Source organism: Saccoglossus kowalevskii, chromosome 7 (genome assembly GCF_978046115.1).
Source record: "Saccoglossus kowalevskii chromosome 7, keSacKowa6.1, whole genome shotgun sequence".
NCBI classification, from domain to species: domain Eukaryota; kingdom Metazoa; phylum Hemichordata; class Enteropneusta; family Harrimaniidae; genus Saccoglossus; species Saccoglossus kowalevskii.
Genome location: NC_140647.1, coordinates 26,635,429 through 26,707,517, shown reverse-complemented (window position 1 = coordinate 26,707,517; position 72,089 = coordinate 26,635,429). Strand labels below are relative to the sequence as shown.

Sequence of the window (72,089 nt, the reverse complement as noted above, 5' to 3'; positions counted from 1 at the left end):
GATGTCATGATATCAATGAGATCGTCATCACATGTCAGTCTACTTTCATTCCGTCACATAATCAACCAATGATGTCATGATATCAGTGGGATCTTCATCACATGTCAGTCTACTTTCATTCCGTCATATAATCCACCAATGATGTCATGATATCAATAAGATCTTCATCACATGTCAGTCTACTTTCATTCTGTCACATAATCCACCAATGATGTCATGATATCAATGAGATCTTCATCACATGTCAGTCTACTTTCATTCCGTCATATAATCCGCCAATGATGTCATGATATCAATATGATCTTCCTCACATGTCAGTCTACTTTCATTCCGTCATATAATCCACCAATGATGTCATGATATCAATGAGATCTTCATCACATGTCAGTCTACTTTCATTCCGTCACATAATCCACCAATGATGTCATGATATCAATGAGATCTTCATCACATGTCAGTCTACTTTCATTCCGTCATATAATCCACCAATGATGTCATGATATCAATAAGATCTTCATCACATGTCAGTCTACTTTCATTCCGTCATATAATCCACCAATGATGTCATGATATCAATGAGATCTTCATCACATGTCAGTCTACTTTCATTCCGTCATATAATCCACCAATGATGTCATGATATCAATGAGATCTTCATCACATGTCAGTCTACTTTCATTCCGTCACATAATCAACCAATGATGTCATGATATCAATGAGATATTCATCACATGTCAGTCTACTTTCATTCCGTCATATAATCCACCAATGATGTCATGATATTAATAAGATCTTCATCACATGTCAGTCTACTTTCATTCCGTCATATAATTCACCAATGATGTCATGATATCAATATGATCTTCATCACATGTCAGTCTACTTTCATTCCGTCACATAATCCACCAATGATGTCATGATATCAATATGATCTTCATCACATGTCAGTCTACTTTCATTCCGTCATATAATCCACCAATGATGTCATGATATCAATATGATCTTCATCACATGTCAGTCTACTTTCATTCCGTCATATAATCCACCAATGATGTCATGATATCAATGAGATCTTCATCACATGTCAGTCTACTTTCATTCCGTCACATAATCAACCAATGATGTCATGATATCAGTGGGATCTTCATCATATGTAATTTTTTATATTCAGACTACACTCTATACATTAATTATTCTATTCCCGCTGGTCACATATTTTCTTGGTCATGCTTCATATGACATGCGGTTCAGTGAAGACCATTTCATTGTAATTTATGCTGCTTATATTGATGTATGCGTGGATCAGTCTCTCGCCTATTTAAAAGGACATTTAATGTAAACAAATATTGTATTTTACACGCGTTGTGTACGTCGCTAGGAGTCCCACATCGAACAGGACGCGGTGCGATTGTCACCGATGCGCCAGATGACCATAGCGTAGACACCCATGAACCTTTGTGTTCTTAGCCTGCGTTTGGGACTCAACTCCCGCGCGTGCGCAGGTGACGCACCTTTCCGCTTTAATACAAATTAGAACGATACAGAGTAAAGTTAGTCGTTTATTTTGGGTATCGATATATCGATATAAGTGTTATATCAATCTATTCCCAAACAAGTCACCTTCCAGATTACATGGATTCTTTCACAGATTTGGAACATCTACGTAGATTTTTTGTATCGATATAGCTGTATGGACAATTGGCATGGTGACCGAACATCACTAATCTTTTCTTGCATATAATGGCCGTCGGTTTAGTTCACATAATGAATTGTAGATAGGAACATTATATTTACGTAGTCCATACATATTACAACAAAGCGTAAGTTTCATCACAGTACAGCGCGGTGAATGATAAACTCATGGGAAAACAATGTGGATGGAAGTATTCGTCTCCAGGGCTGCGAAGTGTGTATAAATTATTCAAACAATGGAATTGATATGATCGTCTGTGAACGGCAAATATGACTGGGCTGATTTGGATATGTTTTTTCCTGGGGCACTCCAATCCGCGACTAATCTCGGCCATCGCATAATGATCGAGAATAATTACATATTACATCACACAGCATTTTTTTCTTCTTGAATGTTATCAATATTAAACGCTAATAAGCCATATTTGTCTCTATCGACATATAACAAATACTTTTAGTGTTAAAGAATCATTTCATTACCTGGACGAATATAGCCAAGCAGTAGAAGGCGTGATAAATAGAGGCCACCAAATTTGAACCACAAATAAACGATATAACGTATCACGTATCTTTATTAAGCGATTTGATATTTAACAATCGCATACGGTAAGAATGGTGATATTTATTTTATCACAGATTGACCATTAAAAGCTCGGATAATAGATTTTTGCAGAGACAGGGAAAATTTCATGAATTTTTTTTTTTTTAATAACAAGCACATTTCATAGCTAAAATACAAATTCTGAAAACATCCAGTTTAAAACTGAAAAACAAAAAAATTGCATAATTGTTTTTACCATCTTTCCCATTTTTTATAAGGTCAGCATCCTTCACATTGGCTCAGACAGTCTAATAGGCGAGTCCGATCGATGAGTTTAAAATATTGCATAATTATTTTGTTATTTTTCAAGGATAATTTTTCAACATTGTTTGCTTCTTATTTCTCACCACATCATATCAACCATTCGTAACTGTGAACAATGTATATTTACAACAAGATCGGTCTTTCAATTCAGATATTTCGATTGAAACCTTCAGTCAAACGAGCTGTCATACTTATAGAGGTGAATAAAATTAGGGGTATTCTTTTTTTGAAAATGTAATATTAAGCTGCAAAATTTACACCCACTGCAAAATCCGCTAGTTGCTCCATTATATGTTATTCTCACAATGTTTACAACACGTTACGCTGTCACGTGACGTAACTGCCAATTTCCGCATCTCGAACCGCAGGCAATGTACGCGATCGACTAAACAAACACACGCAAAGCCACGGGGCTCCGCGAAGATAAATTCCGGGACATTTAATATGCCATGCGCAGGATAGGTACAGAAAGAGAAGACGTCCTTGTTAGTCGGGGCGATACAGATGATTTAAATGTATTTGTAAGAGCATTCAGAATATATAGTGTTGTGTTCTTGGGTCGAGTTTATGGTTTTCTTGGGCACGTGAGTTCGTCGCCGAAGGCGCAGAAACCATTCTGGAACGAACCGAATACTAAAAATGGCGTATTCTGTGATATACGTACTATTTATTATTCCGACAATAGATACATGGCCATAATGTGTCACCTATAAGCCCACCGTGCTGCAAATCATTTATGGACGATGAACTTTATGTTCGTATGAAAGATGAGTAAACGAGCGCCCATTGATACTTTACTGATGTTCAAAACGCTCAAAGGGGTAAAAGATGAGTGCATTATAGGATATCTTATCCTTGTTTGATGGCCTCGATTGGTCACGAATTCAATCAGTCCTAGATTTGTACTGCGATTAAGCACAACTTAAATGTCGAGTCCTTAAAGGATTTGAAGATATAAGCGCCGATAACGAGTGAATTGTGAAGCATGCTTAGAAAAACCTTCCAGTTTTAATTATTAAAGCGGGGGAGTCGTCACCTGCGCATGCGTCAGATGGCCATAACGTGTCATTGCATTCTCAGTCGCCGAGACTATGGGTCTTTTATCACTAAGCTAGGTAGTCGCCAGGAAACGCCCCACTAGTCTCTGCCACAAGCTAATTTAGATATTAATGACCGGACCTACTTTTTGCTTTGCCATGAGTGCGTTCGCGTCGCTCCCTGGGGGTGGCCCAAACGACGTGGCAAGAAGTAGATGTATTGGGCCGTTGCTATGCGAGCGAAACTCGTATAAAATGTATAAAATTTACTTTGAAATCACGCCCATAGCATTTTATGTTTGAGAAAATACCTAAACACCTTTTTACCTATCGATTTCGTAGTTCGCTATCTTTTCCCCAACATCGCCCAGTTGTGACGTCATACAGCAGTCGAACGAAAACTGGGCAGGCGCGATGCTCCCGCGTCACCCCGAGGCAACGACGCGCACAACCAACGATTTGAAACGACGATTTACATCTACGTCTCCTACCGCAGGATCTACTTTTTCATTATTTTAACATTTTGAAAAGATTTTAGCACTGAATGAAAAAATATTTGATATATTTATTTTAAATAGCACACATTTTTGTCAACAGAGACTATGGATATATGAAACAAAAGAATTTTAAACAACGCGGAATACCAACAATTTTGGTGTAAAATGTCGCCTGTGGCAGAGTCTAGTTGCGGCTCTCAGTAGCTCCCTAGGCCAAGAAGACTCTGCAAGGGAGAGTAGTGTCATTGTATACAAACAAGCGTCCACACATGAGCCTTTGCGTTTTTAGCGTGTGTTGTTATCGTCGCTTGGGACTCGATTCCCGCGCGTGCGCAGGTGACGACCCTCCCGCTTTAACCATTAGCGCACATGTTACTCTAAATTTAGTGCATATGCTATAGTGAAGTAAATCGGATCATGACGTTGTCACATCCATTAACTGTGTCACTTGGGTAATAAATATCCCAAGATGTGGATGGCGTGCAACTTTGACTGAAATTTAATTTAATTTGTCAAGACACGTAACAATATTCCAATGAAGTAAATATTTTGTTTAAATTCTTTTTAGATTCGATGGAACAGACTGACAGTGAAATGTAACTATGAATCTCTGCTAAAGAGTGTGTGTGTCTACGCTGACAGTTGTGCCATTTATGTAAATTACTGCATACTCTAGTTAGTTCTTGTGACCAGTTGCCTTGATTGTTCGTGTCAGTGTCGGTCTCAGCCATGTGTTAAATATATTTAAATATGTTTGTAGTTGTAACACATTTAAAACATGGCTTTGGTATATTTTAACCTGTATGATATATCCCTATTGCAATGTTGAGTGATTCTTCTAGTCTTAACTAGTCAGTATGTGTTCAGTGAGTTTATGGTTTTTAGTATGTGTTCAGTGAGTTTATGGTTTTCAGTATGTGTTCAGTGAGTTTATGGTTTTTAGTATGTGTTCAGTGAGTTTATGGTTTTCAGTATGTGTTCATTGAGTTTATGGTTTTCAGTATGTGTTCAGTGAGTTTATGGTTTTTTGTATGTGTTCAGTGAGTTTATGTTTTTTAGTATGTGTTCAGTGAGTTTATGGTTTTCAGTATGTGTTCAGTGAGTTTATGGTTTTTAGTATGTGTTCAGTGAGTTTATGGTTTTCAGTATGTGTTCAGTGAGTTTATGGTTTTCAGTATGTGTTCAGTGAGTTTATGGTTTTTAGTATGTGTTCAGTGAGTTTATGGTTTTCAGTATGTGTTCAGTGAGTTTATGGTTTTTAGTATGTGTTCAGTGAGTTTATCGTTTTTAATATGTATTCAGTGAGTTTATGGGTTTTAGTATGTGTTCAGTGGGTTTATGGTTTTCAGTAAGTGTTCAGTGAGTTTATGGTTTTTTTTATGTGTTCAGTGAGTTTATGTTTTTAGTATGTGTTCAGTGAGTTTATGGTTTCCAGTATGTGTTCACTGATTTGATGTTTTTCAGTGTGCTCAGTGAGTTTATGATTTTTAGTATGTGTTCAGTGAGTTTATCGTTTTTAGTATGTGTTCAGTGAGTTTATCGTTTTTAATATGTGTTCAGTGAGTTTGTGGTTTTTAGTATGTGTTCAGTGAGTTTATGGTTCTCAGTAAGTGTTCAGTGAGTTTATGATTTTTTGTATGTGTTCAGTGAGTTTATGTTTTTTAGTATGTGTTCAGTGAGTTTATGGTCTCCAGTATGTGTTCAGTGATTTGATGTTTTTCAGTGTGTTCAGTGAGTTTACGATTTTTAGTATGTGTTCAGTGAGTTTATTGGTTTTAGTATGTGTTCAGTGAGTTTATGGTTTCCAGTATGTGTTCAGTGATTTTATGGTTTTTAGTATGTGTTCAATGCGTTTATGGTTTTCAGTATGTGTTCAGTGAGTTTATGGTTTTCAGTATGTGTTCAGTTGGTTTATGGTTTTCAATATGTGTTCAGTGAGTTTATGGTTTTTAGAATGTATTCAGTGAGTTTATCGTTTTTAATACGTGTTCAGTGAGTTTATGGTTTTTAGTATGTGTTCAGTGAGTTTATGGTTTTTAGTATGTGTTCAGTGAGTTGATGGTTTTCAGTATGTGTTCAGTGATTTTATGGTTTTTAGTATGTGTTCAGTGAGTTTATGGTTTTCAGTATGTGTTCAGTGATTTATGGTTTTCAGTATGTGTTCATTGAGTTTATGATTTTTAGTATGTGTTCAGTGAGTTCATGATTTTTAGTATGTGTTCAGTGAGTTTATGGTTTTCAGTATGTGTTCAGTGATTTTATGGTTTTCAGTATGTGTTCAGTGAGTTCATGATTTTTAGTATGTGTTCAGTGACTTTATGGTTTTCAGTATGTGTTCAGTGAGTTTATGATTTTCAGTATGTGTTCAGTGATTTTATGGTTTTCAGTATGTGTTCATTGAGTTTATGATTTTTAGTATGTGTTCAGTGAGTTTATAGTTTTTAGTATGTGTTCAGTGAGTTTATGGTTTTATGTATGTGCTCAGTAAGTTTACCGGTATAATTTTTAGTATGTGTTCAGTGAGTTTATGGTTTTCAGTATGTGTTCAGAGAGTTTATGGTTTCCAGTATGTGTTCAGTGAGTTTATGATTTTTAGTATGTGTTCAGTGAGTTTATGGTTTTTAGTATGTGTTCAGTGAGTTTATGGTTTTCAGTATGTGTTCAGTGATTTTATGGTTTTTAGTATGTGTTCAGTGAGTTTATGGTTTTCAGTATGTGTTCAGTGATTTATGGTTTTCAGTATGTGTTCATTGAGTTTATGATTTTTAGTATGTGTTCAGTGAGTTCATGATTTTTAGTATGTGTTCAGTGAGTTTATGGTTTTCAGTATGTGTTCAGTGATTTTATGGTTTTCAGTATGTGTTCAGTGAGTTCATGATTTTTAGTATGTGTTCAGTGACTTTATGGTTTTCAGTATGTGTTCAGTGAGTTTATGATTTTCAGTATGTGTTCAGTGATTTTATGGTTTTCAGTATGTGTTCATTGAGTTTATGATTTTTAGTATGTGTTCAGTGAGTTTATAGTTTTTAGTATGTGTTCAGTGAGTTTATGGTTTTATGTATGTGCTCAGTAAGTTTACCGGTATAATTTTTAGTATGTGTTCAGTGAGTTTATGGTTTTCAGTATGTGTTCAGAGAGTTTATGGTTTCCAGTATGTGTTCAGTGAGTTTATGATTTTCAGTATGTGTTCAGTGATTTTATGGTTTTCAGTATGTGTTCATTGAGTTTATGATTTTAGTATGTGTTCAGTGAGTTTATAGTTTTTAGTATGTGTTCAGTGAGTTTATGGTTTTATGTATGTGCTCAGTAAGTTTACCGGTATAATTTTTAGTATGTGTTCAGTGAGTTTATGGTTTTCAGTATGTGTTCAGTGAGTTTATGGTTTCCAGTATGTGTTCAGTGAGTTGATGTTTTTCAGTGTATTCAGTGAGTTTATGTTTTTTAGTATGTGTTCAGTGAGTTTATGGTTTCCAGTATGTGTTCAGTGATTTGATGTTTTTCAGTGTGCTCAGTGAGTTTATGATTTTTAGTATGTGTTCAGTGAGTTTATCGTTTTTAGTATGTGTTCAGTGAGTTTATCGTTTTTAATATGTGTTCAGTGAGTTTATCGTTTTTAGTATGTGTTCAGTGAGTTTATGGTTTCCAGTATGTGTTCAGTGAGTTTATGGTTTCCAGTATGTGTTCAGTGAGTTTATGATTTTTAGTATATGTTAAGTGAGTTTATGGTTTTCAGTATGTGTTCAGTGTGTTTATAGTTTTTAGTATGTGTTCAGTGAGTTTATAGTTTTTAGTATGTGTTCAGTGAGTTCATGGTGTTCAGTGTGTTCAGTGAGTTTATGGTTTTTAGTATGTGTTCAGTGAGTTTATGGTTTTCAGTATGTGTTCAATGAGTTTATGGTTTTCAGTATGTGTTCAATGAGTTTATGGTTTTCAGTATGTGTTCAGTGAGTTTATGGTTTTCAGTATATGTTAAGTGAGTTTATGGTTTTCAGTATGTGTTCAGTGTGTTTATAGTTTTTAGTATGTGTTCAGTGAGTTTATAGTTTTTAGTATGTGTTCAGTGAGTTCATGGTGTTCAGTGTGTTCAGTGAGTTTATGGTTTTTAGTATGTGTTCAGTGAGTTTATGGTTTTCAGTATGTGTTCAATGAGTTTATGGTTTTCAGTATGTGTTCAATGAGTTTATGGTTTTCAGTATGTGTTCAGTGAGTTTATGGTTTTCAGTATGTGTTCAGTGAGTTTATGGTTTTCAATATGTGTTCAGTGAGTTTATGGTTTTTAGAATGTATTCAGTGAGTTTATCGTTTTTAATATGTGTTCAGTGAGTTTATGGTTTTTAGTATGTGTTCAGTGAGTTTATGGTTTTCAGTATGTGTTCAGTGAGTTTATGGTTTTTTGTATGTGTTCAGTGAGTTTATGTTTTTTAGTATGTGTTCAGTGAGTTTATGGTTTTCAGTATGTGTTTAGTGAGTTTATGGTTTTATTTCTCTGTGTGTTTAGGAAGTTTAAGGTATTCGGTCTATGATCCAATGACTTACATGCCAAGTATATTAATGGTGTTCAGTACATTATTTAATTAAACTCGTATATTACATTGCATATTACGCCATTTTTTTTTATAATTGTCAGTTTGACACAATTTAACAAAAGAAGCATTTTGCCTAAAAATAAAGCACTGGCAAACCCATCCATCAATCTAAATTATTTTAAATTGCTCGCGGGACGTGTTTGATATTGTTGACATTATTTATTTGTCGTTACATCATTATTTAATAATCCTGTTTTTAATGTCCCGTACTGGAACGATCAAATGTACTTACTCATGAAAGTTAGGGTCACCATATTATTTTTGCAGAAAATGTTGATTAGAAATAATGTACCGTTTGACAACTATTTTTTTTTTATTTTGGTTCATATGGTTACATGTCTCTTTTTCATATTTTAAATTTGTGCATACTGGATAAATCATTTCACCTGTAAATGACAAGTATTCTTTTTTGATGAAATATTGACTACTAAACCCACTAATCTACTAATTTATGCGAACATTAAACATCACTAATTTACATTTTTACCAATTTAGTATTATGAGTAGGCTTCTGGAAAGTTGCTTGACTGATATAAATATACAAGTGTAGTAAGCTGAACGAAGTGGTTTTTAAACAGATACACTATATAACTTACCAGGAACCAGATCTAAAAGTTATATAACAAATACAATAATTAAATATACATTAATCACCTAATGTGCATAATAATTATACATCTTTAGCTGTTCCACTGATATTTGGAGAACCACTAAACGTATTTGATGATATGATATATAGAAGATAATATTTGGTAATCGTAGTCCTAAATAACTATTAAAAATCGCTAGACGTTTCGAGCATCTGTTTGCTCAAAACGTCTAGCTATTTTTAATAGTTATTTAGGACTACGATTACCAAATATTATCTTCTATATATCATATTTATCAGTCCGAGCAGCGTTTATTTATTTATAAACTATTATTACGTATTTGATGATAGTTAGGTTTTTTGAAATAGTTCACCAACCTGATCAATTTTTGATTGCAATCCTTCAACATGGTGCATATCTACAAGTTTTGGGTAAATCCGTAATTATTAATTATTTAATAATTATTATTTAATAATTATTATTCCCTAATTTGCATATCTATTAGACAATTCTCAGCTTGCAATATTTATTTAGTTTTCTGTTGTTATTGTCAATTTCAATACAGTGGATCGGAGTGCTCATTTCACATCTCAAAAAACAGAGATAAATCTGCTGACAGGCTTCTTGAAATAACTTCACTCGATGAAGACAAACAAAAAAGTCAAAACAAATTGATGATGGTGAAAAAACGACATATTCTGAAAAATTCAAGTAAAAAAAATAACTTCCACACCACCAAAATGGTTCATCCCTTGTCAGACAATGTGTAGTAACTAAGACTTGTGTGTTCTCCAATTTCTGGTTACCCTCGATCCCGTAATCAATTACAGCTAACGGACAGAACATCATTTGTTCTAATAAAATATTAATTAATATGCTGATTTTCCTGAAAACAATTTTGTAAAAATTAATTATGTATTAATAATGTATACATCCCTGTAACAGATTTGGGGCAAATTGGTTATTTTATGAGACGGCACTTAATTAACAAATTTAGACGTAGTCTAATATGAGATACCTTTAATTTGTCTGCTTCCAAGTGTGTATTATATGGAGTCGTCTTATTCTCAATTAAGTTGTAAAACGTGAAATTCGAATGCCGCCATGGACCATTTCACATCGACTAATCAGATTTATACACGGACGTTAATGGATTTAATAAAACGCCGACTTTTATTATGTGTGCTCTAGTCGTTTTTTTCGACGTCTGTGTTTCGGTAAGTTACATTTGCCTACGCTTATTACCCTTAAAATCGTTCCATGTGACACATACACACACACACACACACGCACACACACACACACGCACACACACGCACGCACACACACATATATATATATACACTGTTTACGCGAAATTCGAACACCCTGCGCGACGGCTGTGTCGTTTACAATTTGTGACATGACGGTATACATGTCTCGTTTCAATAATTATGACACCCGCACGGAAAATTGATTATACTTCCCGTACTTTATTCCGAAAATTGTGTGAATTACATTGTATCCCAGGTATTGCATAATATACATTTACAAGGAATAAACGTAAACACGAATCAATTTCCTGGAATTTCAACATTTATGGAGATTGTAGACATCATTTATAGCAAAACAGACACGTGATAGTAACACTTCAAAGCACTCACTTATGAATTGATTACCTTTGATTAATTTGCACGTGACGAAAAATTCGTGCCCATGGGAACAAGAGAAAATTGGTTGTGTTCCGAGGTGATTGAGCTTCCTTTTTATACAATCCCACCGACGGATGTAATCAATGACAGGAATGTTAAGTTGTTTATCTTGTTTTTCTTTTTTTATTAAATATCCTAGCTGAGCCGTAATTTAATTTACTTTTTGATTGATGACGTCATCACGTATTAAGCACCCCAAGGAAATTCCAATTTGCATTCAGGTAGCGTGATTCATTTCAAAGGACGTTGTCCTATAAACTTAATTTCTAGCCAAACTTGACCTTATGACGCAAATGGCCGTCGAGATCTCATTGATAGGGTCACGTGACTTGTTTTGCCCCTCAAATAATGAGCCGTTCTCTCCCGTCATCGCATCGACTATTCCAAATACCTTAGTTTGCTTGACAGAGCTAAAAGCCATAAACGCCAACAGTCATCCATTACCACAATCCTAACACAGGACTTCACATCACGACCTTATCACGCCCCTGAATTTAGTTGTAGTGGGAGACCCAAACCCCGGATGAAAAACAAACGTACTGGCTCTGTCTCTACGTCATATGGGCTGTCAACGTGCTCTGGAAAGTCCAACAATATGAGCATACAATTAAAAAAAATAACGTTTTACTTGAAAACAGGAGAGGTTTACAGTTGATGTACAGTTAACACGTCTGTATGGAAAAGATACGACCCCCCAACGCCCTCTATAGTTCATTTTTGCTATCCCAAAATCCAATATGGAGTTAAAGGGCGGTGGTCGTCGCGCTGCGCATGTGCGACACTTGTGTTGATAAACATTGATTTTCCCTTAATCCAATGCGCTCTTCTAATGGAAATCACAAGTATAAGGTTTGACCTGGGCGCGACTTGTCATCATTACCGCCGGTGACTACTTCGATACCTTTCAATCACCTAAAAAAACTAGTTAAATCTTGGTAACTTCTCAGTTTGTTCTCGTTGATGTGCGTAACAGTCAAAGTCGCCATCTTTTTTATATGAGACCAATATTCTTGCGCATGCGTGGCGCGACGAATACCGTCCTTTAACACATTTCTTCCCTATACCAGATTCGACCTAAAGAAATACACATTAGTTCATTACAGATAGTCTCGCTTTATTCATCCAAACCATCAGCTGAGGTCTGATGCGATTCTATAAAGCCAGAACTTCGTGAGGAGGAGACGTCATCGCAATAATGGAACACCAAATCAGCAATATTGGAACACGTAATTTGATTTTGGGTCAAAACATTATCAAGGGGGGTGCATTTATATTTACTGCGATGGAACCACTCATAATTCTTGAATGTAATACCTAGGATTTTATTATATTTTTTTTTCTATTTTGTTTTACAAAGAATTTAGTGTAACAGACCACTTGATTTAAAAGTAATAGGTAAAAACAATAGGATAGTTCATATTCACAATGAATGGATATCTCAAGTGGCCCTTGATTACACGTGCACGTATTAGGCGTTTCAATATTTTGTATATAGATTAAATTTCTTTCTTTCCAGTGCATGTAAAAGTAACTGCAACCGAAATAATGTACATATTTTGGATTAAATATGACTTGTTTTTAGGCCTCATGTATATTTGCTCCAGAGTTGTGGTTTTCAGATCTTTCCGTGACAAAAGAGAGACGACAGAGATGACTCAATTACGTTGTCAAACTCTTCTTCGACATGTATCGGTAGTCACACGCATTCAGAAAATCGAGCTGTGATAACTCAAGTTATGCGGTCAAGGCTTCTCTCTGCTAATTGCTTTTTGGTAACGCTAGTAATTCTCTTGTAAGATTAATTCGAATCTCGTTTGAACACCTGATATCGCTCTTGTTCAGGGCAAACAATTGACCGTAACGAGAAAGTTTTTTTTTTTTAACTACGATTCATGTCGTCGTTGGCTTGCATATTTTCAGCAACTCCTTATTATGTCCAATAATATATCGGAAGTTGCTAGCGAACAGTGGTTTTCAAGTGCACTTAACTATTGGTAAAATGATAACTCATCTATTAACTTTGAAATCTTTTTAGTTTAGTTTAATTTCAAACGTCACGGTATTTCAAGCTCATCAACATCATTTTTTTTTTTCAATTTTAGCATTTCATTTTGTTACTTCCTCAGTTTTTCTTTATTGCTTGTATTTTGGGTCAATATCCAAATAAGGATACGATTATGCAAATAAAGATTATTATTATTATTTCTACAAAATCTACCTCGTCTTCTTTTATGAATGGTATGACCCCGAATCGAATAGTGCATTCCAATGCTCGGCGGACTGGTTAGGCAATTATTGTAAGTTCTGATTTGCTTCATCCATTATTGCGATGACAGTAAACCACAATATTACTTTATCTATTCTCAGTGTTTACGGAACATTTGAGACATTTCCAGCTGCACATAATAATAAATTGTAAATTTATTCAACTCTTATATTTGTGTTTATTTCTAAAAGCGCGGTCTTTTTAAAGAAATGGGCGGCGCCATGAACAATAGGACAGGGAGTTATATACTAGTAAATCTTAAACCATTTCAGTACCGAGTATTGTTAAAGCGGGAGGGGTCGTCATCTGCGCACGCGCGGGAATTGAGTCCCAGGCGACGATAACAACACACGTTCAAAACGCAAAGGCTCATGGGTAGACGCTTGTTTGTAAACAATGACACACTATGGCGACCTGACGCATGCGCAGGTGACGACTCCACCACTTTAAATTTACATCTGTCTGGTGAGAGCATCATGCACAAGTGTGTTATGTAACTTTTTCTTAAAGATGAATAATGGAGTGATGAGCAAAAACATAAACCTGATACGTACATTTACATGTGTAATTACGGACCATTTTCTTCCTTCCTCCAGGTTCACCACTCACCTGTTTAGCTCAGTTGGCAGGATGACAGCTCACGACTGAGATGATCTGATGAAATCGCGGTTCTAGTATCGGGACTTGCCACTGGAAAAACAATCTCTTTTCGAAATAAGAAGAAAGTTTCATGGTCTTTCGTCATCATGGGATAACAACATGGCTCTGAAACTCCAAGAGGGAATTCTAAACTCTTGGAATTATAGTAGAATTGCCGCCGCGTGTTCTTGCCTCATTTGGTGTTTATTCCCCATACAATTAAAATTACCGCGTAATACAGTATGACGTCATGATCGCGGTTTAATCGCATAGAATGCAATCAGGAACAGATGCTGTTCTTTTATTGAAATTACCTCTTATAACCATACTGCGCACGCGCTGACGTAACGCACCGACTAAATAATTCCCGAGGGTTAATTTGCTATCTGATCCGTCACTATGGTTATAACACCACGCGCTCTCTGGCGGAATGCAATCTCTCAGAAAACCAAAGAATTTCCTTACGCAATAGTAAACATGTCATTACCCTTAATTGGATCCGATGGCATTGTCACACCTCTTGGCATTTCTGTCATGTACTAACTGTAACTCCCCCGCTAAAATGTTACCGGATTTCCGAGTTATGACTGCGGGACAATCAGGCATGCCATAAGTCGGCGATGGAACACACCCACGAAATGACACGATTGATTTTAAGATTAAATCTGATTGAAAAAAGTGATCACAGAATGAAAAACAGGAAATGTAGAAATGATTGTTTCCTGTGAAATCGAAATATGCCTGTATAACCACAGTCCCTCCACACTGTTGAGAGACTGTGGTATAACATACACCGTGACTGACCATTCATCAAGTTATATTTTGATGGGGATTTTACTTTTAATCATGAATTGAATAAGCACATGAATCAATCGATATCTAAGTATATTTAAAGTAATGTGTCAATAATCAGCGCAGTTTAAGTTAATTCAGAAATAAGTAGGACACATATAATGTTATAATTATGTCATCCCAGCCGACAAAATAAATACCGCACGTTTGCTTTTTACGTACACTGCTAATGCGAAGTGATATAATGCGTCAGAAATGTCACATCAATAACATCACGCAAATATTGAAATAACACATGAACTATCAGTCACACACTTACAAACTTCGTCCTACGTCATTACCATTACAACGCTCGTGTTCTCGTTGCATTTGCAGCAGAGAACAAAAAAGCAGTGCGAGAATGTCACTTAAAACGAAGATCGAAAAACACGAGTCGTTGCTGAATGAATGTAGTGTTTGGAGAATACATAGTTAAGCACTTGTCACTATATAGTAGCATTTCAAGTAGCGCTCGGTATAACTCACTGACACGCCTTGATAAGTAGAGTTCAAACTATGCATGATAGTCACGGGGTGTCAATAACGCTACTATACTGCAACACATAGACGATGAACTGACATTCATTACACCACGTTTACTAGAAGTAGTAACCGTGATTACACTGTTCATGCTAGTTTTCTCCATCATTATCACGTCATTACGGCCTAGTTGCCATTGGCACGTCCCCGTGGCCACCTTTGTGATGAATGTAGTGTTGACGTGATGTAGAGAAAAAAAGTATTGTTAACGCACAAGGTCTCAATGTGTTTACAAGATGTTGACCACAACTGCGGCGTGTACTTACATCCGATAACGAGTTGTGATTTATATCACGACGAAATTTGATTGAAAGATTTAGCAAGCAAATAATTACCTTGCGCACTCTACAGCAACTTAAGGTAGCAAGAGGAGAAACACAGGTACCGGTAATACACAATATAATGTTCCATAATCCAAATTTATTTGAAAAATGTTTTGGTTTTTTTCTAGTTTTTCCCCTCTTGCTTACTTTATTTTATCTACATAAATACAAAATGTCGAGTGTACGCTGTCATTTGCACATTACAAATGCATTACACGCAACATGACATTGAAATGACCGTTCTAATACATATATTTGCACGCGAGATCCTTTATTGAAACAGGTCAGTCGTTAGAGGTTCTACCTGCTATGATTGATGTCGTGAATTCGAACCCCAACATAGGCCCACTTTTTCAATAGTTGAGGAAGAACTCTATCTTTTTGTCAACTTGAGACATTCCTGTACTATAAACCTGTACAATCCTAGACAAGGTGCAAGGTCTGATTCACAAAAGCAGTTTACAAGTTATGTTCAGTGAAGTATAACACTGCATGTGACGATAACAGTAAACGTAAGACATATGGAGATTTACAGGAATAAACATAGTGTCAGAAAGGGTCACATGACCAAATGCAGTATAAAAATGAATATATTTTAAAAATTAGCATACACATTTCTTCTAAGTCATTGTGGAATACAACATTTCGCATATTCGTTATTTTTATTGAAATTTCATTGATTTATATGTATTTGCATGGTAAACTAACAGTGTTGGTATTTTCAGCCATTAGAGTTAACATTTATTAACACAGGGAGAGAACACATCTCACTATAACATAGTTACAATTTTTGAACCAATGAGCATTGAGTGGGGGCATTTCGAGTACCCTTTCCTGAATAACAGCGAGGTAATGATGTATATAAGCCCATCTGAAATGTACTTTCTTGCTGTTCCTGTCTTCATAACGAAGGTGTTCAAAGTTGGAATACAAAACTCCATCAAATGTACGCTGATTGTCAACATTTATTCTCAATCACTGAATCCTATACAAACTAATCATTTTCTTTCCACAAAAGAATAGTTCAGTTCCGTCTGATTACACAGACAGTCTGTGTTATCAGCATGGAAAACATCACAAGATTGACAAAAGGTTTATGGGCAATAGTTGCCTGCATCCATCCATTCTTTATCAGATCTCAGACAACCAATAATTAATTATTAGTCGTCTGAGATAAGATCCAGACCTCACTCTTTACACGACTCACATTCGTTCCAGGCAGTAATTACTTATTATGAATGCACCACACTTGTATTGTACAACTAGCTTTTTTATTCATTTCATTAGCGAAATAAATTTTAAGTGATAAAATGTATATTTATTATTACCAGTAATTATATATTAGTTTACATGTGTAATCCTTACTCTGATTTGAAGCTATGACAATCTGTACAAGCGCTTATAATTGAAAAAAAGCCTATATTGGTCTGGCAAAATTGTTAAGCAAATTTAAATGTTTTTAACTATATTATTTATAAAATGTACAAAATGACAATATATTATTGTAAATGAGCATTCATACCAAGTCCAGTATAATTACAATTAATGAAAAAAAAATTAAAAAAATCTGGTGGGGAAAGAATTGCGGACAGATTAATTGCAAATATTGTACATGTGGTGATATTAAAATAAACATTGTTTATTGTGAATGCATTAATTATTCACTTGATTTTAATTTAGCAATTTTTGCTGATAAGTGAAGTCCGCTGAATTAAATCTGCATGAACAAGTAAAATTACAATAGAACTCATTTGTTTCCTTTACGAACATTTGAATTTGAAACCCTGTGAGTAAACAGTGAAATTAAATACATGTGAACATTAATGCTTTTACAATTCAATTCAATTATGTAATTTATACCAAAATAAATTGTTCAAACAATTTGGTCCCAAAATGTACTGTAAAACACATAGAAATATCTACATGCCATTTTCGCGAATTTGGTTCAATGCATGAATTAACAAAATCTTAATTTAGCTAAAATGCCGACAATCTCATTGTGAGAATATACTATATTCTAAATTAGCAACATCTTGAATTAGCGAAATTACAGGTTAACTAAATTAGCTAAAATGTAATGCTAACTAAAAAGATGTGTTTTACAGTATGGCCTGGAAAAAGTATTACACCAAATAGCACAACTAGTACTATGTTTGCACTTATATAGAAGTTTGAAAACAATCTATTATAACTAAATTATGAACCAAAACCAGACATATGGACATTGGTTAAATTAAAATAACTGTGAACATTTAGTACATTACTATCAAAATCCAGAAGGAAATGAAAAGAAATTGGTTAATCCCATGAAATAAATAACATATATTGCAACTGGCTGATATTACCCTTCTACCACCCTGTATCTTATGTCTATAAGCAAATAGATAATCTTTATTACAATAGCAATCACTCTTAATACAAAAAAATACCTTGTTATATAAAGAGTTTCCTGTTCATAAGTAAGTTAAACTGAAGCACTGCTAGCATTTACATATTGCACTGAAGCTAAAATAAAAATCCAATAAATGGACTACGCCCTCTATAGTCCTATTAGGTGATTTCAATGAATTGTGAAGAAAAAAAAAGAAACTTCTTTTTTATTACATCTTATTTTTCTAAAATTATTTGACAATCATAGCTCTGTTATTTATCGGAGTAACAAACACACAGCAAGTTTAACATGTTATATACTGGACTTGAGTAATTTGATTGGGTTACAAGACACAATTCAAATTGGTATCAAGGCCCGAGGTCACATTCGCACCACTGATGTAATCCACTTTATTTTGAAAACAACTTTTTGCAAGGGTTGACATTGTTGTTTTTCAAACTGTTTTATTTACCAATTGCTGAAAGCTTCCATAGATAGTCAAAAGTTACCGATATCTATTGTATAAATAAAGCTCCAGCAGATAATGACATAAGAATATGCAGAATAGGGCAAGTCGTATTGCCAATTCAACATAATGCACTACTTGATTTAAACATAGTTGAACTCTGGTGACCTTGCCCTTTGTTATATAATATAATTCCCTTTATCATAGTTTGTTTCAATATAAATATGCATTGTCATAATTAATTTTGAATACAAACAAGTTTTGGGGTTGAACCAACAGTGGGGAATCAGCCTACCGAATGTCCTTAAAAGATGTAAATATCTTACAAAAACATTGGTGCCTTATTTGTTTAATTATTTTAAGGGACATAATTTCCAGCTTTCTTCAAAGTAATTCAGATATTTTAGTATAAAAACAAATGTCTCATTGAAAAAAAAAGTGCTGCATTTAGATGTGAATAGATTCATAAAACATGCAAGATAACAGAAAATTTTAGCTGGCTTTAGTCCAAGTATTTTGTACAGGTGTCTGTCAAAAATTAATGATTCACCGAGACAAATATGAACTGCCTCATTGTGTGACTACTGTATTATATGAAAAGTAAAAAAAACACCCTTTATGAATAGCTATCATGTTGCAAGCTCTGCTTTGTATGCAAATCAACTTACTGTGGAATACTTTATTTTCACTGGAATTAATTTTCGCTGAAAAGGCTTTTTAGGCATTCTTTATGCAATTTATTTTCACTGATTTTTGATGAGTTGAATGTGAAATATAGGAAAAAAAGTATATTCGCTGGATTTTATTTTCACGGAATCATCCCTTCAGTGAAAATAGCGAAAATAAATTCCAAGCGAAAATAAAGTATTCTACAGTAAATAGTTAGTTGGTGTCCAGTGGAAGGAGAAGTCAACAGTACTGGTGCCTCCTGAGAATCTACATCTTCAAACACTGCAATCTTTGAAGTGCGTTTTTAAACTAGTATTATAAAAACTCTATCATTCTGTTCTAATAGCTGAAACATATTCCTGTGAGTTTTCATTTGTCGAATGAACTGTTTGTCAAATACAGAATACATATATTTTAGAATAATTTTCTTTTTAAAATGTGGATGAAATGTTTTGCTTTTAATGTATTTTTATGTATTGTTTTTGATTTGATAACTTTGAACTAAACAGATTTTCTATTAGCTTTAGATCTTGATCAAAGTTAGGCACCCAGTTCATAGGAGTGCTTATATTGATTTTCTGACATCTTGTTTTCTGTAAAGATTTTATTGGTAGGTTTGCAAATGTGTATCAGACTGTGCAATCTCTCCATGAGTTGGTTTTGAAACCCAGTATGGGATTCTGAAATACATTACCAAGGATATTATTACAAGATACATCATTTGCTTCATTGAACACATACAACAATGCATATTTCCACTGAGATCAGTGACCTTTGATGTGTATCACCAGTGATCAGTCAAGTAGAAACAGTCAAAATATTTTATCAGATTTTCTCAATTTTTGCATGATATTTTCATACAGGACATCTGTTGTTCAAACTCAGGGAAGACTTTATACTGATGAATAAGGTGACCAAGTTTGATAAAGTTTGGAATAGAATTAGTAAAGTTATTATGCACAATAACAATTATTAATGACGACGACGACAACAACAACAACGACGACGACAACGCCGGACAAAATTTTTCCCTTAATATACCTTTCCCTTCCATCTTTGATGGTACAAGCAAGGTAAAAACTAGACAAATCATTTGTTTCAAATATTGGGTACTTCATATATATATAAATATCTCTGTTTTACATGGGGTGTTAATCAGCATTCTGTAATGTGTTTGATGACCAACATCTTCAACATCAGAAGATATTGCCAACATGAATTATTGAAGTCCTTCATAAAAAAATATATATAAATGAAGTCTGTCAGCTAAGCTTTCAATTAGTTAGCAGCTGAATCTAGAATACCCCGGAATCGTAGATTAAACTCGACGGTTTAACTTGAAGGTACGGATTAAGTGATCTCACATGACCTATACTGTGAATACTTTTACACTCAAAAAGATGCAGGGTACATAACCTAAGACAAAAGAATACAATTCGTTAGAATCTGATATTAGCCAATATGAAGTCTAAAACAATCAAAGTTTCACTAGTTAGTCAACAAATCACAACACCTAGGAACAATCAGTAAATCCATCACAATAAGATAAGGTAGCAGGTGGATATTTGACAAAACTTTACTTTAGAACACACACTAGATATTGTGTATGCTAAAATTATACAAAATCTACTAATTCATATTTTCACAACAATAGATGAGATATTGCTGTAACAAATCTTGTTTTGACAATGACTAGACCTTTTGATTCAAACACTACCAATATATAAACGACTGTAAGTCTTAAACTCGTACTGTTTTCTCAGTGATTTTCAGTTAGGATTTCACATATACAAATGGAATGCAACAAATGAATACAAACATATATGATTTTTTTTTTCATGTATTCAACGTCCTTAAAAATTTAATACAGAATCTATATTATTTTTTGTGAGAAAGCTGTTCATGAGAGTTTGTTCTACATAATGCCTTATGAAAGATAAACGATAAATATTTTGATTCTAGTGAATCATAAAGTAGTTCCTTCATTCATTCATTCCACATGAACAGTCGAGTGAATAAAGATCATTCCACCTGCCACCTTTTACCAGTTCTCATGATTACTCCTTTTGGCAGAAATACACAGCAAGACAGATAGATTCAAAGAAGGTAACATGCATTACACCACAACAAATCAAACAGGATATTCTGATGTAGAATTATAAGCTTATGTTGACTTTGTATGATAACTGGTTTGAATCAGAGGATATAATCCAACAGTGACTGGATCAAACCGGTATGAGTCAGATTTATTCAAATCAGTTTGCATGTTTGACTAACCTTCACCTTATGCACAAACTATGAGCAAAGTAAGAATATTTAATTTCACATCAACAAATAAAAAGATGTTTTCAATTATTAACCTTGTTTCTCCCCAAAGTAGGTCATTCAAAGATTAAAAACTTGTACTGAGAGTTCATGCTGCTGAGTCGGCGTAAACCACGTACACCATAGAGGTGAACCACACGTAACCTAAATGCCGGATGAAATGGTCACATAGACGGGAAGGAAAAAGTAAAACAAAGTTAGGGATTAGTTATGTTATCTAGGTAAACACGGGTTGGGGGCTGCATTCCAGTGGTTTGTATTAAAGCAGGAATTTGGCTTTTAGGTGGTGCAAGCAGTGCAAAAGCATTATGGGATATCAGTGATGCAGATGCATTGTGGGATATCAGTACACAGATGTATATGAGACGACAGTGATTCAGATGCATTGTGGAATGAAGTTAACTGAAAAGAACTCAAATAGCCGAGGATGAGTGTGATGAATAAAGGTACTAGCATACAGACACCTGTGTGCAACTTTAGTGCATTTTATCTGGTGTAGGAATGACGATAATGGTACAGGTGCAAGTTTCGAGTTACCTCAGAAACTTAAGCGATCTGGTGTTAAAACGTTCCAATTTTGTCTGTGTAGGGGGTTGATTTTTTGCATGTAAAAAAAAACGCCAGGAACAAAAGAAACTAGTGAATAAATTGCACTAGAAATCAACCCACGTTCTCGCACAGAAACTGACTGATGTCGCTGTAACTCGAAACAGGCCTGTAGTTCAAAGGTGAAAGTAACACAGTAGTCACGTGCTGGAATAACATTGTATATAGACACATGGACATAAGTGTCAAATATTAAAACAAACATATATGAGTAAGTTAAACCAATAACTCATTGTCCACCATGTGCTATTATTGGTAAATATATCATGTAATTTACTAATATTTGCAGATTTCCATGAAACTGCCATGCCTTCACTAGATGCCATTGTATCAGAGAAAGCATTGCAATCTTTTCTGCACAACTAGTAAGTTAGGGGGGTCACAAAACTATAATTTCATTTCATTTCACGATGTAGACATTATCATGTTTCTGATGTACCCAGCAAGACATATGAACGTGACTGGCATGCTTATCGATGAGTTGAATCAGAATTAGGTATTACTGTGAGTGTTATTTATTAACTAAGAAAATAGACAAACACTAATGAAATATCTTGTATTGTGTGGAAAAAACAATTAGAGAAAATCAAATATAAGATGTCTTTGAATGACACATATGGATATTGACTCCTACTAGAATTTGGTTAAAATTTAGTACGAATAATGATGCATAACATTTACAATTTCTTTATCGTTTAACATATGACAAAACAAACAATACAAACTTACTTTCGACAGTTCTTGGCTAATTTGATGACACTAGCTTCAGTGATATCAGAACAAAAACTTAATTTTAACGTTTCCAAATGTTTGTTGCAGTAACAAGCAATAGTTGAGACACTGTGAACAAAAGCATATGTATATTATACAGTCGGGTAATACCAGGTAATAATAATAATGTTTGGGTAAATCAACAGGTGGTGGAAGTCGGTGCATTCTGGGTGTCAGAGTGTCAGTGACATAATGTGTATGTTTGTATAATAGAATAGCAATGAAGTATCGTACAAGGTTATTAAGAGAATACTGCAAAGTACTGTAAAATACTTCATTTTCGCTTGGAATTAATTTTCGCTGTTTGCTAAACGAATGTTTCAATGTTAATAAAATCCAGCGAATATACCTTTTTTTCTATATTTTACATTCAACTCGCCAAAAATCAGGTGAAAATAAATTCCATACAAAACACCCAAAATGTCACCCAAAAAGTATTTTACAGTATACACGAAGGAAGTAAAGGCAGTACACGATAGTATCAACTGACACATAGAAAAGGTCAGTGTTGGTCAAGGACGTATTCATTATATACATCCAGTATTTTTGAAGTTCTTGGTCGTTTTTTTTTAAAAAAAACACACAAATAGGGCCCCTGATATTGTTAAACAACACCGTTTTTTTCCTAGTTGGCTGCCATGACCTAAGCTATATGCAGTGATGTAAAGGTGTGAATGATATGTAAACAGTAACTGCGCCATAATTTGCAATCATGTGATCAACTGGCCAATTTCCTGTAAGGATCCACCATCTTTTCCTACTTTTCTCATTTAGTGAGATATAACAGCCCAAAATGTCAGCAAAATCCATTTTTTGAAACTCATGCACAAGCGATCTATTTATGTTCAAGTGACATGATTCTATTTTCTGTCAACAATATTGCTATGTCTAATGTAAACAAAGAAGTGTTTGAATAACACTTAAATATGACCCAAACTGATTTTCCGAATAAGAAAGACCTTCACAACACATTGCAAAGTGTCTGCTGATGATGAAAGTCTTTGAAAATTGCTGATTCTGTCTGCATAGGTAATTTATTGCTGTACAAAGTCATATGAGAAAAAAATGGTCATAAACCAAATTTGTAAGATGAACGTGTTATTACTGAATAGATGGGAAAAAAAAGCAAAACAAGATCCATTCATCCAATTGAAAAATGTCTTCCAATTTTTAAATACACTGTAATATAATGAACACCTTTATAATGAATTTCCTGATATAATGAACACAGCGTGTCTCCCGCTCACAAAAAACCCAATGTATTATGTGCTTCATTATAGTGAACATTTCACTATAACAAACTAAATGTCCTCCAAAGAGTTTGTTATAAAGAGGCTACAGTGTAATAACAATAAAAAAATGTGTTAGAAACGATCAGTTATATTTTTAAAAAATTAAAAGGTAGAAGGGTACAGACCTATTTGTAAAGATACATAAGTTTTAGTAGTTTGAACTATTTGATACCTATGCAATAGAGTGTTCTTACATAAAAATCTTTGCACATTCATTTTGAGCAACCAACCCATACAAGTGTGTTACCTTTTATGATTGATACGTGTAGAGCTGACATCAAGGTGAATCAAACCATGGCAACTCATTGCAATCGACCTTACACCTGTATTACTGATTTTCTTGCATCCGCTTAGATCTAAAGACCTATAAATAATGCATAAATTAATAAAATTCACATTTTTGGTTATTAAATGATGGCATAAAGTATAAGAACAGGAGTGTCAGTGCAGTCTCTATTCTTAGCATTGTAAATTGTTTTATTACTGTGAATCGTAATTCAGTCAATCAATCAAGTGTGAGTGGTCAATGACTGCAGTCAACCATATAGTACAGTTACAAGTATTCAATGATATTTAAGAATTTATTATGATAATTAAACTAATTAAAATAATAAATTAAATAATTAGAATGAGGCAAGTTGTTTAGCATGACTGATTGCTCAGGGTGAATAAATGTCACAAATGTTCAACATGTGATTGAGACGACAAAACAAGCAGAAACACACTGTATTGGATACCTTCTGAGACATAATTAGAGGGACCCTAGCTTGTGAGAACAAAGTTTCCAGGCGAGAGATAACAATTCAATATTTCTGTTAAAAGCATTTGATGCACATGATGGGTCAAGTACTGGGGTAATACAGAGTTTAAACACATATTAGCTGAAAATACACAACTCTGAGCAGTCACATGGAATCTATACTTGCTTCTGGAACATATGGTCCATTTTGAAGAACACACTTTCAGTGCTGTTGCTACTTAACACTACTGGTAGTTGTATTGTCGAGGTGTAATTTATATTTCAAATTGTGTGTTTGCAATTATAAGTTTCCTGTGATATTATAATTTTAAATTAATTAATAATAAATAATCACTCCTATACTCACACATCAGTGGTTTTAGAAAAAAGTTACCGGTACTTATAATTCAAAGCAAACCTTCCTTACCTTATTGTTGGTAAGTAAGTTGCAATTTCCACTAAAGCATTGTCAGTGATCAGAGGACAGTTAGCAAGTACAAGACTTCGCAGTTTATGGCAGTTTCTCACTATCTTTCTAATACAAGTGTCTTTAATCTGAGAAAAGAGCAATACAAAAACACTGTATCAACATGTAGAAAGTGACATTATCATTCAGTAAGGCATACCACCAGATGTTGTTATAGGATATCACTTTTCATGTTTTTGTATGTACAAACACTGTAACCTTGTTATAACGAACAACTTTAAAATGAATTTCCTGATATAATGAGCACATAGTGTGCCTCTTGCTCACAACAAATCTATCGTGTTATGTGCTTCATTATAGTGAACACTACACTATAACAAATTAATGGTATGCCTCCCCCCAAAGAGTTTGTTTTTTTGAGGTTATAGTGATATTTCTGTGTCCTATTTATTAGCAACGTTCATGTACCACATTCAAATTCTAATACTAATGTGATTTATCACTAATATAGGCATAACACAACTGACCAATCACAATAGTGCAGTTACTATGACACAACAATGTGCACTGATAAAACTAAAACAGATCTTTACTCAGATGTACCTTTACTGGGGATATACTAATCATAGAGCAAATAAATAGTAGTGAGAATATTCATTAGTAAGCTACTTTAAAATTCATTATTTTTGCTGAAGAGATGATTTAGTGTAAATAAAATCCAGCGAATATTCTTTTTTATCTATACTTTTTATTCAGCTTGTCAAAAATTAGTGAAAATAAATTTTCATACAAGACACCCCAAAATGCTTTTCAGCAAAAATTAATTATAGCAAAAATAAAGCATTTTACAGTATTATATGAATTAATTTCACATCACATACCTGCTTACATCCCCTGAGATCAAGGTGTTCAATGTTGCTAAGAGACAATGCTAATTGAGATATACATGCATCCGTCAGCTGAAAACAAAACAACACAAAAATACGCTAAATACAAAATAACCATAAAGACTTTTATACATGTATGCAAGACAGCACAGGAAGTATCAAGAACATATTTGAGAAACAAGTCCTGTGAACCAGGATAGTATACAGTAAATGGTTTAATTTTCATTACTAGCAATTTTCATGATGTCAAAATCTTATAGAAATTGTGAAGACAAAAGTTTTGGGAGGTCCCTTCATGTCTAGGATCCCACAGAAATTGTCACTGCTACAAAATATTCACCGACTAGTGAAAATTCATCCCTCATGAAATTAAAGTGATCTACAGTATATACAGTTTACAGTGTTTGTGTTCAAACTTACCTTGGAGCAGTTTGCCAGGTTGAGTGTATCTAGATTCCTACAGCAGCTCCCCAGTATTATAATACAATTCGCAGTTATGTTGAAGCAGCCAAACAATTCCAATACTTCTAGACTGTATGTCAATCAAAATAAAATCATTTTATACATTGTGTGTGAGTGTGTGTACCACAGTTAAAGAATCAGTTTACAAATAAACATCCCAACGACATTAAACTGTAAAATAATTTATTTTCGCTTGGAATTAATTTTTGCTATTTTCGCTGAAGGAATGATTCAGTGAAAATAAAATCCAGTGAATATACTAGTTTTCCTATATTTTACATTCAACTCATAAAAAACCAGTGAAAATAAATTCTAGCTAAAATATTTTACAGTAGACAGTGTGTGCTAATACCTACCTGTCTGAATGTTTATTGATGAGAGCAAATACTGCTTCATCTGTAATGCTTTGACAACCATTTAAACACATAGTTTCCAATCTAGAAAAACCAATGACAAGAATCAGTAAAGATATGCATTTCAATGCATCACAAGATAGTGAGTATGCTGATAGTTTTCCTCAATCACCAAATAAATGTATGCACATACATCCCAACAGTTGTTGCTGGCTAACATACATTTAACACAGAAATTCCCTAGATAGTAATTCCATGTGACAGGCCTGAACAAAAAAAGCCTGAACAAAAAAAAAAATTGGGAAACCAAACAAGTTTTTTAATTATGACCCTCAGCTGCATGAATGTTCACATCATAATGCAGTCCATGATTATTTCTTTTTATCCATATGAATCAGAAATATGCAATCTCATTTGTATTAAAAGATAGAGCATCACATAATTTTTACTCTATGTTTTGGCTTCTCTGTCAGTACACACATGTATTATGTAAAAAAATCCACAACAAGATATATGTTTCATAATTGAAAGTTAATAAATGCTAGTATTATGTATATGTATTAAAGTGTAACTGAATTGGGCCAATTGACTTTTTTTTGCGCAAAATTTATTTATAAACAACATTGTGAAAAATGTACATAAAATAAATAAACAATCAATAATAATATTCACTTGATATTCACTTGATTTTTTTTCATAATGTTGTTTATAAATAAATTATGCTGACAAAAAAGTCAATTTTCCCAATTCAGTTACACTTTAAGGTTGAATTAGATTCAAAAAAACATTCTCTGAAACAGAAACAAACAAACATTTCCAAATTCTACCATATGTGGCATACTTCACCATAATGTGAAATTGCCATAAAAAAAATGTGTGATGATGAAAAGCAGAAACCCTAAGGCAGGCACATAAAATTGATTGCTATAAGATTGTTGCATGGAACTCGCCAAATCTGTATTTATGCATATTTTACCTGTGTGAACTGTCAACTACTGCCATCACAGCATTGTCAGTAACATTGCACCAGCTTGCATCCAATGATTTCAGATTAGGACATCTTGTAACGTGCAATAGTACGGAATCTCCAGTCAACTCACCCTGGCTGCATCCACTGATGTTTAACTCCTGTACAATGGAATACAAATAAAAACAATGTGTGCATGTGTGTGTTCTAGGGCAGAGTAAACATGTAAAAATATGACAGAACCCTTGTCCAATTGGAGGGGCATAGAATTTAGTGTGATTAATCCTCCTACATGTACCATACACAGTATCATATGAGAAATTATATGTATGCATTGACTGATAATTCTGGCATTATAGGCTTTCTACTTTTAACAATATAGACCATTTTTAATTTATTGCAGTCATGAGTGGAATTGAACGCAAAAATGAACAAAGGTCATAGCGTTATAGTGGCATCAGAACATCGTGTGGGAATCAACAAAGACAAAGGTATTTTTGATGTATTTTCTCGCTTAACAATGTACTACTGTAAAGAGGTTAATTATTCACTCGGTTTTAATTTTGCTCATTTTGCAGACTGGAAAATGTGCTAAATTAAAACCCAGTGAATATGTAAAATTGAGCATAGAACATATTATCTAAACAATAAAACCGTGAAATGCTAAATCAGTGAAATACAAACCCAGTGAAAATTAGTAATTTTACAGTATACACATTTGATAATAATGCAATATTCTTCTCTGAATTATCAGCATTTTGACAGTCAGCTATAAAATTCAAGTTCAAAATCAAATCTTGATTTTTGTGACAGACGTATGTATGGTTCACTCATTTCATTCAACATGTGAAATCTCGCAGTAAACCCTCAGAGGGGATGTGTGAATGAAACAGTTTATTTAATGATTGATGTGGTTAACACACTTTCGACTCTATTTATTCCCTGTGACTGGCTATTTGAAAGTCTAAAGAAAAATCTTTATTCAAAATGACCTCAGTATGTCATATTGCTATTGGAAAACGTCCTTGTTTCCACAGAAACAAGTTCAGGTACACCCTCAATCCATCCCCAAAGGGAGATTGCTGTTGGGCCACATGATGTTCAATGTGGAACCCACATGATGTATACAACATGCGTAAAATACGTTGTTTGTTTACATGAAATTCAAACACATGGTGTACAATGAGCACCATACTATACTATACTAATGTAATACTAACCTGTAAGCTATCACTGCAGGATCTGAAGAGACTTCTCAGTCCGGAGCTTGTTATATTGTCACCTTGACATTGTAAAAAAGACAAACTAACAGGATGCTTCTTGCCTATCTGTTCCAGCCAAGTATTGCACAGTGATTTCTTTTCAAGAGTTATTTGCTTCCCTGTAATAAAGGGAACATAATTTTTTTTCAAAATGGTGAAGGGATTGGTGTATGCATTCTATGCTATGGAATAAAAAACCACACCTTGTAATGCAGCTCACATGCACATAGGACTTGCCTGTACAGTGTTTATGAAAGCATCGCTACAATGGCTTAGGGTTTGAGTCAGAAATAAGTATAACTACAATTTGCACTTACATAAAGTTTCATCTCGACAGATTCTATTAAACAAGAGACACACTTGAGTACAAGCAGCAAGGTCTTTGTGACTTAAATAGGAAAATATTGTCAACAACAGCTCATCAGGTAATAGTTGCCATAGTGAGACATCATGTCCACCCCTTGGACTCTGAAATCACAATTAATATGAAAATAATTACACAATAACACGATACATTTATTTATTTATTTATTTATTTACATTTTCTCACCTCCTTGGCCACTGGGAGTGTGAGAACACTGATGTGAGAATATATCGACCCCACACTCTGTATGTATATGCGTACATGAAGCGGTTTTGTAAACAATTCTCTGATTCGATAATATTAGTACATCGACAGACGAGCTTGTAATACTGTCCAAAGATACAAGCTGGAACTAGAAAGTGAGTAGGTGCCAACAGAAACTTGGCTTCAGAAATGACAAATGCTGGATAGTCGGTATAGACAGACACGTCAAACAGACATTTCAACAACTTATTTGAAGTATCATAAATGTGTTATAAAGTCTCATCTGTGGAAGACATGAAATGTTCAACAAAAAGACTCAGAGTTTATGTGGGCATCATCTTGTAGCCGCAATTGTTGAACGTCAACAGATTTGCCATCAGTCGCTACTTTACATGTATGCATTTTAGGTGTATAGTTGAAATACCATATATTGTTTGTGTCATTCGCGATTCAGGCTTATATATTTCCATCTAGTCACGTTTGGCATGTTCATTACAGGGTATTTTGAGCTGACTTTTTATGGTCAGTGAGTATTCATTGTTCAGTGGTTAGCATGTCCATCAATAGTGTGCTCTTGTTTGAATCCAGTGTCACTGTACATGTTGTGAGTTAGTATGTAAATGCTATTTTTGTTTGTGTACCTGTAACTATATAATCATACTAGTTTTTGTACAGTGAGGTTCAAATTATTTTATTATCTGAGTTATATAATTTTGGTACTGATATTCAACAGGTGACAGGGAGTATGTTTATGATGCGGAATAATACATCCATTAATTTGAGTTGCCTTGCATCAACTCTACGCGCACCAAGCCTGTTTTCACTGTTGAATAACATATTTTGAGGAGATGTGAGAAAAAGAATTCCACACATCAAGTGCCTGGGAGGAGATTTCTGCGGAAATGTGAGACAAAAAACAAACAACAAATGGGCGTGTGGGATTCTAATAATCTATTTTACTTCAAAGGCGTAGCCTGGTAAACTGGTTTATGCCCCATAGGGCAAATGTAAATTTTAAGATGCCATACCTCAAGTAATAGTTTCAATGTGAGTGATGGCACACTGCTGTCACAATAACTATTCAATGGTCTGTTACTGCTATCTGTGAAAACAAAGAACAAATAAATGAAATGGCATGCAGTACTTAACCACATAAAGGTAAACACAATTCACTTCAGGTTTAAATTGAAAGTTAACTAGGGTACAATTATATAATTACTGCATAGAATCTACATTCCTCATAACACAGAACAAGATAATGCTAACAATAGTATTGTTTTATTAACATCTTTTTCTAGATTAAGACTCAGCGTTACCTTAGCCTATCCACAGTTGCTGAAGTCTTCCTGACTATGCCAGTTTAGCCTGGATGTTGTGCTTTTCCTGACTCTGTGACTACTTACTAGTAACCTACCCTTAGATATGGATAAGCAGTTGTTATATTCTTCCTGACTGACTGTCTCCTTAACTTTGTCCCTATTCTAATCTTCATATCTATATGAACCCTGAAGTGAATAAGATGTCCAATATGGAGTCAATGACATATAGATTTAAATAATGTAAACTGTAACCTTATATTCTCTGCTAGAAATTTTTCAGCATTTTATGGCAATTGTGATAGCAAAACTTCACAGTATCATAGCACCCCAGAACTATCTTCACTGCTAGGAAATTTATTGATTTTCACTGACTCACAAAAAGTCGTCTCTTGTGAAATTAAAGCACTTTGCAGTAGTGAAAAAAAAGTGTTAATGTATTATACATATTAATGCCTTAAACTATGGGATAATACTGTGAATGTAATGGAAATATTTATTCTTTCTACTACTTCCGATGATGCAACTAACAGACAATTCTAATTTGGTGGTATATTGAAATAAAGGAAAATGTACATTTAGTGTTTGAAGACTTTAGAGTTGCACTAATTGGGATGTTGGGAGTATTACTAGTATGTGACTTATTTGATAGTCTGAATTTACAAGAAATGTATGGATTATTTGAACCTATAAATTAAATCTCAATTTTGATGATCGTTTCAGCTTCCCCCACCTGTTTGTGTGTTCGATTTACCTTGTTCCAACGAGTATGGATTACATTTTTTGTCTGAATTATGAGGGCTGTATTAATTGGAATCCTGAGAAATCATTGTTTTTTGCATACAAATTCTGACCATAAAATATGTCCCCAGTAAAAGATTCTATGAAAACAAATCTACGAATGCTTTAAAATAAATGGATAATACTGGAATACTGGAGTGTCAACAGAAGAATCACATGTTTACCTGACAATGGAGCAGCATTTACTTGAAGTAACTGCTCTCTTTGATCTCCTACACTTCTGTAGCCACTGCTTGTGTTTGGCCTAGATGACTGATTGCCACTTGTATCATCAGTTCTTCTCCTGGTACTAGCAGATTTGGGTCTAGAACTTTGTACTTTGCTGTCTCCAATCTCAGTAGATTTGGGCTTTTGTGCTACTCCTACTTTGCCGGACACAGATGTGAACCTTTTAGCACTGGTGGGCTTCGGTTTAGGGGTTATTTTTCTTGCAGTATCCATACTAGACCATGTGCAGAGCTCATTTTTATTGTATGAATCCCAAGCGGTGCTGGATCTACTCCAATGTCTCTTATATTGGTCTTGCTCTATGTACTGTCTTGTTTTGCTTTGGGTAGTGCCAGAAGATGAAGGTCTTGGCTGTACTATTTCCCGGACTGATTTCTGTGGTCCAGCACTGCTTGGTCTTGGTTTTTTATCATCTGATTGCTTGGGTTGAACTCTGGGATCATGTAATAATTTTTCAAACAGTGGATGTACTTCATTCACTGGAATATCACTTTTGACACCATTGCTTACACGTGGGAAATGAGAGTCAGCTTCCTTGACAGATTCGCTCCCTGCAGTTGCAGGGTGGATCTTACTTACAACTCCAACACGATTCTGCGCATCATACGTTGGATGGCCGGTTGTTCCTTGAGCCATTTCAAGATGCTTCTCTTCTTGTTGATTGCTTACATGAAGAAGGTACTTCTCATAAGCAGTTAAATTATGTGTACTTTTGCTTACTTGCTTTGCATTTACTGTGTTAAACGTAGGTGAGGATTCTGTAGCAGAAACCGGTTCAGCTGATATAAAAGCAGGTGAAGCAGGTAGATTAGTCTTCATGTCAGGCATATCCCTCTGCACTGAATTAGGAGTGTCCCTCACATCTTCATTTGAATTAGAGGCTATGAGTTGTGGAGAGTCTTTCTGTAAAGGTGGTGTTTGTAATTCAGTGGCATAGTTACGAGATATAGCCTTCACGATATCTGGATGAGGTTCTGGCTCTATACCTATGAGTACACATCCACATTCTAGACACCAAGTGATATGCTCTCTGTTCACAGCATCACACTCAGGACATATTTTAACAGTTTCAATATTTGCTGACTTACTGGTCTCGGCACCAGTAGTGTTATTACTTCCTTTGATCAAGTGTTCAAGTCCGAGCTCAGCAAGCTTTTTTTCAACATCTGAAAAATGTTTCTCAAGAGACTTGTATGTTTCCACTTTGCTTTGACTAGACTGCAGTTTGGTGGGTTCTTTAATCTTGCTGGCAGCTTTCGTTATCATGTCACCTCGTTCAAAAGGTTTCTTCTCATCTGTTGATTGAATAACAGAAGCACCTGCTTTCAGACCTTTAGACGAAGTAGATTTTTGAAGTTGAATTCCAGTAAGAAAGTCTTCAACAGAGACACCAGTCCTGGAAGTGGGCTGCCTTACTTGTACATCTGACTCCTGTAAATGATATGATTTAGTTGGAACAGACGTATTCAGATCATCATTTTTAGAATTGCCTTGAAGAAATATATTAAAATACTCTGTGGCAGTGTTATCTTGGAACCAGTCATCATACATCTTGTTCATCGGATCACGGTGGGGTAGCCGATTTGGCACATCTAGAGGTCTCGTGAGGTTTGTCTTTTCTGATGACGAAGGTCTATGAGTGCTTAACACTAATTCTTCCATATTGGCATCTTCAACAAATTCTTTCTTTGTGGCACTTTCTGGTTTAGTTTTTGGTCCTTTAGGTAAAACACTTTTGTCAATATGTGTATATTTTCCAATTCCACTTTCTTCTGACATATTGCTGTCTAATGAGAGCCATAACTCGCTGTCAATGACTCGCTGCTTTGTCTTGTTCACCTTTCTAGGCAACACAGACACTTCTGTGAAATCTGACAGACTATTAGCTAATTCAAAAGTGTCAAAGTCATTTTTCAGCTGCTTCTTTCCATGTGATTTCTTCTTTTTTCTACCTTTTGAAAATTCTATGAGCTCAACGTGATCACTGTCTTCGGATGACGTGGAGGGGTCAAGTTCCAACGAAGGCACACCTGCTGGTTTGGGGGGAGCTTTTATTTCATCTTCCACATCAATTAAACTTTCCATACCAGAAGCATAATTTGAAAAAGAAGATTCTTTCACTGCTAGTGGGGCATTGATTTTAACTTCTTTCAGAGGTGACACCGGGCGGAAGTCTGCAACATGAGTTGTTAGTTCAATATCACTGTAATCTTCATCATCACCATCCAAGTCAAATTCATTACTTATCTGAACCTGACCAACTTTTTTATTATGACTGCTCTTGCTTGATTTCTTATAACTTGCTTGTAAATTTATGTCCTTGTCCGCTGTCAGAGCATGGAATTTTGAATGTTCAGCACTATTTCCATTCTCAGCAAGGTGAATGTTTTGTTCAAAGTTAGCATTTTCATAGTCATTGTTTAACTTGAGTGTCGCATCATGTGGTGGTGAGAACAAGTCACTGAACAAGCCATAGCTTTCCAACTGAGAAGAAGTCACAGTGGGTTTGGAAACTTTTGTGGTTTGCTTGGCTGGATCAATTCCTACCTGGTGGGAATTTATTTCTGACGGGCTGTGTTTTTCTAATGTTTTGAGATTAAAGTTACAGTCAAGGTTACGTTCATCTGTAGCAGGGCTTGCAAAGGAGGAAGGAACATGTATACTCTTGCGTTGATCAAATCTGGAATGTAGTGGTATCTCACCTAATGTTCTAGGTGAATTCACTTTAGGAGACTTGAGTAAGGCATTATGTGCCCCATTTACAGTACCATTTGTGTCTGGACTTGATTTTTCAACGTCTTGATAATTCTTTCTTCCAACTTCCTGCAGGTATTTTCTCAGTCCTTCATCACCATTTTTCAAAGCAATCTGTAAGCTTCTCAAGTCAATCACCGGATCTACACTATGCTCAAACAAAGCCTCATACTCTGACCCATCATTTTCATCTGTTTTTGTCCTCTCATTTGTGCCAACCACCCCAAAGTCAGCTTTGGCCTTTTCACTCAGTTGGTCAGCACCTTTTTCAAAACTTAAGTAAGTTTTTGATCTTTCATTATCAATTGTTACTTCATTGCTTCTTTTCAACTTATCTGGAGTCATATTTTTTTCCAATGAATTGTTATAAGGCTGATGTAAAATATTTTTACACTGTTGTTTTACTTCAGTTTCAATCTTCTTATTCTGTCCCAAACTGTTGTTTTTAACCGAGAAACCAGATCGGGGTGTTTTCTTTCTTGGTGTTTTTTTCTCCTTTTCTCCTTCCTGTGGTGGTTTACTTGAATTATTTTTTTCAAAATATGCTAATCTCTTTGACCTCAAATCTTTTAGTTGTTTAGTCCTTGGAGTGTCCTTCGCAACCACCTCCTTATCTGGTAACCTCAGATTTCCATGTAAATCAACCGAAACATTATTTCCTTGAATCGCATCATTTCTTTTTCTACTTTCGGCTGTATCAACTCCGCTGTCTGAAGTTGGTGAATGATCAGCTGTGAGGTTAATAACTTTCTGCCTTGCAGTGCGTCTTGTTCTTAATGTATCAAGATCAAAGTCATCAAGACTGCCATCACCAGAACCATTGATATTGGAACTGAAATGGAGAAAATTGTATTTATTAAAATATCTGCCATTTCATATTTCATATCAGTCAAACTTGTTCTGACCATTAGTATACACTTGTGTGTAACCATGAAAACATCTGATTCAATACATTATGTATTTAAAATGGAAACTACTGATCTTCAAATCTGAAGTGATTATCAACTCTACATGCATAAGCATGGAGACATTTAACTCAAACTCTTTACCATGTATATTGTCTCAGGAAAATGTTACCACTATATTATTCTCTCAAAGAAATAATTCAACAACTACGGCATAACAGGTAATTTTCCGTTCTCTGTGAGATCTCGCATATCACATTATGGGCGCGGACCGAACATCTTATCCAAAAAATTTATTTAATTTTGAATTTCCTTCTTTAAAGCTCAATGTTGAAAGGGCGATCTTTGAGAGGGGGGAAATTTTGTATTCAGACACATTTACTTCTGAATCAACAAAATTGACCATCATCGAATGTGTACATTCTTAAGCATGGAAATACCCTCAAATACTTTCACGTTTGTTAAATCAAATGCAATGTACTATGACCTTTGGTTGTCATGTTTTTACGTTTGATTTCACGCATAATGCTGGATCTCGCAGTGGATGGAAAACAAATGGTCTATTACACAATTGTTCACACAGATTATAACTCATCCTGAATAGAGAAATCTATGTTACATAAACTGCATGTAAACGTTATCCTACCCATTATACTCCCCCATTTCAAACAACAATCTTTCTCTATCTTCTTTTACACTCTTCCACATAGAAGCCCTCAGGTCTGCTGTGTATTCTGCAGTAAAGTTGTTAGACGCTTCATCGCTTAGATTTGCCATAGCGCCTGTACTCATATTGATAATTATCAAGTTCAGCAACCTGCAAAACACAGAAAACATGTTATTTATTATTTAACATTCATAAATAATAATTCTAATAATTTGTACGCCAGTTGTATAGACCTTGATCCCAGAGACATTGTGAGTCTTGATTCCGGTATGCAGGGTCACATTAAAGGCCCAGGTATACTATAAATACGCACCTAAACAATAGGGATTATTTCCTTGCTTGTCACGCTGTAGTAAACAGCTCCAGCCAAGCTCCAGTAAAAACGTGTTTTCTCGAACTTACAGGTCGATTATGTCGTGTCAAAGTGGATGTATGTAACTATGAATATCACAGCAGTGACTGTTTGTAGTATTTATGACAATAAATAGTGTACGAGCTGAGATTTTGGCAGATAAAAGTAAAAAACATGAACCGAGGAAAGGGACGCGCTACTAATCTTGACTAATTAACTACTGTCAATCAAGTCACGTGATGTTAGACCGCTGAAACAGGATGAGTCATAGGCTATACAAGTGATTAACAACACTCATTAGCATAGCCACACCTCCAATTCACTCTTGCCCGGGACAAGTGAATTGGGCCTTTAAGTAGTAGTTTTTTTTTGCACATTATCAAAATAAACTTTATATACTTTATAGAATCCACAGGAACATCTTATTATTCTATGAATATTCCGAAGTTTTATCATAATTGGAAAATTCTTGAAACAGAGAACAAAATTAACAATCTGCATTGTTATGATGACTAAATTTGCATCTACAGGGGGATATTTTGAATAATAAATAAATCACACAGTCAAGTATAATATAATTTTAGAACATCTTTAGTGATTACTGTACCATTCATCTACATTTTACTTGATCTCAAAACAATGTTCACAAAAGATTTCATTTAAAAAATAAATGTAGCAACTCCACTAATCATCTATTGATATGCAAATTAGTGTTTTAATTCTGACATCAAAATGATCAATCAAATGAGTACTCGTCACTCATCTGAACTTTTCTTTTTTTTCAGAGATTGTAGATGTGGTATATATGAACAAAACCTGGTTAGCGATGTTTGTTAGTTTCCACATTCTAAAGAATTAACTGTCTGAATGTAAAAATGAACAAGGTCTGGAGAAAATGCAAAAGTAGTATTAATTAAAAAGTTATGCAAAATCACTGTGACTGTTTTGTTTCCTACTATCTTATTCTACATTTTTCAAAATAAAATTGTGGTATCCATTTTAATTTGTTCACAGTACTCATTGAATCTTCAATAAAACGATTTATTAGCAGTCACATGACCACATGATGATGACATCTAACTTAATGTTGATTTTTGATTGGTGTGAATTATAAGCTTTCATGAAATGTATAGTTTGATATGGTTTGGAATAATTCTTCTGTAAAAAAAATTACCCCGGTAGTGTGAATTTTACTTCCTGAATACCTCTACTATTGGTACATTCTCATGCACAGTTAAGGGATGAAATTAATTAAATTAAAATAATTATATCAGTATCGTGCATTATAAACAAAATTGTAATCAACTGTGTAGCGATGACAACCGTGAAAAAATAATAATAGATCAAATGAATAACTTATTTGGACTTTCAGCCTGTGGATGTAGTGACACTTGGTGATGTCGTTTCATGTTCAAACTGATCTTTATATAATGAACAATTACTATGCAATGTGCTATATACATGTATAAGTACTGTTTGATTGTAGCAATGTTCCTGTCACTGTGCATAAAAATGCACACTCAAGAACTTTACAAAATGATGTGAGCATTTTACTTGTAAGGATAGTGATATTGAAATTGTCAAAGTAAATAAATGGAAACACTGGTTACATCAACGACTGACAACAATCAACAAAATAATCTGTAATACGGTATATGGACCCCATAGTATACATGCAAATGTAAATACAAAAAATGTCTCCGGAAAATAACAAATCCAGCAATTCGCAAGGACAACCTTTAATATTGAAAAATCAACCAGTTGTGCCACACAACTAAAAATCATATTTATAAGGATTCTTTCAAGTTACAGGAATAGAAACAGCATGATTATGGCAAGAAAAAATAATGATTTATTCTGCCCAGGTTATATAATAAATTCTCTTACTTGTATTTGATGGGTATTTTTTGTGAGTGTACATGCATGTACTGAAATATATACACACATTAAAATTATCTAATTAGTGGTAGGAATTGCGAATCCAGTTATAAAGGTCTATAGAATTGTGACGCTGAACAAATCGCGAAGTGTCTTGCTTAAAATAGTAAATAATAAATAAGACTTTTATTTATTTATTTATTAACACACAACATCCCCCGGAGGGGATGAAAAGGGTTACAAATCAAATATTAGTAAAAGAAAAATAACTACATAAAAAGTAAGGGAACAAAAAAGCATTAAAAAAAAAAAGATAAATTTGAATACAAGGAATGTGTTACTGGCTTAGTTTATGTAGGTGCTGCTGTCTTGTATTAAAACAGTTTTTTAAATATTGTGCTAAAGGAATTGACATTTTCTCGTTACTTAGTAATGATATGAATTTATTTTCATTACTAAATTTGGCAAAATTTGGTATACATTTATTAGCTACAATGTAAAGTTTTGATCTTATTTCGTTGTAATGAGGACAATTTGTGACAAAATGTTGTTCATCTTCAACATGGTCATTGTCGCACATATTGCAGACTCTGTCTTTAAAATCCAATCCTATATGCCGGCCTGTTTCAATTTTCAGACAGTGGTTGCCAAGTTTAAATTTTGTTAAGGATTTGCGAAGTTCATTGTTTTTCATAATTGTTAAGTAGTTTTCTTGTTCAATTTTGGTTTTAAAAAGTTTGTAGGTTCTTAGTTTATTTTTAGAATTTGATTTTTTCCTATTATCATTATTTATTTCATTTTTCCACTCAGTTGTAAACTCTTCTTTTAATTTCTCATCAATTGTTTTTAGTTTTGATAATGAGATAATATTTGTTTCATTTAAAAGATAAGAATGGTTTATATTTTTTAATATCAAATCAAGTCATTTACTTTTAATAATTTTATTGACATAGTATGCTTCTTGAAGTAGAGTATTTGTGGAATTTGCAATACGATTGGCATATCTTATCATTTGTTTGTTAATAAAAGAGTCAAGAGGTAATTTTCCCAATTCACTATATACATGTTTTGCCATGATTGGTGTATTTTTTGAGATACCAAGAATGTACCGACAGTATGTAAGCTGGACATCCTCTCAGAGTTTGAATAGACCTGTCAAATGACTTACACAATTATTAGTTATAGACAATATTATAAGTCATTTAGCAATAACTTACTCAGTCAATTCTGACAATAATGCTTTACCATTTCACCGCAACTATTAATGCCTGGTCGTCATCTTGTGGTCATGTTTTGTCTAAACACAGTTCGTTTACATTCCACACACTCAGGTATCTATTCCGCCATATTGTTTTGAGGTTGTTTAGGCTCGTCCATGTACTCACAGTTTAAAATTAGCACAAAGCTAACTGGAAAAAAAATCACCAATATCACCATTAGTAAAATTAATAGGTCATTGATGAATGCTGTTTTGTTAGAAAGTTGTATATCTTTGAGTAATCGAAATCTTTGTGCTAATTTGGAACGAGGCTGAATTACTTTAGGATTAGATTGACAGCGTCGGATTCGTTTCAGATGTCTAATTGGATATATCGTAGATTTAGTAAAACTATTGTTAATATATACAGTTTGGGCCATATATGTTTGTATTCGCATCACCAATTTGACAATTGCTTTTACTTCCAATTCATCTGAATTGAACTCTGTGAATGTATACTATACTTACTTCAGGCTCGTGCAGCCATCTTGAAAGCGTGTGTTCATTATTTGGTTTCTGTTTGAAAGACACAACTGGGATATTACAAATCAGAAGCAACAGTTTGGTATTAGAAAAGCCATGTAAGTACAATGTGTCTATTGGATATTGTCGCGAACCGTATACAAATCTAGGATTTTAGTAGATCCAAGGAACAACAGAACGCATTAGATTATGCACGACGTAATACGAACGTATGTACAATGCATCTACCGGTATTATTATACATAGTCACTAATGACTGTGGTATTATACTGTAATTTTGGGAAAATTGATTGTATTAGCTACACAACGTAAGTGTATATCGCATCGCACAGATAGCAGCAGGGACTTGGCTATGTATGTACGACTTCTAAGCTTTTAAAAAGCTTGCAAGTATTTATTAAAATTTCTACAAACTGTTTTCCCCATTATGCATATACAGTCCAATGGTTTATTCCACACATTGTGTACTAAATTGTTGTAGTCAAGAGGACAGAAATGACAAATATTGTCACTGTTTTTAACATGATCTAGAAGGTGTCCATTCTATAGATCATATAGATGTAGTTCATACTGCAAAGTTAATAACTAGTATACTGTAAAACATTAATTTCCACTGACATTTAATTTTTCTATTTTGATGTTTTAAGCAATTTCACTGGGTTTTAAGGTCACAAAGTTGGCTGAGAAACAATGAGTTCTATTATTTCGATTGTTCACGTGAATTGAATTTAGCTGATTTTACCTAAAAACAATGAAGAAAGATGCGTTTGCACACTGGATTTATCATATTTGTACATACATGTAACAACAGCGGCACAACAGTCAAAGTACTGAATTCTTGTCTGAAAGCATCATTGCTAACGAACTAGCATATTTGCTTGCTAATTGTGCTAAGTTAGTGTTTGAATGCTACAATATGTGGTACATGTAGTAAATATTTACATCTGATACTACAGATTGATAATGTGACTGGGTTTTAGATGATTGTCTACGCATAATCAAAGTGGTGTCACTGTGGGAACCATAAAGTTGTCTTAGAAAATTAATAAAATAAAATATTCTATGATAGTAATGTATGTAATTTTTTACATTTTATCTTTCAGTTGGCTATTTCTAAGGTGATCCATTAACACCACTCTTCAGTTAACTTTGTGGATACACGTATAAAAATAACATGGATTTTCAGAACAGAGCCGGTGGTAAAACGGGCAGTGGAGGTGTTGCATCCGCATCAGAAAGTAATCGAGACAGAAGAGAAAGGCTGCGACAACTAGCTTTGGAAACTATTGATCTTACGAAGGTTTGTACAGCTGAATAAGGTTGACACATTAGCCCTTGACAAATTCATAGCTTGTGGTTTTACATAATTTTTTGACTCCCATGTGCGAAGCACAAAATGGGAGTCTTTGCAGTTAGTGTGTCTGTATGTGTGTGTGTATGTGTGTATGTGTGTATGTGTGTGTGTGTGTATGTGTGTCCGACTGTTCCACTGCTATCTCAAGAACCATACATCGGTTTTTGATGAAACTTGGTGCATAGATGCTCTGGGCCAATGCGCAGATTTGATTAGGTTTTGGTAAAAATCCATGCTCGTTAATTACCTAATTTGCATGATAATTAGCTAATTTTTAGCTGTTCTATGACTGTTCCACTGATATCTAAAGAACCACTCATTGGATTTTGATGAAACTTGGTACATAGATGCTCTGAACATATGCGCAGATTTGATTAATTTTTGGTAAAAATCCGTGCATATTAATTACCTAATTTGCATGATAATTAGCTATTTTTTAGTGGTTCCATGACTGTTCCACTGATATCTAAACAACCACTCATTGGATTTTGATGAAACTTGGTACATAGATGCTCTGAACTAATGCTAGGTTTTGATTAGTTTTTGGTAATAATCCGTGGACACTAATTACCTAATTTGCATAATGATTAGTCAATTTTCGGTTTTTCCACTGATATCTCAAGTACTAATCATCACATTTCAATGAAACTTGGTACATAGATGTCATACGACACTGCACAGACCTGATAGTTTTTATGGTAATATCAGTACATATTAATTACCTAATTTGCATAATTAATTAATTTTCAGCATTTGATATAAGTAGTTAGCATTACATTTCAATGAAACTTGGTACTTACATACTCAAGGACTATGCAGAGATTGATTGTTTTCGATAAATATTTGTGCATATTAATCACCTAATTTGCATAATTAGTTAATTTTCAGCTTTTCCACGGGTATCTCAAGTACTAATCATCGCATTTCAATGAAACTTGGTACATAGATCCTTTAGGACTATGCAGAGACCTGATTAGTTTTAGGGTAAATAATTGTGCATATTAATTACCTAATTTGCATAATTAATTTTCAGCTTTTCTACTGATATCTAAAGTACTAATCATCACATTTCCATGAATCTAGAATTATGCAGACCCAATTAGTTTCCGGTAAATATTTGTGCATATTAATCACCTAATTTGCATAATTAACCAACTTTCACACTGATATCTCAGGTACTATACATCACATATCAATGAATGTACATGGATGCTGTAGGACAATAGACAGACCTGAATAATTGCGGGTTAAAATCTGTACATATTAATTACCTAATTTGCATAATTAACCAATTTTAAGCTTTCACACTGATATCTAAAGTACCGTAAAAACTCCAAAATTTCGACCGGTTTTAAATAATTGGTGTTAGATATGTGACGTGTTTTTAGAGTCAAAATTAAGGTACATTTTCGGACGGTCGAATTTTTCAGAATAGAAATCAGCAAATGAAAAAATGGGGATTATAGTGTGCTTCATTAGTTTTTAAAAAATGCAATGTCCGTCAATTGACGTAAACTTCCTCATGTTTCACGGTAAAAGCAAAGGTCGTGGCCGAGTTGTAACTCAAAATCTAAACAAAGTCATCAATCAGTGAGTATTATGACATGCAAAACAAAACATCAAGACGCGGAGAAGAGGTCAGCACAAAACTAATAGGTCAAAAGACAAAGCTGTCTCGCACTACCTAGAAAAACTTGCGAATGTTCGAAGTACAGGTACCCATTGGACAAAAGATACATGGAAGTTTAGCAAACGATCTCCCCGACCCAGTGCAATGTATCCGGTTAGAATCAAAGCTCACGTGTCCCTTATTTGAGGGACCAAATTCTGCCGTAAATTCGCCCTTGGATTAAAAAATAAAATGGGATTTAAGAAAATAAAATGGGACTTTTAAGGTGTATTTTGGCGTCATTTTTCGGACATTTCAATCAATCCTGCCGGCTAAAATAGAGTCTAAGTTTTACCGTAGTCATTGACGTTTGTCTATTCAAGAGTACACGTGTATGATTTTTATCGTGACTAGCCTAGCGTGAGCGGGTAAGCTTCCTTTCGAGAATGAGCTGTTATCACTGTGAACAATGTTAAATTATTCTTCAGATGACCAGTTTATTTTTTAAAAACAACTAATTTTTTTATTTAAAAAAAATCATGCCGTTTTCGCATCAAAATCCAAGCCAAAACATCGTACTACAACACCAATCTCTTCCGCATTGCGTTCAATAACATTAACATATTTAAATAAGCTATGGTAATTTGAACACGTTGGCATCATCCAGCTTTTTGATTGGTTAATTAGCGATTTGACCTATTTGACCTAAGAGAACATGGCGGATATCCTACAGCATCAAACGTTTATACGAGACCGGAATCATTCGCTTACGATGAAACTAAGTTGACTTTTATTTGTATTTCATAACCATTCAACAAATTTATTTTGTGTACATTATTATAATCACTACTGAGTACAGTAATAATCAACAATTCAGAAACGCAGCATGCCGAGATTTTTGTGTTCGTTTTTATTTCAAACTTCGTTTATTTAGAATATATTTTCGTTACCAATAAAATAAAAATCTCTCAGTCAATCAGAAACCCGGATTCATGCCTTCGAGGAAGGTCCCGTTTGAACGCTCACATCGTTTTTTTTTTTCGTTTGTGGGAAAACTAAAACTGGTCGCAATTTTCGAATAAGAATGAGTCGGCAATTTTTAGTGGAATCGAAAATTTGGAGGTAAATAAAACACCGAAACCCGGCAAATAAATAGGCGATCGAATTTTTAGAGGGGTCGAAATTTTGGAGTTTTCACGGTACTAATTATTCCATTTCAATGAAACTTAGTATAAAGATGCTCTAGGACAATGTACAAACCTAATTAGTTTGGGGTAAAAATCTGTTCATATTAATTCCCTAATAAGCATAATAATTCATAATTTTTTGGTTCTAATCACATTTCAATTAAACTTGGAGACATAGATTTTCTGTTACATTGCGCAGACCTCATTAGTTTTACACTCAAATCTGGTCATATTAATTTTCTGATTTGCATAATTAGTTTTCAGCTAAGTAATTTCGAATTATATTTAATGTGTCTCCAATACTCTCAGCACATGGGAGTTCTTTCTAAGCTTTCTTTGATTTTAATTGAGCTCAATCTCATTACATGTATACACTGTACACATGTATGTATGTACAATGTGCCCCATTCTGGCTTACTCACACCAGTTGCATTCGTACATTATAAAAACTACCAAAGGTTATAGTGTAAAACTACAGATACCGGTAGATAACGCTATTGGTCAAAAGAGCTAGATTCTTTCTAGTTAATACTAGGAATCAGTCGAGAAACATGTGTCTGCTATTTTCGTAGTGTTTATGGATTCAAAGCTGAACATAGATGTAACTAGGCTGCTGACCCTAGCAATGACATGTACATGTATTGTGACATTTCACACTTTCTTATCAATATTATAAAAATAAAATGTATCACTAAGTTCTTATAATACTTTTAGATAACTCAGAATAATTTTTTGGATAACTCTGAATCATGCACTTCTTTTTCAGGATCCATATTTTATGAAAAATCACTTGGGCTCCTACGAATGTAAGCTATGTTTAACGCTACACAATAATGAAGGCAGCTATCTTGCACATACACAAGGCAAAAAGCATCAGTCCAATCTGTAAGTACACTTCCAATGTTACTGACAGTATTTTTTTGACACACGATTTTGTGATCTGCAATGTATACATAATATATGTAATGTTATTTTGAATATCAGGGGTCGAAGAGCAGCAAAAGAAGCCAAGGATGAACCAGCACAACCAGCTCCAGAGAAACCCCGAGTGGAAGTTAAAAAATTTGTAAAAATTGGCAGACCTGGTTATAAAGGTACATACATGAATAGATATAGGAAAATTTGTATCTAGCTTCTGTCTCTGCTTACTATATTCGTAGGTAAGCGAGAGCTGATTCGCTAATTCAAGATGTCGCTAATGACTTTATTATGAATTCAAAATGGTCGCCAAACAACGTCTTTTTTCTCCACACACACTTTGTAAACAATACAAAAAAAACTACTGACATGATAGATACACTTTATTGAAGAGTAAATTAACACATAAAAAAATAAACGTATTCATTGTGGTCATTATTTCAATGAAAATAAATAAATGACGTGATACTGATATATTATTACGGAAATTAGTAGTAATTTGTGAGTTCCAATATAAAAGGTCAATGTTCTGGATGTAAGTTTTTTTTTACACAGCAAAGATACCCGCTTTTTGAAATCCTTGTTGAATCAGTTTTTTATCATTGCAAACAGAATCAAATTACACTTCACATTTTTTCTTGTTTTTGCATGCGACAGACAAGTATTGTGAAAACAGGAAATCAACAATGACAAGAGCGATTTGCTAAATCAACATTTCGCTATTGCGTCATTTTACCACAATTCACTAAAATTGCACGCCGCTTTTTCAACATGTTTTACAGTTTATTCAAATTGTGAGAAATCAAGCAAAAGATTTTATACATATTGTATATGTCAAATGGGACTCTTACCAAATAAATATTATTGCCTCTAGATCTTATGGTTGTCTTCATTTTTTTTTTAAGTGACAAAACAACGGGATGCAGAATCAGGGCAGCAAAGTTTACTCTTTCAGGTACTGTATTAACAATTCTCCTTACCACGTAATGTTACACTTTATGTTTGTTCCTTTGTAGCCAATACTACAGTAATGTAAATAGTCTACAAATGTGTCATATGGTTTATTTTTACAGGTTGATTATCCAGAAATAGTTGATGGCATTCTACCACGTCATCGGTTTATGTCTGCTTACGAACAAAAGATAGAGCCACCCGACAGAAAATGGCAGTATTTGCTATTTGCTGCTGAGCCTTATGAAACTATTTCATTTAAGGTAAGTGGTATGAATAACCATGGGCAGTGAAATCTGTTTTTACACTTTTGCTACCCTACTGAATACCCTAATGAATCCACAGTGCATGTACCAAGCAAACCACTACGCAGTCCATGTGTCAGTGAACAGTCTTGATAATTTTGTAGCATTGAAGGTAATACTGGGATGTTTCAGACCAAGTCACTGTTGCTCTTGTACAAGTTAATTCTTGCCAGTACCCTCAATTCAATGGTCAAGTGTGATGACAACACAATGGCTTGACATGATGACCCTACAATCAGGTCAAAAAAAAATTGTTTTGTTCCCTCAGCGACCGACCAAAAAATATGAAATATCGGGTTGCGTTTTTTTTTTTTTTTTTTAATAGGCCCAAATATTAAAAACTCACCATTTTAAGCAGTAAAAAATGTTTTCTCTAAAAATTAACGATCCTGGACTGTTGTGGCGACTTTTGATCTGTATTTAAATACAAAAGACTGAAAGAAACAATGTTTGTGTTTAATATCTAGCATGCGTTTGATTGAATCCCATATACCTCGGCTATTTACGATACCCTGAGTTTAAAAAGAAAAAGACCGTCCGTCCCAGTTTTTTAATTTTCCGACTTGAGGGCAACATAAGTTTTTTTTTGTTTTTTTTTTGCCTCGCCATCATTGCTTAGGTTGATGACATAATGGTCTGACAACTCACTGGGTCACATTTTAATTTTTATATGGTTGGTTTCCTGTGATTGCATTAACTGCATTCTGTATTTTGTGTTACTGCTTGTAATATTCACACATTGGAGGCAGCATCCTATGTACCGTTATGTTTAATGTAATTTCATGCATTGCAGGTACCAAGTAGAGAAGTAGACAAGGTGGAAGGCAAATTTTGGACACAATGGAATAAAGAAACTAAACAGGTAGGTCATGGTTACATCAGACGCTGATATAAACTGATCCTGAAAACTTGTATCTTCTTATCAACTTAGTGATGTTTTGACCTTGACCCTTTCAAGCGCAACAATTGACCGGTTTGCAACGGTAGACAACATGCAACTAGGAAAACCGTTCAGATTCGACCACGGAATTACACCCTTTCAAACATAGTGGTGCATTCGATAAGGAGTTGAAGGCATATCATAACAAACACCACTAAAAATGTTTCAAGGAGAATAGGGAGATAATAGTTTTTGTAATCAGTTTATCTCTGCACTTAACAGTAGTTTGTTGGTGTTACAAAGTTAACTATCACTTGGTTTCACCCAACAACGACACACACGACTATAACATCACTAAAAGAAGAAAAAGTTTAATGCAAATTAAGGACATGTTAAAACAATAAATTCTTCATTTCATACCTCTATCGTCGTGGAAGGATAGTGAAGGTTCATTCTCATTCCTCATTTTATTTTATACAGTAAAATTAAAATTGAATTCTTTCTGATTTATCCCCCCAGTTCTTTTTACAGTTTGCTTTCAAGATGGATCCAAGACAACAACATGGACAATCTGAGCCTTCTAATGGACCACCTCCGATGCACCATGATCGGAATACTCTTGATGGCCCGCCTGGTGCAATGCCACCAAGTAGCCAGCCAGTTGGACCTCCAGGAGTACCAACTGGTCCACCAAGGCTGCTACCTCCTCCTGGCCCCCCACCACCTGGAATGCCACCTCCTCCCCATAGACTGCCTGTACCACCTATGCCACCTCCAAATTTTATGCCACCGACTTCAGTTTAAAAAATGGGGTATATTTATTATATATTTTTGTCAAGTAATGGAATGTACTCTCATTGGTTTATTCATCTGCATTCCGTTTATCTTTTTAGTCGATAGTTAGAACCATTGGAAACAGTAACTGTACGAATTTTTATATTAAAGCAATACAAATACAATTTCTAAAATATGTTTGTCGTTTTTTGGCTTCCATATCATGCAGAGCACAAACAGGAGGTAATGATGTTTTGTGTCTGTATGTATGTATGTCTGTCTGTCTGATATCTCAAGAATCACTAGCTGCATTGAACTAAAACTAAAACTTGTTTTTTGGTAAAAATCTTCAGGTTGAAGTAGACGACTAAATGTGAGTTAATTTTGAGTAGGAATTTTCTTGAATGTTCACTGTAGTCAAAGTCTTATTCTGGTATATTGTAACCAAATCTGTATGACGTTTTTTATCAGTGCATTTGTCTTGGACTGTACTGAACCATATATAGGATGTATGTACCAATTAGAATATGTGCATATTGATTGGATAGATGGTATGCATGCGTCTTGGTCCAAATGTAGTTCTGATTACGATGACTATACACAGGATGCCTCATCCCCCAAAATGATCTAGCGAGGGGCAGATGTTAGTTTGCAGTGGTGTCATTTTCATATTGCAATAATGGTCCACAGCAGGATGGACCCACAATCGCCTTGCTTAAACCACAGTCCCTCTATCCCCGGTCTGGAAACTACTAGCGTTCTTTTGTCTTGAACCGCAATGCGGGTAAACAAACTGTTCACACCCGCACAGAGGGAGTCAGGTAGTCAGACAGATTACGATACCATCAGAATATTCATTAAAATCGTCAAATTTACCATCATGCAAAGCGATACCCAATTGTATGACTTCACTTTGACCTCAAATTAAGGCAATTACAACGTAACAAAATTAGCACTATGAAATTTTGGGTTTTTGAACCCTGCTATGTATCAAAACCAGCCTACCAACTCATAAACATCCAGTTCCTGCCATGCAAAGATTAATATCTGGAATTGTGTTCATCTTCTCGTTTTAATAGGGAAAAAACAGCGCGTACCAACATGCTGACATCGCTAAACAAATCTTGTCAAAATGGCATCATTCATGTTAATGTGGTCGATCGAAAAACCTGTGATATTTCTTATTCTTGGGGGTTCATAACAATTCAAGTCAACTATAAAACAACAGTGACTTTATTCGATACACCAGTATAAAACAAAGCTTCAATTGTTGTATATAAATGATTTAACATTGAATAGCCTACATTGTCATTTCGAAACGTCACCATTTGCATTTACGATCGAAAAGAGCATCCATAAAAATTTTCCAATGTAACATCTATAAAATGCGATATGACAAATAACAAATCAGCCCACCAATTTTTAATGATATGTTTCAATCATAAAATGTCGAAATCGAAGACAAATATAGATTTTGCGCTATGAAGAAGGTTCATTTCAATTACTACAAAAGTCAAACATGAAAAATTTCTGGGTAAAGGTATGGAAATTTGTTACGAAAATGTCACTGCTAGTAAAATAGATAAATTAAAAAACTATTTGCCAGCTAAAATATGATATCCTGATGATAAAAATATGTGAAAAAGATTGAATTCTGTAATAAAAAAACTAAGTTGTAAAAAAACACATAACAATGACCGACTGTGTGCCGATCACGTGACAATGCTATGCGCATATCCACAACGCGCCTTTGCCAGTGAAAGAGGCCAGTTCACACCTAATACAATAACCGTTTCCAGACCGGGATGGAGGGACTGTGCTTAAACACACAGTTTGACTACACATCAAGTGACCCCTTTGCCTTCTGCCAAATGACCTGACTACAAACAGAATGCCTTCCCCCAAATGACCTGACTACATACAGGATGTTTTATGCCAAATGACCTGACTACATACAGGATGCCTTCTGCCAAATGACCTGACTACATACAGGATTCCTTCTGCCAAATGACCTGACTACATACAGGATGCCTTCTGACAAATGACCTGACTACATACAGAATGCCTTCTGCCAAATGACCTGACTACATACAGGATTCCTTCTGCCAAATGACCTGACTACATACAGGATGCCTTCTGCCAAATGACCTGACTACATACAGAATGCCTTCTGCAAAATGACCTGACTGCACACAGGATGCCTTCTGCAAAATGACCTGACTGCACACAGGATGCCTTCTGCAAAATGACCTGACTACATACAGGATGCCTTCTGCAAAATGACCTGACTGCACACGGGATGCCTTCTGCCAAATGACCTGACTACATACAGGATGCCTTCTGCAAAATGACCTGACTACATACAGGATGCCTTCAGCAAAATGACCTGACTGCACACAGGATGCCTTCTGCAAAATGACCTGACTACATACAGGATGCCTTCTGCCAAATGACCTGACTACATACAGGATGCCTTCCGCCAAATGACCTGACTACACATAGGATGCCTTCCGCAAAATGACCTGACTACACATAGGATGCCTTCTGCAAAATGACCTGACTGCACACAGGATGCCTTCTACCAAATGACCTGACTGCACACAAGATGCCTTTTGCCAAATGACCTGACTACATACAGGATGACTTCTGCCAAATAACCTGACTGCATACAGGATGCCTTCAGGATGCCTTCAGGATGCCTTGACCCTCTATAATGATTTGACAACTCAGCACACAGACAGTGACCTGACTACACACGCATGACCCCCACATTACATGACCTGACCTGACCTGACTACACACATGGTTTTTATTCACATTGGGTGACCCCCTGGCCCACATACATGCACATAAATGAATCTCGAAATGACTTGACTGCACAAGACAACCCATACAATGACCTGACTGCACAAGACAACCCATACAATAAACTGACTGCACACAAGACTTACCTAACTGCACACATGATGACCCCTCAATTACCTAACTACATTAGATGATCCCTCGTATATACATAACTACACACAAGATGACCCCTCACAATTACCTAACTACAAACATGGTGGACCTTCCCCAACACATGCACAAAGGATGACCCCACAATCACGTAACTACACACATGATGGACCCATAATTACCTAACTACACACAAGATGGACCCATAATTACCTAACTACACACAAGATGGACCCACAATTACCTAACTACACACATGATGGACCCATAATTACCTAACTACACACAAGATGGACCCATAATTACCTAACTACACACAAGATGGACCCACAATTACCTAACTACACACATGTTGGACCCATAATTACCTAACTACACACAAGATGGACCCATAATTACCTAACTACACACAAGATGGACCCATAATTACCTAACTACACACATGATGGACCCACAATTACCTAACTACACACATGATGGACCCACAATTACCTAACCACACACAAGATGGACCCTTACTATACTTAACTATACACAGGATGATCTTTCACAATTACTAAACTTTACACAGGATAGACCTCCTCCAAAATATGCACATAGGATGATCCCACAACACACCCTAACTACACACAAGATGATCCCTGACAATTACAGTGCAGAACCCCCCAACAATGACCTGAATACACACAGGATGACCCCATGGTGACCATACACATTGGGTGACCCAGCAATTTCCTAACCTGACTACACATCTGATGAACAGTATTTTGATTTGAATTGTAGACTGAATGTGCATGTGTACAAAATATAATATATAATTAAACATACTGACATATTGGATTTACATGGGTTTTATTTCGGAGAAAATAAACCATACTAGTATTTACAATAATGTCTGGATTCCTGCTCCAACAAGTTTAATTATATTGGTCTGTATTTAAATCGACATCAAAATACACTTCAGTTGCTATGGTATTTAGAGATTACCAGGAAAAATATTAGAATATCATATCTTCATATCAACCAGAATACGTTGTAGCCAAAAGTACCATCATCTAAATCATCTTTGACCGAAATTCCACCGCAAAACTGTCATACTTGAGCTAAATTCGAGAAACACTTCTTAAATATCGATTTGTTTAAATTGGACGGATCTAATAAACTGCAATACAGATTGTCTCTTATGAGTAAATACGTCTTAATTAAGATCAAAATGCTACATACTGTTTATTTTAGGTCAGGAAATAGTCATCTTCCATCTTGTTACAAGAACCGCCTCAGATTAACGAGGCCACATGGATAATTTGAGGATTTTCACAACTTTAATTTGATGCACATTGACTTTTTGTCGATCGTTATGTAAACACAATTTTTTTTTTCAAAACTTCGCGTGATGAAGTAACGTTAATACTTGTACATTTTTAATTAATTGTACGCAAAACAGGTACTCAGAATTTATCCATTATCTTCAAAAGCTTATTGTGTCTTCAATTAGTTTGTTCTGATTCACACTGCTCAAGCCATTTCTCTACCATTTCCTTACGTGACACATTCTGTATTGGGTTTCTGGGAGTCGATTTATTCCCTAATTTGGTGTCGTCTGGAGATCGCGAGGGACTTGCGTCTCGCGAGTTCTCGCCGTCCACCTCGCATAAAGGTTCCTGTAGGGCGTTTTTATCGGGACTGCGTTTACCTTTCGTTTCCGAGTTTCGTTCTGGTTTTTCGCATAACTGCGGTGGTATCTTGATCACAGGTGAGCTTTTCATTCGCATTAGAAGTTTATGTCGCCGTTTTGCTAACAGAGGGTTACCAGTAGTTGTAGCGCGGGGATCAGTTGACATGTTTTTCCGCAATTGATTATTGACCCTGCGGAGAGTCGATTCTATGTGTTGAGTCGTGCCGCCCCCTCCGGAATGATTACTCTCAACACTACTTTTTCTTTCGTGTTTTGAGTCTCCTTCTCGGATTGATGTAATGTCTGGATCACTTCGGAATTTGCCTCGTCGGTTTATAGAACTGGATGCGCACTTATCATTTTCCCTACCAGGAGACATGGGTAGGTCGGCGCGAGTCGGTGTTTCTGGGGGTGTGATTCGCCTGCTGCCTGCTAACAACAGAGAGAAGTCCATACTTTTTTGTTTCATGAGCCTAGGCCGTGCACGGCCCGGAGGCCGCCTCGCTACGATTGCCCCGGAGCTCTTAGGGTTGCTTCCAGCAGAACTTGAACTCGATATTTGTGGAAAAACAATACTATTTTCGTCTGGATGTGTTAAAGAAGATGTCCGCAGTCCCGTGGAACTGCCGCTGTTATCAGATTGTGCGAGTGAAGGATAGCTTTCAACAGGTGGCAGGGAGCTGAGAGATTCTAAACTTTGTCGTGATGAATGTGTTTTTGTCCCATCTCCTGTTTCAGGTTTCATCTGTGCCCCATCATACGTAGCGGTGTGAGATAATGAGATGACTCCTAGACTTCGTTGCCGTAGTAACGGTCTGTGTTTTCGCTCATTCGTTTGTTCCCATTCAAGCGGCGGAATACCAACACTGGGATCTGATCCAATCACATTATTTGAGCGTATGGGACTGATATTTTGGATTCCGCCATTTTTGGTGATATTTGAAGACCGACTTATAGGTGGGAAAGATTCAGAAACATTTGCAAGTGCGTGCAGGGGAGACGAGTCCGTGTCTCCTATGGTGAAGATCTCTTCGGAACTCCTAGTCAGTCTATTTTGATCACCGCCCCCACTGTTGTATTCGATCATTCTATCAAATACTCGGGCAGGTTCAACGATAGTTTGGTCGGGTACACCACGTATACCGTGAGACTCCTCAAATGTGCAAAAATCAAGGCTGCGTTGCCTACGATGTTTTCTATTTGATGCCTCAGTGGTTTCTTCCAATCGCACATTGCTGTCACTCGGGCTCTTGTGCATTTTGTGTATACATTGACTGGCCGAGGTATTAGGACGACTAGTTACAACAGTGATGTCCATGCTACTTGTATGGGATGCGATGTCACCTGCGCTTATTGCATGTCTTTTATCGATGTTGCTTTCATTATTGAATGACTGCTGTGGTGAGAGTTCAGGGGAATTGGAAGGAACCACGGGAATATCTCTGCTGGCATTTTCAAGAAAATTTAATTTCGTCTGCGGGGCTTCGATAGCCATCTTTTCGTGAAAAATTGGCAAATTGGCCATTTCTTCCTCAACTATGTTGTCTGCTGTCACCACTGGTTGCTGCTCAGATTCATTTGGGATTTCTCGAACCGTGATAATCCGTTGAATATTACCGCTGCTCACGCGCTCTTGCTCCAAGTCATGAGGATCTGTTACCCAGGCAACCGTGCGTCGATTCATGTTTGCAGATTTGGGGAGTGGTGCGTACGCCGATGACATGCGGTCTCCTGCGGACCCTTGGGGTAATTTTGCAAGATTACGTACGCTAATCACTCTCTCCGCGAGCTTTTTCCATGTGGGTGGGTCGTTTGGTCGGTGATTTAATGTCATGCGACTGATATGTATCAGTTCTCGCTCATACGTGCTCATAGTAGGGTCAATATAATGCACAACTGGTGCATCCTCATACCGAAGTTCTTTATCCTGTCCATCAACCGAACTTCTATCCACTGGCAAATTTGCTCGTACCACAAAATCTATCAAAGAGTCATTCTCAGGCTCTAGCTTTTTCTTCCCCATGTTTCCCGATCTGTTGGGACTTCTTCCTCTGTCCTCTCGCTGCTGTGTTTGCCTCGGTACCTCTAATTTCTGTACCCGCAGACTGGGTTGTTCTTGCTGTTGCTCGCCTGGCTTGTCGCTGGACACCCCATTCTGCCCCCCAGAAACAAAGCCAGTGTCCATACCGGAAACATTAGCGGAATATAATTCTATTTCTAATGCAAATGGCGGATGTCATTTTATATTAAATCTCACTTTACTCTCTCGTGCTATGTTATTGTTGTGGCAAAATTCCGGACACCGTCTTCCGCTGCAACACCACACATTTTCAGTGGTTCAGCAGTAACTCGTACCTGATGTAGAACATATCGATTCGAGAGACCAGTTAACGTTAATGATGATTTGTTCGTGCATCTAGAAGTAGTATTACACGTGACGATGCCTGGAAATAAAAAAAAAAAACATATAGAGAATTGTAACATTGGAGGAGTAATTATACAACACGCTCAGTGTCTTCGCACCGACACACTCGAACTCAACGGTTCGGACCCTGCCGACAAGGCAACATCTGCTATGACCCTTCAGTATATTTCGATTGGTGTTATGAAAATGTTGAGCTGTGTCAATATCAAAGTAGAGCCATTGAAGGGCGACAGTCGTCGTGCCGCGTCCTGTTCGATGTGGGATTCATAGCGACGTATACAACGCGTGTAAAATACATTGTTTATTTACATGAAATTCCAACACGCGCTGCGCGACGACCACCGCGCTTTAAGCACCAATCCATTTATTGGTATTCGGACTACATCGTAGAGTCGAATAAACCGACGGACTCAAAAGTCATAACAACAATTGTACACACCGTAATGTTTATGGGAGTTGGCATCGTACATCGTTAAGGACTGTTTTAACTTGAAAATTACTGTATTATAAAGTATAAAAAAGTGGCTATTTTATCGAATCTCATATATTTATTCTAAGCCATCTGTTTCTGTTACACAAATACAGATGCAAAATCCCAGCATGCATTCGAGTTCCGGTTCTTCATGTCAATTATTTTGAACGGCACTTTAAAGACTCCACAAAGGGCTTGGTTACAACTTCATACATGTTAAAGGGGGACAAAACTCCAGAATGTTATGTTATATTCATGCTCTCTGATGCCTCTGGATAAATTATAATTAAAAATTAGGTCATATGTATATTTTATTGCCTTATAACACGTGTTTGAAAATTGGTTATTAAGTTGATGGCAAACCGCTGCTCTCAATGGCGAGATTTGGCCGTAGAGGGCTAAACTGTGACGTCATTACTGAACAGTTGCGTTATCACACATATACGCTGACTGTATCCCGGGACAGGATCTGGTCTCCACAAAGCGCTTGTTTCGATGGAAAACTCCAGCGTTAGTAAATATGAAAATGAAAATAAAACGGAATTTGATACATTGTATGTATGGTATAACAGTTACAAAGCCATGCCAGTTTGAGCCAACGTACTGTGAAGGTGATGGCAGAGAATGTTTGACGGAATAAGTGAACGTTCTGGTGATGAATCGGAAGCCAGTGTTGATGTGGACAGACTGAAATGCAGAGAATGGTGTTTGTGTCAATGTCCAGCTGATGCCAACTGTACTGGAGTGCATTTATTGCCAAGAAATATCGGGATTAGATTTTTTTGTGGTCTGAATCCTGTCATGACCGCATTTCGTTTCATGGCTGTTATCAGTCACGATTATCATTCCGTACATGTTGCCTCCATTCTGGATAGGCCAGATCATTTGCAAACAATAATTAAGTCAATTAGTGAACGTCTACAGTTACTCAATTGCATTGCCGTCTAATTATTATTATTTCTTTTTTACGAAATACATCATTATTCAGGTAATTCAGTCGACCTGAGAATGGACGACGAGAGAATTAACCAATTGTCATGTACGTGGCGATGTGTGAAATGAATCTGTTCGCACCCAAGATGTGCTAAAATCTGATCTAACTCGCGTACTTCTAGTACTTTGTGTTGCGGTGAAAAAAAACAACAAAAAACTATCGTATTATTTTTTAAGAATAGCGAGAAGAGATATGCCATGATGTACATTGCTATTACATGTATACGTTACACTACACTACACTACACTACACTACACTACACTACACTACACTACACTACACTACACTACACTACACTACACTACACTACACTACACTACACTACACTACACTACACTACACTACAAGCACAATAAAATGCTGCTTTGTAATACAGGAATGGTAGTCACTGTTTTCTAGATTATATGAGGCGGTGGCACGAAATTTTGCATGAGGGCCGGGGGCGAGATCTGAAATCAAGACCCTCGGAAACGTTATTTCCTGAATGTTCAGCCGCCCCCACTGTAATATACGGAAATAATTGAAACAATGACAAGGTGCCAGACAAATCTGTCTACATCTGCTTTAATTTTAATGACAACGCTTTTCAGTATTGAACATCTTATACTTTTGTAACCAGTATTTCTATTTCTTTCACTTGTTTATTCGTTGTATATCGATATGTTGCTTAATAAATAGAAAACACAGAGGTGACAAATTAAAACGAAAAGAACTTGCATTCATATTCTTTATTGAGAGTACTAGTACTTCTAATAAATTAGTTGTCAGACCACAAGACACCCAAGACAACAATCAAACAGCATTGTTTTACCAATCAAAGATGTGTGAAAGAATGCGTATGGTTTATAATCTGAGCCCAATACACCTGCGTTGAAAATATTGTAAAATAACGTACACAGAACCATGGCTGATACTTGGAACTCCCACTATATTTCATGATAGAAGTGCGGCGAATTCAGTGTGTTCACAAAAGCAGTTCTGGCAGAGAAAACAACATACTAGTAATTCAACGAAGAGTAAGACGCCGTATGGACTATTGGCGCTTTATGGGGGGGGGTGATGTAATATATATATTTAACATTGCAATTTTTGTTTATTTGCTTTTACAGTCGATTGTAAGTTTATACGATGCTACTGTATTTACGCGTCGGTTGCATAATTACGTGTGAGATAATGTGAAATTATTTCATTTGCCAATTTTATTTAACCATCTGCCTCCCAGGTCTTTGCCACTGGTAATTGACTAGCATCTAAGCCTTCTCGAGTTTTCTCTTGAGTCATTGTTGCAGTCAACTACACAGAAGCGTACCATAGTATTTTGTATTCACGGCGGTTCAGAATAGTACTTATACACGAATAGAGTGACTAAAGTGTGGTTCAGAAATGACGTCACAGTATGCTGTAGCGCCCGCAGGGAAACGGCCAAGTGAGCGCTTCTTTCATTTATTCATTTTAAAGCAATTTAAAGCAATCCATGCGGCCTAACTTTTTTGAATTTATTTTCATTTCAATAAGACCATAAAAGAATCATTGTGAAAGTGATAAATTCTAGACTTTTGTATCCCTTAATTTTTTTCGTGGACAGTTTTTTTCCTTATTATCGTGCAAACCTTGAGCCAATTAGTGACTTAATGATAGAAATGACTTGAACGAAGCCTTATCATGAATTATATTCCGTCATAACGATGATTACTACCATGTTTTTAGGGGGCAATACCTTCTTGTAAAACACGTCTATTCGATATAGAATATATATGTTAGTAATAAAGGTCTGAGTCGGATGTCAGCACTAGATAAGTTAATACTGAGTTTATACAATTCAAGAGGTATATTTTCCCAAAACAACGTCTTGTGTACGCCATTTAATATCAATAATTTAATATATCTGCAGGAAATGACAAGACTGTTTCATTTTAGCCAATTTCCGCCAAGCAGCCACCGATAATGTATGATTCAAGCGATCCATACGAGTGCTTTAAAATATTTACATGAATAAATTATTTTACAGATTATGGTTTGTCGTTAGCGGAGAATTGAAAGACAGACATGAACATTTTAAAATACCTCAAGTCTCGACGACAACTTACCAAATAAAAATCTGGTTTCATGATGTTCCTTTGGCTGCAAGCACCAGGCGAATATGCCGGGGTCATGAGATTGCGGGAACGGGCTATATTATTAATAATATCTGGCATATATATTATCAATTGAAATATAAAAACAATTATACTTTGGCTTACAATATGAAATCATTTACAAATGTAATTATCCTGTTGCCGCAAATGACGTTTATTTAAAATGGGAGTAGCGATTTCACCAGAGTGCCGGAAACAGCGCTTCCTAATCGCAACACGACTGTCAAACTAAATTAGTTACCAGTTATACTGATTGTGATTGGTTGTCGCTAGCGTTCAGTCCATTGATACCACGTGATAACGCGTAACAAATCAATCTCGCGTTAAGTAGCTGCGTGATTTCAAAAATCACGATTTAGCGAATTCAATATCAAGGGATCTTTTAATTACAAGGACAATAACAGATAGTAATTAAGTTTTAGATGAGATTCCGGAAAGCCCTACTTGATATAAACGTTCGTATTCTCGTAAGTGTGGTAAATATATACCCTACTAGTTCCAGTCAGTGTTGTATAACAAATATATGCCCTACAAGTTTAGTCAGTGTTGTATAATACTAGTTCTAGTCAGTGTTGTATAACAAATATATGCCCTACAAGTTTAGTCAGTGTTGTATAATACATATTTACCATACTAGTTCAAGTCAGTGTTGTATAATAAATATATACCATACTAGTTCAAGTCAGTGTTGTATAAGAAATATATGCCCTACTAGTTTAGTCAGTGTTGTATAAGAAATATATACCCTACTAGTTCAAGTCAGTGTTGTATAATAAATATATGCCCTACTAGTTCTAGTCAGTGTTGTATAATAAATATATACTCTACTAGTTCTAGTCAGTGTTGTATAATAAATATATGCCCTACTAGTTTAGTCAGTGTTGTATAATACTAGTTCTAGTCAGTGTTGTATAACAAATATATGCCCTACAAGTTTATTTAATCAGTGTTGTATGATTAATATATACCCTACTAGTTCTAGTCAGTGCTGCTATAGCGTGGTATATTAAATTATATTTATATTACTCGTTCTAGGCAGTGTGGTATAATAAATGTATACTCCACCTGATTTAGACAGTGTAGGCACATATACGAACGTATTATTTTATCGTTTTGCTGACGTGTTACCTACGTGGCTACATGCACATCGTGAATGTACCTCGTAAAACATAAAACATACGAGGTTGTTGTTGTTGTTGTTATCTTAAATATTTTGTTAATAATACTCCTTGTTATTCGATTTTATTATTTTCTGACCGCGATGATTGGAGCTTTATATTCGTTACAATGATATCAACAAGTATTCTAGCGATATAATCAACATAATCTGATCATTTTACCGGATACAATTAAAATGATGTCAGAGAACTGTCACCAAATACAAAAATACATTTTCTTTGTTAGCACTTACCTGTATTACACACGTGTTAGCGAGACGTGCTCGTGTTGGTTGTCAACAGCGACAATGAAACACGAACTGTAAACGTTTTGTATACTACTACAGTGTGTGGAATGCATGCATGACATCACAAGAACCAGCTGCTTGTGGCACTCTTTTTTTCCCCCAGTTCTCGTGATCTTATTAAAAATGCATGATACGCCGAGCCATGCTACAACGTAATTATGGTCCCTTTATGATAATGCGCACTGGTCTGATGTTACATTTTATGTACAGGAGTCTTGGCGTTGACAATTCACTCACTTGCTTCAGAAGAATCAACGGTGTTGTCGAATAACAATAACAATATAACTATGCATACCTAAACATTAATCTAAATGACCCAAAAGTATACAAAGATCATATGAAATAGCACACTGGAATTGTTAATATAATGAGATCATGATCTCATATCTTACGGTCGCTTAGGATAAGCAGACCTGCAACTCAATATATGTTTGTACCATAGTTTATGTACTGAATCATTCTTGCGTGTTCCGCGGGTAGATTGTATCGTCCATATTTGGTATATACCGGTGACACTATCGCGGGTAATGGTCAATACAGATGTGGATGGACCCTACCTAGATTATACCTTTGGTTATGGCCTATACAGGTATAGATGAACCCTACATAGATTATACCTTTGGTTATGGCCTATACAGGTATAGATGAACCCTACATAGATTATACCTTTGGTAATGGTATATACAGGTATAGATGGACCCTACATAGATTATACATTTGGTAATGGTCTATACAGGTATAGATGGACCCTACATAGATTATACCTTTGGTAATGGTATATACAGGTATAGATGGACCCTACATAGAATATACCTTTGGTTATGGTCTATACAGGTATAGATGAACCCTATATAGATTATACCTTTGGTAATGGTATATACAGGTATAGATGAACCCTACATAGATTATATCTTTGGTAATGGTCTATACAGGTATATATGGACCCTACATAGATTATAACTTTGGTAATGGTCTATACAGGTATAGATGGACCCTACATAGATTATACCTTTGGTAATGGTATATACAGGTATAGATGGACCCTACATAGATTATACCTTTGGTCTATACAGGTATAGATGGACCCTACATAGATTATACCTTTGGTAATGGTATATACAGGTATAGATGGACCCTACATAGATTATACCTTTGGTTATGGTCTATACAGGTATAGATGAACCCTATATAGATTATACCTTTGGTAGTGGTATATACAGGTATAGATGAACCCTACACAGATTATATCTTTGGTAATGGTCTATACAGGTATATATGGACCCTACATAGATTATATCTTTGGTAATGGTCTATACAGGTATAGATGGACCCTACATATATTATACCTTTGGTTATGGTATATACAGGTATAGATGGACCCTACATACGTTATACCTTTGGTAATGGTCTATACAGGTATAGATGGACCCTACATAGATTATATCTTTGGTTATGGTATATACAGGTATAGATGGACCCTACATAGATTATACCTTTGGTTATGGTATATACAGGTATAGATGGACCCTACATAGATTATACCTTTGCTAATGGTATATACAGGTATAGATGGACCCTACATACGTTATACCTTTGGTAATGGTCTATACAGGTATAGATGGACCCTACATAGATTATACCGTTGGTTATGGTATATACAGATATAGATGGACCCTACATAGATTATACCTTTGGTAATGGTCTATACAGGTATAGATGGACCCTACATAGATTATACCTTTGGTAATGGTCTATACAGGTATAGATGGACCCTACATAGATTATACCATTGGTAATGGTCTATACAGGTATAGATGGACTCTACATAGATTATACCTTTGGTAATGGTATATACAGGTATAGATGGACCCTACATAGATTATACCTTTGGTAATTGTCTATACAGGTATAGATGGACCCTACATAGATTATACCTTTGGTAATGGTCTATACAGGTATAGATGGACCCTACATAGATTATACCTTTGGTTATGGTCTATACAGGTATAGATGGACCCTACATAGATTATACCTTTGGTTATGGTATATACAGGTAAAGATGGACCCTACATAGATTATACCTTTGGTAATGGTCTATACAGGTATAGATGGACCCTACATAGATTATACCTTTGGTTATGGTATATACAGGTAAAGATGGACCCTACATAGATTATACCTTTGGTAATGGTCTATACAGGTATATATGGACCCTACATAGATTATATCTTTGGTAATGGTCTATACAGGTATAGATGGACCCTACATAGATTATACCTTTGGTAATGGTATATACAGGTATAGATGGACCCTACATAGATTATACCTTTGGTTATGGTATATACAAGTATAGATGGGCCCTACATAGATTATACCTTTGGTTATGGTATATACAGGTAAAGATGGACCCTACATAGATTATACCTTTGGTAATGGTCTATACAGGTATAGATGGATCCTACATAGATTATACCTTTGGTTATGGTATATACAGGTAAAGATGGACCCTACATAGATTATACCTTTGGTAATGGTATATACAGGTATATATGGACCCTACATAGATTATATCTTTGGTAATGGTCTATACAGGTAAAGATGTACCCTACATAGATTATACCTTTGGTAATGGTCTATACAGGTATATATGGACCCTACATAGATTATATCTTTGGTAATGGCCTATACAGGTATAGATGGACCCTACATAGATTATACCTTTGGTAATGGTCTATACAGGTATAGATGGACCCTACATAGATTATACCTTTGGTAATGGTATATACAGGTATAGATGGACCCTACATAGATTATACCTTTGGTAATGGTATATACAGGTATAGATGGACCCTACATAGACTATACCTTTTGTTATGGTATATTTCAGATAGTAGTGTTCAACATTTTAGTATTTATTGACTTTTCTGGGCATTGTAATTAATTTCTTTTTATGTTAAATTGTCATTGTATTTGGACTTTATATGTAAAATTGTATTCAACCTTATTAGTGGTTTCTTTTTTCTGTTGGTTGCAGTTAAATAAAAATTATCTATACCAGCGTAGATTGTGGTGGGGGTCATAGATTGTATCGTTGATAATGTATCGTCTTTGCTGGCGTGGAGAGACCCTGTATAAATTGTTTCGTTGGTAATGGTATAGTACACTGGTGTGGGTGGACTATTCCTAGTTAATTATTGACGGTAAACGCGGTACAGTGTTCGTGTTCGATGTTATGCATACTGGGCATGGCACTGGGAACTGTACTTTGATCAGAACGAAACGTCCATCTTGATTTTCTGAGGTAACCCGTTTTGATTGGTGAACTCGTCTGATAGTTTTGCTCCATTTCTTTGCCTGGTAAGTTTTAATATGTGGCATTAATGATATTTAATATATCTGGGACAAGCAAGTAATGTAACGACTGTTTTACATGGTTTTAACTCCGTAAAATTTTTATCTGTTGGTTAGAAATGGCATTTTGCCTAGTATTGGCAAAGCATGTTTCAGCTGTCGGTTATTTCAGACGTAAACCAACGACCCGCCAGTGACATATTATAAAGTTGCCACGATTATGCATTATATCTCAATTTTATCAATTGCCCGATTTGTTATTTAAAAGGTGCCTGAATATTTTTTAAAATGTAGTTCAAAATTGTTTATGAAATAGTGGAAAGACGCTCATATTAGATTATCACGTGTGTAAAGGTCAGTGAGTCCGTTCAATACACCACACGGTATCAATACTCGAAATCAACAAACTATCGTAAGGACAACATATAGCGATTAAACCAGAATTGGAGGGAAGCTTCAAGTTGTAATAACTTTTCAGTCAATATATCGACGAACTCAGATTAGACAAAAAGGTTGTGGTTTCCGCTAAGTGCGACTTTCATTTTACTATTTTAAATCTATGAAATGTATATTATTTAATTTAATTAATTAATGTATTTATTTATTTACTCAACGTACAGCAGTATGGTATTTACACTCAAGTTGAAAAATATATCAACTTTTTTCATTATGAATTAAATAAACTGGATTTAGAAAAGCTAAGTTAAGATAAATGTTGTTAACACTTAATAAGTAAACTTGTTTACATTCATTGGTCAGCTTTTCAAATTCTGGCACACTTATTTTACTGAAGTTTTTTTTCCTATAATTAAGATTTTTCCTTGGAAATACTTAGTTTGTTTCAGTACCTGGAATTTTCTGTGCATTATATTTTATTACACGATTTTTAACATATACTGCACGGATATTGATGAATGTGAGGTGGACTACAGCGACACCTACACTGGTATGTTTTCGTTAATACTTCAATTCAAAACCCGGCGATTAGTTTGAATGTGGATTACCAAGAACTTAGCACATGTTTTTTTTAGAGGACCCTAACAATGCAAGCCAGTCTAGCTGTTGTAAAAAGCTCCTATCTAATCGTTCTTCACACGTTAATAGATCACTACATAGCCTTAAATTCGATATAAGTGACTCTGACTATTACAGCAATGATTTTAGAACACAGTTATGATAATAAGTTGAAATTTCGTTCACGTAATGCCAAATTACGCAAACAGGAACCAACAAACGACCCATACACAAGTATTATCTTGCGACCGGACATGAGTCAAGGTGTATGGACTCTTGTTGACCATGAGGAGTTTGGACACAGTTGGTGCAAGCCATGCATGACCTCGGTCACGGATGCACCTCAACCCAATCACTGATCTTCTGTTTCGAACTTTGATCCCTCATGTATCAAAAACGCATCCTGTCCAATAAATGCATATCAAGACTGGTGTCATTGAAGTACCATCTTTTAAATCTTGAAATAACATTGTGGTGTGTTTGTAGACAGATAGAAAAACAACCAGTCAGTCAGATAACCAACCAGACTTCAATACAATCGTAGCTAATTGTTAGCTGATGGGAGGACTGTATAATTTATCTTTAAAAATAGTCATTTTTTTTCTTCAATTAATGCAATGACATAACATGTGCAGTAAACACGGAATGACTGTCAATGTTGTTATCGCTTAAGATCAAGGTTTACAACACGTACCACTATTATCTGTACAAGAATGTATTTACTCATAATGTGTGCGTGTATGGAGTGTTGAGTGACCTGGAATGTGTATGTGGGTTGCGTTTGTGTATTAATTTAAATGTCACATTTTGTATGATTAAACCATTTTAGGTACAGATCAATCTTGTAAATAATTTTATAATATAAATATTGTATTGGTCTTTGAACGGCTTTAAAGAAAACACACAGGCCAGCGAAAAAAAAAAATACTATAAAAGCACTCGTACATGTACTATAAATCGGTCAGTTTCGCATTTCTGAATTTCTAAAGGCAGATGAGAAATTTTCTTTTCCCTAATCCTAAATTATTGCTTATAAATTTGTGGTGATTTCATGCAACCCATCGGACCAATTAAAGTAATGTCTTTTCATAGCGCAATGCATGATAGCGACGGTATTTACCGACTCATAAAATGATTTCTAAATAAATATTAACTTGTGAAAACGGTACAAAGTGAGTAATTTGCAGTTTAAGCTTATTTAGCGGAAATGGAAAATGAACCCGGGTCGCTTTCAATTGAATGTGACCCGGAAGTAAATAGAAAGTTTCAGTATTTATTCATACTAACGAAGAGCGAGACATAATATGTAAATAATTATGTTATAGTAAAAGAAAAACTATGTTCTATATGTAATATTAAATTATTTACCAAAAATGACAATTGTATCTTCGCCAGCCGGCTTTAGCGAAACTGTGCGGACGATGAATGGATTGTATACAAGCTATATGAAACAATTATTTGAAAAGGTATTTTCTGTCTTTTCAGTAATTATGTATTTATATATAACTTACTCAGTGTTTCTAGTGTGTTTATAAAATAGTTGTTGTTACCTATTTATTTATTTTAACTTTATTAAGTTTAGTACTTTTTCTAAAATATAATGTTACTGCCATGGTAAGTATTAAAGTATAATATGTCATTTCACTTGTATTGATTAGAAATAACTTAAGCGTGGAAATGCAACAATAAAAAAAAATTGTTGTGATAGATGATTATTTGTAAAAATGATAATTTATTTACTTTATTACATATATTATTGTTGAGTCATATAAAATATTGACATATAAATAAATGCACTAGAATATAAAAAAAATAAATGAAAACATAATGAAAACTTCGTTAATAGCAATTGAACGGCAGTAACGAAAACAAATGATCTCTCAAAAGAACTCCAAACATGTATCAATTTCCCGTCTGGTAGGAAAAAAAAACAGATTCTCTGTTACCCAATCAAACACCAATAGTTGCGTTCACATGCAGGTTCTTAGCCTGTGCCAAGAAAACGTGAGTAACGGCTTAATACTAGCTTAGTTTTTAAGACCCTGTCTAGCTCTTCGTACGGGCCTAACGAAGTGTGCGCGAGCGCTCAGCTCGTCCATGGCTTGGGATAAGCGCCTAAAACATCATTGTATTCAATGCCCATTTGAAAGATTTTCTATTAATTTCACAACTTTTCATTTCTGTGTGCCATTTCCGATATGACAATCAACGCAAGAACACCCAGAGGGGGAAGGAGCGACATTGCACTTTTTAATGTTATTATCGTAATACTGTTTCTGTTTGGGAAACTATTGGGTATGTTCGTTTTTCTCCGACATTATTGTCCAATACTGTCTAATTTAGACACCCATTCTCTGATATTATTGATGATATCGATATTATATCGATATTATCATCTAGTATTATCTGATCTATACATCTTTGTCTGGGCAACTATTGGGATTTATTATCGAAAACATCGAAGAAATCAACGTAGCTAAAGTCGATGCAGTAGTTGAATGGGATGTCTAAATTAGACGATAATATCGGATGAAAATGGATAATGAGTCTAACGTGGCAAAAAACATAGACAAACTTAGACAATGATATCGGATAAAAAAATGATATTAAATAATATTATCGATAATATTGGCTGAAATGGATAATGAGTCTAACTGTGAACAACTGTTAGACTTAGATTTAGATTTTAGAAAAAAAAAGTGGCAAAAATCTTAGACAAATTAAACAATGATATCGGATAAAAACAAAAAAATTATATTAAATATTATTGTCGATAATATCGGCGAAATTTTTTTATTAGATTTTGTTTGACGATAATTATCCGATAATGATTTATATGGCAATGTCCCGCCTTCGCGATCCGTAGTTTCTTCCCGTGCCAATCTGATTATAGACTCCAATTTTTTCATATTTTTTTATTTCTATTTTTTTATTGTTATTATTGTTTATTTGTGAATATTGTTTGGTTTTACTTGCCGTTATTAAGTTTGTTTATATATTATATCCTGGTCCCCATAATTCGGCTTTAACAATATCTGAACTTGAAGAAAATGGCGAAGTTCCGTTGAATGAAATACTATATGTATAAATTGGTATAGCGTTGAAAAAATATCATTTCAATTTCATTCCAGGAGTGGTAAAATGGCGAGCTCCAGAGTAATGACAAAAAAAGAGGCCGCAAGAAGAAGAGCAGATAATATTGATTTTAATATCAAGCTACTAGAAGCTACACTAACGCATCTGAATTTTCTGGAAGAAATCAGCCAGAATCGCTTCTTAGAAAACCCAAAGTTCATCACGTATGCAATCAAGCGATATGAAATGTTTTGGTTACCACTGCTCGCATCACAGGGGTTTAAAGCCGAGCCTCTCGCGGCGCCGATCGATATAGAATGGGTATGGCACGCGCATATGTTAGCCCCTCAGGAATACACCAAAGATTGCATAACCGTAGTCAGCAGGGTGCTTGATCACCGCGTCATGTCGAAAGAGGAAAGGGTCGCATCGAAGCAGAGGGCACGAGATTTGTGGGATGATTTGTATCCAGATGAGAACTTTGAAGTGGATTTCGAGGACGAGCAAACTTTGCGAGATATCAACTCGCCATATCAGACTCCGTTCGTTTCGCGGATATTTTATGATTTACGATCAGCCCTTGAACGTCAGAGGGTGTTTAACTATCAAGTCAGCCTGCCGCATTACCGAAGCTTGAAGTTCCTCGAGTGGGCATCCGTCCGGTACAGGCGGTTTCTATTTCTAAACGTTCGTAACCCCGGAGAAACGCTGGTGCCATGTTTTGACATCGCCCTAATTTGGCACGTACACCTTTTGCACCCTCATATGTACAGAGACGATACTACCGCGTTGCTTGGCAAGGTACTGCCACACGACGACAAGCAATTTATGCGTCAAATCACGGACCGGTTTAAGGAAGCGTTGGAATGTACATCGTCTCTGTGGCAAAACACGTACGGGGGAGAGTATAACTGCCGGGGTACGTCATATCGAGGCGACCCACCAACAGACATACAGCAGTACGATGTCTCTTCTTTTAAAACGGACTACTTTATCTTAGTTATTGAGAAATTATCACTCAGGGCGCCCCCTTTAGCCGACGACTTCATATTGAGTATGCGATTTCTTGACGACAGCAAACTATCGGGTAAACGATTCCGCAGACGAGGATTGGTAATTGAATGGGAAAACAAAACACACGATGATTTGACAATGTTTGCTTTTCGGGAGAGTAAAAATCCAATGTTACAGTTCAAGTTAAAGATGATAAAACTCTTAGGAAGCGAGACTATTGGCATGATGATTGTCCCCGTTACCACGTTCATGGATAAAACTTCGAACAGCCATCTCATCGAACACACAGCCATGCTCATGGACCACAAGTCGCGACATTCAGGAATCAAGCTAGATTTGGCATTTCGGATTCTGCCGGATATAGGGCTCACCAAAATGAAAGTGAGATCAGGAGCTTTTTCTATGAGCGAGGCTGAGAGTATGTACGGATTCGGTGGCAAGGACGACCCGAGACGACAGTCAGTGAGGGCCAGCTCAAGGACTGACCTTAATGCTGTTAGTCCATCGTCCTTTCAAATGAGACAAATGTCTGATGGAGGCACTAAAGCAGCAGTTCACGCGTGAGTAAGCCACTAAAGTTACGTATAATTTATGCATGTATAATTCCCATCTTTGCATCCACCGTTACGTAATAAGCGCATAAACACACTATTCAGTATACTAGTAATTCCTTTGCTCAATACTCGCATCATTTCGATGTTATTAGCGTTGCGAGACGAGAGACTATTTACATTGTACCACACGCGGGGGACACCTGTTGATTATATATTTTGCAGGTCTTAAAATATTTAATATATATAATGGCTTCCAACTAGCGGTCTTACATACACATACGATATTTTTTTTGTGGAGGTTATGGCCGCTGACAAGTTTGCCGATTGGGATTGCGTGATCAACTTCAAGAAATTGAAATATGATACAAGTAGCACATCCAAAACAGTCCAGTAAAAATTGACAATCATGAATAATAGACAATGTAAATATTGAGTTTATATGTTGTTGATAAGCGTGGAGCAAATAAACGAAATATTGAAATTGTGTTCATTAAAAAAGTAACGCATGTATAACATTTTTTTCCATTGTAGCGTTATCAACCAACTTCACCAGCGTGTGTTCACCGTACGCGTCTTTCACAAGACGACGTACGATGCTGCTAGAATCGAGATCCTGGACCACGATGGTTATATGGTGGCACTTTCCGAAACTATTGATCCACACGTGCTTCCGAGTTATAAACAGGTGAATCAAGTGACAGACAACACTGCAATATTTCATGTTATGTTAATACGACATATCAAGTTTCTCGCGTGATCTCACCAATAATTTTACTTGAACCACTTTCAGTTGTGCAAAAGTAATTCTTTGTTTGACGTGACATTGAAATCAAAAGTAAGAATGGAGGCTCGCAAAAAAAGTTCATCAAATATTCCAAAATGTGCAAATCAACGCTACAATGTATGTTAAAAATATCCAATTCTCATTGTTTTAACGCACTATAATAAAATAGTTTATAAACGTCGCTTAACGTACACTGACAAGAAATGCCATTTGTGATTGAAAAATATCAAGACGCAAAATAAATTGCCTTAGTAAAGGTTGTTACCAAACAAAATGAACAGAACACAACAAAACGTGTTGTCAGATTTGTTGCAAAAGACACATTTGATAGATTGTTGGCCTCATTTGCATACATTTGCATACTTGTTTTCACGTAATTTGACTGAACTTTGAGTGACGCTTTCGTCAAAAAAAATGAATCACTTTCGCACAGCCATCAGCGTAAAATGTAGCTCACATCCACGTATTCACGCTACTGTTGTACAATGTTCAAATCGTTATTAACTTATTCGACAATTATTCAACATTCTGCACTGCGAATAGGGTGATAGGTGTGTCGACTGTGTTAAAACTTACAATGTATGTTGTTTATGTTTAACGATGTGTCTTGACATCTGTGTCTTTGCTTACACCAGGTATTGGACACAGAAGTGGAAGAGCGATGTACGCTAGAGACAGGGGAAAATGAACGCGCCATGATGATCAGGGGTTCCCGAAGTGACTGGGGCATCTGCCGCGGGAAATGGACATCGAGTGGTGGGAAGGGCCACGATGGTCACCATGGTAATATGAAGCCGATGTTTCTCTTCTTTGGATTGTCGAAAAAGATGGAGAGAAAAAGAACACTGTTGGAGAGGAGTGGGCATGTGTTTAGATTAGCTAACGTACTAACTCTTGACCTTGAACATGGAAAGCTACGAATCAAATGCCCCGATTTGTCCGACGCTGCCAATGTAGTAGCATTAGCCTTCTCCGTCGCTCTTCTACCGATTATGACGAGTCCATGTCGTGAAATCAGCTGCCAAGACAAGAAATCCTTACTGCACAAAATCATCGAGTTGCCAATGGTTACATTATCTGGATATGATTAGAAATGAGCATTGTGCACATACTATATACAATATATCAACAATTTGACAAACAGCCATTCTGTGTAATCGAACACGTTTAATTGGGGCCGTTGTAATATTTCTCATCCATTGCCAGGACCACGCAAATGGATTTCAGTCAAACACAACAACGAGCGTTCAACTCACATGGCATTGTCACGTTAAACTGAGTCATTTTTAGCTGTTTTTAATTTTGTTTTTTGTTTTTTAAACCACAGTTAGAAGTGTACAGAAACAATCTTTCCGTACATATTTTCCACGGGGTTGGCTCTATTTTAATTAATATATAATATTTGCTGACTTGTATATTGCTCTCTACTAAGTATTATGAGTTGGTATCACCACGTATACAACAAAGGTCTATCAGCGTGTTTTGTAATTAAACGTTTTTATGGATGAGTACATTTCAGAGTAGCTTTCAGTGATCTTTCAGAATCCTGGTGTTGCCGAGTAACCCGTGACATAATCTTAGCCGGTACAATGAGATACACCTTGAGGTACCCAGTACAATGAGATACACCTCGAGGTACCCAATACAATGAGACACACGTCGAGGTACCCAGTACAATGAGATACACGTTGAGGTACCCAGTACAATAAGATACACGTTGAGGTACCCAGCACAGTGAGATACACGTTGAGGTACCCAGCACAGTGAGATACACGTTGAGGTACCCAGTACAATGAGATACACGTTGAGGTGCCCAGCACAGTGAGATACACCT

The 72,089-nt window shown here is 35.6% G+C and overlaps 5 protein-coding genes across 5 annotated transcripts; 2 read left to right on the top strand and 3 right to left on the bottom strand.

Moving 5' to 3' along the window:
• Positions 1 to 16,200: 16,200 nt before the first annotated feature.
• Positions 16,201 to 30,559, bottom strand: LOC102803243 (uncharacterized). Its single transcript, XM_085501884.1, has 12 exons — positions 30,491 to 30,559; positions 29,472 to 29,622; positions 29,113 to 29,273; positions 27,902 to 28,053; positions 26,929 to 27,009; positions 26,531 to 26,642; positions 26,105 to 26,182; positions 25,224 to 25,351; positions 24,305 to 24,421; positions 22,724 to 22,834; positions 21,424 to 21,532; positions 16,201 to 20,479 (listed from the first exon to the last, which is right to left on the bottom strand). Exons 1-11 carry the CDS (start codon positions 30,557 to 30,559, stop codon positions 21,445 to 21,447), a joined length of 1,248 nt encoding a protein of 415 aa, XP_085358010.1. The 3' UTR covers positions 16,201 to 20,479; positions 21,424 to 21,444.
• A 96-nt stretch (positions 30,560 to 30,655) lies between these two features.
• Positions 30,656 to 39,982, bottom strand: LOC146740887 (uncharacterized). The gene is made up of 4 exons (XM_085501384.1): positions 39,841 to 39,982; positions 36,373 to 36,543; positions 32,004 to 35,653; positions 30,656 to 30,824 (listed from the first exon to the last, which is right to left on the bottom strand). The coding sequence occupies exons 2-4, from the start codon at positions 36,516 to 36,518 to the stop codon at positions 30,679 to 30,681; spliced, it is 3,942 nt and encodes a 1,313-aa protein (XP_085357510.1). The 5' UTR covers positions 36,519 to 36,543; positions 39,841 to 39,982; the 3' UTR covers positions 30,656 to 30,678.
• Positions 39,983 to 40,347: 365 nt separating this feature from the next.
• LOC100369857 (splicing factor 3A subunit 2-like) lies at positions 40,348 to 48,527 on the top strand. The gene is made up of 8 exons (XM_002731334.4): positions 40,348 to 40,462; positions 41,468 to 41,664; positions 45,281 to 45,399; positions 45,499 to 45,608; positions 46,338 to 46,387; positions 46,506 to 46,646; positions 47,482 to 47,550; positions 48,088 to 48,527. Exons 2-8 carry the CDS (start codon positions 41,539 to 41,541, stop codon positions 48,370 to 48,372), a joined length of 900 nt encoding a protein of 299 aa, XP_002731380.1. The 5' UTR covers positions 40,348 to 40,462; positions 41,468 to 41,538; the 3' UTR covers positions 48,373 to 48,527.
• Positions 48,528 to 52,784: 4,257 nt separating this feature from the next.
• Positions 52,785 to 55,157, bottom strand: LOC144359842 (uncharacterized). The gene has a single exon (XM_078012781.1). It carries the CDS (start codon positions 55,155 to 55,157, stop codon positions 52,785 to 52,787), a length of 2,373 nt encoding a protein of 790 aa, XP_077868907.1.
• Positions 55,158 to 63,704: 8,547 nt separating this feature from the next.
• On the top strand, positions 63,705 to 71,346 carry LOC100370003 (uncharacterized). Its single transcript, XM_002731335.3, has 4 exons — positions 63,705 to 63,820; positions 67,960 to 69,477; positions 70,003 to 70,156; positions 70,891 to 71,346. The coding sequence occupies exons 2-4, from the start codon at positions 67,970 to 67,972 to the stop codon at positions 71,344 to 71,346; spliced, it is 2,118 nt and encodes a 705-aa protein (XP_002731381.2). The 5' UTR covers positions 63,705 to 63,820; positions 67,960 to 67,969.
• Positions 71,347 to 72,089: the final 743 nt, after the last annotated feature.

What these genes read in the sequence shown, in the direction of transcription:
- LOC144359842 (XM_078012781.1), bottom strand. Translation starts at nt 55,157, where the DNA reads ATGGACACTGGCTTTGTTTCTGGGGGGCAGAATGGGGTGTCCAGCGAC.
- LOC100370003 (XM_002731335.3), top strand. Translation starts at nt 67,970, where the DNA reads ATGGCGAGCTCCAGAGTAATGACAAAAAAAGAGGCCGCAAGAAGAAGA. An exon ending in ACTAAAGCAGCAGTTCACGC is followed by an intron (nt 69,478 to 70,002) that starts GTGAGTAAGCCA and finishes TTTCCATTGTAG; the next exon opens with CGTTATCAACCAACTTCACC. An exon ending in TGCTTCCGAGTTATAAACAG is followed by an intron (nt 70,157 to 70,890) that starts GTGAATCAAGTG and finishes TGCTTACACCAG; the next exon opens with GTATTGGACACAGAAGTGGA.
- LOC100369857 (XM_002731334.4), top strand. Translation starts at nt 41,539, where the DNA reads ATGGATTTTCAGAACAGAGCCGGTGGTAAAACGGGCAGTGGAGGTGTT. An exon ending in AAAAAGCATCAGTCCAATCT is followed by an intron (nt 45,400 to 45,498) that starts GTAAGTACACTT and finishes TTTGAATATCAG; the next exon opens with GGGTCGAAGAGCAGCAAAAG. An exon ending in AGCAAAGTTTACTCTTTCAG is followed by an intron (nt 46,388 to 46,505) that starts GTACTGTATTAA and finishes TTATTTTTACAG; the next exon opens with GTTGATTATCCAGAAATAGT.
- LOC102803243 (XM_085501884.1), bottom strand. Translation starts at nt 30,559, where the DNA reads ATGTTATTCAACAGTGAAAACAGGCTTGGTGCGCGTAGAGTTGATGCA. An exon ending in GGCAACTCAAATTAATGGAT is followed by an intron (nt 29,623 to 30,490) that starts GTATTATTCCGC and finishes TTGTGATTTCAG; the next exon opens with AGTCCAAGGGGTGGACATGA. An exon ending in CTGTCGAGATGAAACTTTAT is followed by an intron (nt 29,274 to 29,471) that starts GTAAGTGCAAAT and finishes CCTTTATTACAG; the next exon opens with GGAAGCAAATAACTCTTGAA.
- LOC146740887 (XM_085501384.1), bottom strand. Translation starts at nt 36,518, where the DNA reads ATGAGTACAGGCGCTATGGCAAATCTAAGCGATGAAGCGTCTAACAAC. An exon ending in GAAATGGGGGAGTATAATGG is followed by an intron (nt 35,654 to 36,372) that starts GTAGGATAACGT and finishes TCTCCATTTCAG; the next exon opens with TTCCAATATCAATGGTTCTG. An exon ending in AAATGCTGCTCCATTGTCAG is followed by an intron (nt 30,825 to 32,003) that starts GTAAACATGTGA and finishes TTGTTTTCACAG; the next exon opens with ATAGCAGTAACAGACCATTG.